This window comes from Castanea sativa, chromosome 7, assembly GCF_040712315.1.
Source record: "Castanea sativa cultivar Marrone di Chiusa Pesio chromosome 7, ASM4071231v1".
Lineage (NCBI taxonomy): Eukaryota > Viridiplantae > Streptophyta > Magnoliopsida > Fagales > Fagaceae > Castanea > Castanea sativa.
The window spans coordinates 12,790,740-12,862,828 of record NC_134019.1 but is presented as its reverse complement, the minus strand read 5'-3'; the positions used below and the strand labels follow the sequence as shown (position 1 = coordinate 12,862,828).

Here is a 72,089-nt window from a genome sequence, read left to right as displayed (position 1 = left end):
ATGACATTATCACCAGGAAAACTAAACTGGTAAAAAACCTGGGGAGGATTTAACCTAACTATCTTCAAGGTAAAAAACAAATCCACTATAGAGAATCGAAGTTTATAATAAGACTTAGACTACTAACATCCTATTGCTACCACATGTAGAACTTACTGACATGACTACATGCAAGCTCCAAATCCACGGACTCTTTCTGTATTAGGCCTTTGCAACACAAGCACCCACACTTGTGACTTTGAGACTCCTCTAAAAGATTTTGGATCTCCTTAGATGTTGATCTTGTATGCAGCAATTTCTACAACACCAAATCTTGAGATCCTTCAAGGAATAACACCGGTAGAAGACTTTAGAAAGCTTTTGGGTACAAAACCCTAGATCTACAAAAGAGACACAAGATGCACTCTAATCTCTCTATAAAAAAAAACTTTAAAAACCCCCTCCTAAGGTTAGCTTATGATGTCCTTTAAATACTGGAAAAATCATATTGCGATTTGCACTTCAAACGGATAAGTTATAGCATTTTTACATTTTCAAATTTTTGCTGATATGCAAATTTCGATCAATTGAGTATCAATCGAACGACTTTCGATCAATCAAGTGCCAATTGAACGAAACAGATTGTCACTCATTTTTTTTCATCCCGAACTTGAGTTTTTTGTCTTGGACTTCAATGTAGATCATTCTAAACCAATGAGACTTAGTTTTTGTCATTGTTTGCCAACATTACAAACTCAAAAACCTAATAATATAGCCTCTATATTCAATTCATTTCTTTTACATATTTTTATACCATCAAAGAGAAATTAACATAATTCTACCATTGCTACTTGAAGAATTTTGACTTAGTTATATTATGAAGACAAATATGACTATAACGCTGTAAGGAAACTCTCTGAGGGGGAAATATTCTCTTAGGCTCCGTTTGGGAGTTCATAAGGGAAGGGAAGGGAATGGAATGGAATGGAATAATCATAAGGGAATGGAAAGGAATATAATGGAATTGAATGTATTTAAGTAAGGGAAATGAATGGAAAAGAATGGAATGGAATTAAGTAACCTTGATTGGATGTTTTAAAATAAAGGAATGGAAATGAATGAAAATGAATGGAATGTAAGTAATCTTGTTTGGGAGTAACATGGAGGGAATGGAATGAAATCTGTGCGCACCCAAATATGACTATTGGGCCTAAATCTATTTGGGCTCACAATCTACTTGTATTGTGGGCTTTCGGATTTCCTACAATGGGTGGTTCTATGTTCGGCAAGCCGCGTACCCAAATCCCCTATGTTCTCAAGATCACTCTCCTCCCTTTTTCCCAAGATGATCACTTCCTTTCCTTAGTATCCACTCCCCAGAATTGCCAACCCCCTCCATTGAATCTCCCTTGCTTATTTATAGTCAAAGTTAATGGGATTGCCATGATCATTTCCCTGGTCAATGGAAGGAGAGGTCCAATATTGTTTCTTCTAAGTGGGTGCTTAATTGCGAGTGGGAGAATGTGATAATGGCATTGGAACTAGCTCCACCATTAGATCTGCTGCCCAGCAGAGGCATAGCCTAAGCAACGGAAGGAGGTCCAATACCATTACTCTTAAGTGGATGTTTGGTGGTGAGTAGGCAAAGGTAACAGTGGCATTGAAACTAGCTCCACTGGTAGATTTGATACCTGGCAGAGGCATTCCCTAAGTGATGTCGTGCACTCCGAGTTCTACCTGCCCGGGGGACATATTTATCAGAAGTGGTGAGGCTTCACCTTTGTCGGTCACGCCGTGAATGATTCCATCCCTAGGCTTCGTGCTTTTGATGAGCATAATAACATGCTTGGAATGAGCTAGTTGGTCTGATCAGTGTTAGGTCCTTACACGTGTTATTACCTCCATGGGCCTCTATAAGTAAATGGGCTTGAAGGAGGGAGATGCCTGTACAATAGCCCCCCATTGATTCATACTCTACTTTTGGCGATGAATCAAGGATCCTGGTCAAGTCATGATGATGATTTCCTGTGCACAACGAACACCCTTTACACGCGGCTAGGGAAATCATCATAGTAGATTTCTCAAAAGTGGTGCCATGTCAGGTCGTCACATTATTAATTAAAATTTGACAGTTTGTAAACCGTGCCCACGTGTATGGGGAGGTTACCCAAAAGGAATTTGGGAGGGTTTTTCCCACTCCTCGCCTCATTAAATGCCTCAAGCCTTATAAATAGCCCATTCTGGGCTCCCATTTCACTCTTTGTGTTCCTTTCATTCCCAATCTTCTCTCTGCCGAGCATTCTTCTTCTGCGTATACACACTCCTCTAGTTTCTCACACCCTAAAGCCCAAAGTAAGTTTTTTCTATCTTTCTCTTTTCAATTCTTTTTTGTTTCATACTTTAGGAATGGGGTTTTCTCATCTTCTCGCTCCTGGGGCTGCCTTGGCTAGTTTTAGAGAGACCTTTGGTATCCCAGGGGATGTTGACATTGTGTACTACCAAGAGGGCGATATTGCTCTTGCGAGGGCTATTGACCCGAATGCAGTGTTTCTTCCATTGATGTCTATACTAGAGGGTGGGGTTAGATTTCCTATAGACCCCCTTATCATAAGCACCCTAGGGTTCTATGGTCTGTGTCCCAACAAGTTTACCCTTAATTTTTATAGAATTGTTAGTTGTGTCAATCGACTGAATCAGATATTCGGGCTGCAACTGAACCATCACGACATCAATTTCATGTACAAATTGCGCGGTAATTTTACAAGTGACCATTATCTAAAGACTAGAGATATGCGGGTCCGGCTTATCTCTTGTCTGCCCGATTCCAATAGAAACTTAGCTGGAGAGTTTGTTCAGGTGCGTGGCAACTGGCTCGCCGGTGAGCTACTTTGCCTGCTTTCACCACGAGAAGTTGGTCGGTACCAGAATCTTCACTTGTTCTAGTTTTGCGTCTTTTTTTGTGTATTTAATTGATTAGTCTTTTCTTGGGCTTGTTGCAAATCGAAAAGGTTTTTGCCGGACTCCCGAGTTATACACGTGCGAGATCTCAATTTTGTTCTTAGGTTAGAGATTTTTGTGCACGATGACAGGCAACTTAGGGCATCTCATTTGATCCTCTGCGTTAACCTAGTATACACCTCTTGGAAAAACTTCAGCCAGGTGCTTTTGGTAGACAGTTCGCTCCTGTCGTACATAGACGTCCGGCACAAAAAATTCCTTCCTCCTACGCTTACTACTAGCGAAGCTCAAGATTTTAGCCCTTGTTATACCACTACAGATGACATTGTGTCTGTAAGGGACGAGTCTGCCGAGCGTGTGTCCCAAAATCGAAAGAGACACGAAGCCATTGAACAGCCAGAAAACGCTGCCCCAATAGCCAAGGAAGAAGCTGCCGAACCAGTAGGTACTTTGGGCACTAAATCTGACCACGTGGAAAAAATGGTGAAGCATAGGGAGATGACCCTTGCTCGATTTATACCCGGGGCCGGGCCTGTGGCTCAACCTCAATCCCCCCAAGAGGAAGTTAGCTGCTAAGAAGAACAATCCCGTCCCAGGTGACGCCCTACCGAATACCACGCCCTACGCAAGGGGCGGGCCTAGGATCCAGGAGACGCCGGTTGTTACTCCACCAGTGGCTCAGGTCAGGACCTACGTGGCGTCTTCTTCTCAACTCGAGGTTGGTTGGCAGCATGCTTTTTTGTTGGGTGATAAGCTTTTACCGGAAACCACCAGCGTTCGGCTATGGGACAAGGGTGAAGGGGGACGGGTAGCTCAAAGTATGGTGCAAGGCAATCTACTAGACGATGAGACACTTGCTAGATGGCTACAATGGCATACTATTGCTGTAGTTTCCTATTCCCTTTATTGCATACGTTGTAACAGGTAGCTTTCTTCCCAGTTTCATCATTTTGTTACTATTCTATTTTCAGGCCGCGCAGTTGACTGGAGTTATGGACGGAAGGTTGAAGGATGCAGCCGAGGTCGTTGAGCAAGAGAAGGTGCTAAAGGTCGTTGCTGAGGTTACTGCCAGGGAGAAGGGACAGGCTACTGCGGCATCGGAGAGGAAAGCAATAGATGCCGAGAAAGCCTGGCAAGCCGTCGATAGCAAGCTAACCATCATGGAGACGAAGCTAGGCGAGACAGAGCTCAAGCTAGCAATGGCGAATAGCTTGAATCTAGCCCAAGCTGATCAAATCGCCGACTTGAAAGAATCCCTCAAAGCCTGTGAGGATAAATGGTACAACGCAAGCTTCTTGGAGGCTGAAAGCTCTATGGAACCGATCATCCACTAAGCTCAGCAACATGGATTCGGGGAAGAATGGTTAGCTGCACTTCAAGCGATGGGAGTGACTGAGGACTCCCCGTTGTGGAATCCAACACAGATCCCCTACCCAACCCCTACCCCTCTTGTTTAGAGTCGAGCTAATGTCACATATGAGGAAACTCCGAGTATGAGGGATCTTGTACGGAACATTGATGCTCATGTGGAAACGGCTGACCCGGAGGTTACAAGCAACGTCCGTTCTGAAGCTGAAGCTGCTCAAGATCAGACCCCCCTGTAGCTCAACCGGCCCAATACGGATTTGAGCAACACGCCCCCCCACCAAATTCTTCTAGCCCTATCGTATGATGATTCAATCCCTTTTTTCTTCTTTCTCCTTTTTTTTTTTTTACTGGCTTTGTGTTTGGTAAGCCTAGATCGTCGAGTTGTGGCGATAGAACAATTTCTCTATCATTTGTATGGTTTTAATTGGTATTGTTGGGACATAAATTTGTGTGTTTCATTCTTGTTTTTAAATTCATCCATGCTTGTTTGAGAACTGCCCACTTTGTATATGATTGGGGTTAACCTGATCATCATACCTTACTTTCTTACTCACGGTGGCTGGGAGCAACTTTTCTGCCCTTAGGATCTTTTGGATTAGGTTTTCATTGCTCGGTACAGAAGGTCGAACCTAGGATAGGTTTTTGCTCTTAAAGAATGATAGCTTAAGGCTTCCACCTACTCGGTGATAAAAGTCGAACCGAGGATAGGTTTTTGCCCTTAGAAAACGATAGCTTAAGGTTTTCACCTACTCAGTCATAGGAATCGAATCGAGGACAGATTTTTGTCCTTAGAAAATGATGTCTTAAGGGTTCCACCTATTCGGTGATAGGAATCGAACCGAGAACAAGTTTTTGTCCTTGGAAAATGATGTCTTAAGGTTTCCACCTGCTCAATGATAGGAATCGAACCAAGTGCAGGTTTCTGTCCTTAGAAAACGATGTTTTAAGGTCTCCACTTGCTCAGTGATAGGAATCGAACCGAAGACAGGTTTCTGTCCTTAGCGTGAATGAGTTGCCTTTGCCCTCACGATTCTTTCCATATTTCTTGACCGACAATAATAACTTAATAGTAATGGGGTTAAATGCACCTGCATGAATAAATATCGTCATATTAATACATAATAATGCAGAATTACATCAAGTTTACATCTTTGGAGAGTAACGGGTCAATGATAAAACGTTTTTAAGTTGTGAACATTCCATGGCCGGCGAAGCGGTTTTTCCTCCAAATCCTCTAAGTAGTATGCTCCTACATCTGCAATAGCAGTCACTCGGAAGGGCCCTTCCCAGGATGGGGCTAGTTTCCCTGCATTAATATCTCGTGTATTCCCTACAACCTTACGAAGTACTAGATCTCCCGCAAAAAACTGCCTCTTCCTCACATTTCTATTGTACCTTCGGGCGAGCTTTTGTTGATATTCTGCCAGCCGAATGGTAGCTGCTTCTCGGTGTTCCTCTAGCAAGTTCAGCTACTTGGATATTAGCTTCTCATTCACATCCGGAGCGCATCCTGTGACTTGGGCGCTACATAGGCTTACTTCAGCGGGGATGACAGCCTCTGTCCCGTAAGTTAGAGAGAATGGTGTTTCTCTTGTGGATCTCCTAGGAGTTGTCCGGTAAGCCCATAGAACGCTTGGCAATTCCTCGGCCCATCTACCTTTGGCGCCCTCTAACCTCTTCTTCAATCCGCTCACAATGGCCTTATTGGTAGCTTCCGCCTGGCCGTTGCTCTGCGGATATGTTAGTGTGGAATATCGATTCTTGATGCCGAGGTTGTTGCAAAACTCTCGAAAAGCTTTGCTGTCGAACTGTAGACCATTGTCTGACACAAGAGACTCTGGCACGCCAAATCTTGTTATAATTTTTCTCCATACGAATCTCTTGAAGTCAACATCTCGGATGTTTGCCAACGCTTCCACTTCTGCCCACTTCGTGAAGTAGTCTACCGCCACCAGCATAAATCTTCGATTGCTCGTTACTTGGGGGAATGGCCCAACTATATCTAGCCCCCACTGGGCGAATGGCCATGGGCTAGTTCCTAGGTTCAAGTTCCCGGTAGGTTGGTGGATTATTGGGGCGTGTATTTGACACTGCCCACACCTCCATGGTTGCTCGGTTGCATCTTTCCTCATCTGTGGCCACCAAAACCCTTGAGTCATTGCTCGGTGAGCCAATGAGCATCCGCCCATGTGACTACCGCACACACCCTCGTGCAGCTTAGCCAAGAGCTCTTCAGCTTAATTAGGGTGAAGACACTGTAGGCACGGTCCTTTGAATGATCTTCGATATAACTTCCAATCGGCAGATAACCATTGCCGAGCAGCAGTTCGTCGTACTCTGGCTGCCTCTTTTTCATCTTCCGAGGCTCGGTCTTCTGCAAGGAAATCAATGATGGGGTCCATCCAGCACTTCTCGGCTATGGTAACCTGTGCAACCGGTGCCTTAACAATGATACTCGGTTCAGCCACTAACTCCACCCTGATCAATTAAGGTACCATGTTAGCTATTGATGATGTGAGCATCGCTAAGGAATTGGCGTGTCAATTCTGTCCCTAGGCTACCCGTTCAACCTTAACATTTGAAAAATTAAACATGGTCTGCTTTACCAGCTGCAGATATTCAATCATTCGGGGGTTTTTGGCCACGAAGTTCCCTTGCACCTAATTAACTACTAGGAGAGAATCCAAGTAAACTTCCACCTCTTTGGCTCCCAAATCCATGGCAACACTCAGTCCGACAAGCAAAACCTCATACTCGACCTTATTATTAGAAGCCTTGAAGCCTAATCTGAACGAGTGCTCTAGCTTTAACCCTTCCGAGGTGATGACCACAATTCCAGCCCTCGCTTTTGCCATATTGGATGCGCCATCCACAAATACTTTCCATGGCTTACCCCCACAAGGCAAACAATGTGAGTACTTTTTGGCGAGAACTCGGCAATGAAGTCTGCAAGTACTTGTCCCTTCACCAAGTTCCTTGGCTTGTATCTGATGTCGAAAGAGCCTAGCCGAGTCCCCCACTTAGCTATCCTCCTCATAAAGTGAGATCTTCTCAACAATGACTGAAGAGGATACTCGGTTAGAACCTGGACGGTGTGAGCCTGAAAGTAATAAGGCAATTTTCAAGTGGAATGCATGAGTGCCAGCACCAGTTTCTCCAGTAGTAAATAACTAGTCTCGGCGTCAACAAATGTCTTGCTTATATAGTAAACCGGCAACTGTATACCACTATCCTTTAGTAGCACAGCGCTGGCTACATGCTCAGATACCGAGAGGTACATATACAGGTCTTCTCCTAACTCTGAGGCTGTCAACGTCGGTGCCCGTCCAAGATAGTCCTTAAGGTCTTGGAAGGCTTTATCACACTTCTCGTCCCATTGAAACCCCTTACACTCTTCAAAAGCTGATAAAATGATCGGCACCGATCAGCGAACTTGGAAATAAATCGGTTGAGAGCAGCCAACATGCCGGTCAATTTTTGAACCTCTTTCGGATTGCTTAGTGGTTTAAGACGTTTCACAGCTTCAATTTGAGGGGTTAACTTTGATCCCCGTTTGGTAATTAAATAACCTAAGAACTTGCCAGATCCTACTCCGAAAGTGCACTTATCGGCATTGAGGTGCAGCTAGTGTCGCTGGAGTATCTTAAAGGTTGTCAATAGGTTGCCCTACCTGCTTGCTTTTTATTACCATGTCATCAATGTAAACCTCGACCGTACGCCCAATCTTATCCTTAAACATCCTCGTCATCATTCATTGATAAGTGGCTCCCGCATTCTTCAATCTGAATAACATCACGGTATAATGATAATTAGCATCAGGTGTTATGAATGCAGTCTTCTCCTGATCCTCGGCGGCTAAAGCAATCTCGTGATAACCTTGGAAAGCATCAAGAAAGCTCATTCTCGGATGCCCGTACATAGCGTCCATTAATTGATCAATTTTTGACATTGGAAACGGATCCTTCTGGCATGCTCGGTTTAGATTAGTGAAATCAACACAAAGCCTCCACTTACCGTTCTTCTTCTTCACAACCACTGTGTTTGCAAGCCATTCTGGAAATAATGTTTCCTTTATGGCCCTTGCTTCCTTCAGCTTCCCAACTTTCTGTCTGACAGCTTCAACATGCTCTTTAGCGAACCTTCTCAGTCTCTGTTTCTTAGGAGGGCATAACAGATCCACAGTCAGCTTTTGAACTATAAATTCGAGGTCAACCCCGAGCACCTCATATGGACTTCAAGCGAATATATCCATGTTTTGTATAAGAAAAAGCAGTAACTCCACCATTTCCCGTCACTCAAGCTTACCCCTATCAGGAAACTCATTTCACCATCCAGCAGAATTTTTACTTTAATTAGGTCCTCGACAACGTTGGTACCCTCCATTTGGAGCTATTGTAATTGCTATAAGGGAGCCTTCTTGGTTGACTCCATTTGTTCGGTTTGTTCGTTAGCTGCGGCTACTAAGCACTGTTTGGCCACCTGCTGATCACCCCTTATCACTGTAATTCCTTCTTCAGTTTGAAATTTAACTTTTATGTGCAAGGTGGACAGCACCGCTCCCATGTCATGAATCAATGGCCTTCCGAGGATTTCTATGTATGGCGAGAAAGAAGCGACCACTATAAACGTCACAATTACCTCATTACCTCCCATGCTAACTGGGAGTGAAATCTGCCCTTCTAGAATCACCATATGTCCATCAAATCCCATCAACGGCGTATCATACTTGGACAAGTCTTCCTTTTTCAGTCCAAGCCCCCTGTACAAGTCGAGGTACATTACATCTACACCACTCCCCTGATATATCATTATTCCTTTTACCATGAAACCCCTTACACGGGCCATGACCACTAAAGCATCATGGTGTAGCTGAGTGGTGTCTTCCATATCATCATCATCAAACGCTATAGGTAGTTTAGTGTGTCTCAGCTTCTTCCCCGGAGAACATTCGTCCATGCAACTTTCTGCTGATACCACGGCTAATACCCCCTCATTGTGGGTGGTTAAAAGCTCTTCGGCACTGCATGGATGACTTCTATTACTCCCAAAGGGGGTGGGGGAGGGTTTCTGCGCAGCTGATTTGCTTGATTGGTCTCTTAATTCCTTGTTTCCACCAGAAACTCTTTCAGATGTCCCGCCTTCACCAACTGTTCCAGGTGTTCTTTCAATACTCTGCGCTACTCGGTGGTGTTTCCTTTATCTTTGTGGTAGGTGCAATACAAATTCTGATTTCTCCTTAATGGGTTGCCCCCCATCTTGTTCAGCTGCTTAAAATACGGCTCATTTTTTATTCGATCAATGATCCTGTGCATAGGCTCCTTGAAGGCCACATTAACTGCTCCAATCGCCTGCCCGGACTCTTGAATCCTTAGATCCTTCCGGGGTCTAGGATGGAAGCCAGTATTCCAAGGATAATTGATGATCGATGCCTTCCCCTTGGTCTTCAGCCGATCATCTTCTAATTGTTTATACTTTTCTATGCACTTCATCAACTGCCTCATATCCTTGGGAGGCCTTCTCATCAATGATTCTCTCAACCCGGACTCTTCAGGCAACCCCATCCGAAAGGTGCTTATCGCGATCTTTTCATTGCCCCCGCCGATCTCCTTATACAGCTCCCAGTACTGGTTGGCATAGTTGGAAAGGGTCTCCCCAGCCCCCATTTTCATCGATAGTAACGCGTCCACAGGCTATGGAACCCGGCTGCAAGTCATGAACCGTATACCAAACTCCTGGATCAGCTCCGAAAAACTATGGACCGAACCTTTTTTTAATCCGTTGAACCACCTCAAAGCAGTGGGGCCGAGGCTTGAAGGGAAGACCTTACACATCAATATGTCGTTATGGGTGTGTAAAGACATCATTTGAATATAGCGGCTTACATGTTCCACCAGGTTTGTCTTTCCAGTGTAGGAATTGAACAGCGGCCGTGTGAATCTGCTCGGCATAGGTGCGCTTTCAATATCTCTCGAGAATGGCGATCGAGCAACTTGGCGTAACGCCCAGCTCATTGCATCCATGGCCACATTTCGAGGTCGCCCCTCATCCGAGGAAGTCGAATCACAGTCCACATAATCCTGTGAATGATCGCGGTGTCGATGAGACCTGGATTGATGGGATCCTGCCACACGATGATTCCCTACACTTTCCAACCTTTCTCGTCGCTCTTCGTGGACCTTTCTTCTGTGTCTACCCCTTTCTTGCAACTCTAAATCCTACTGCCCTATGTAGGCGCTCGAGTTCCTGATCCCTCTGCTTAAGCTCCTAGTCTCTTCTGTTGAGGCGGCTGCGGCCTGAAGCATCAGACAAACGGAGCCAATTGTGCGCACCCAAATATGACTATTGGGCCTAAAATCTATTTGGGCTCTACTTGTATTATGGGCTTTCGAATTTCCTACAATGGGCGGTTCTATGTTCGGCAGGCTGCGTACCCAAATCCCCTATGTTCTCAAGATCACTCTCCTCCCTTTTTCCCAAGATGAGCACTTCCTTTCCTTAGTATCCACTCCCCAGAATTTCCAACCCCTTCCATTGAATCTCCCTTGATTATTTATAGTCAAAGTTAGGAGGATTGCCATGATCATTTCCCTGGTCAGTGGAAGGAGAGGTCCAATATTCTTTCTTCTAAGTGGGTGCTTAATTGCAAGTGGGAGAAAGTGATAGTGGCATTGGAACTAGCTTCACAATTAGATGTGCTACCCGGTAGAGGCATTCCCTAGGCAATGGAAGGGAGGTCCAATACCATTACTCATAAGTGGATGTTTGGTGGTGAGTAGGCAAAGGTAACAGTGGCATTGGAACTAACTCCACCGGTAGATTTGACACCTGGCAAAGGCATTCCCTAGGTGATTTCATGCACTTCGAGTTCTACCTGCCTGGGGGACATATTCATCGGATGTGGTGAGACTTCACCTTTAGCGGTCACACCGTGAATGATTACATCCCTAGGCTTCGGGCTTTTAATAAGCATAAAAACTTGCCTGGAATGAGCCAGTCGGTCTGATCAGTGTCAGGTCCTTGCATGTGTTATTACCTCAATGGGCCTCTATGAGTAAATGGGCTTGAAGGAGGGAGGCGCCAGTACAGAATCATTTTATGACAATATTACTATTAGACCCCTATTTTAAAATAGATGGTTGAATATATAGGGGTATTTTGGAAGTTTTAGTAAAAAATTCATTAAATTTAATTCCATTCCTTCTCATTCCTCCTAATTTCGGGGGGAATGAAAATTTGAGGCTTTAAGGGAATAGAGAGGAATGAGTGTCCCCTCTTACCTATTCCATTTCCTCCCACTCAAACTCCCAAACAAGGGAATGAACTTTCCATTCCCTCCATTAAAACTCCCAAATAAGGGAAAAGAAGAATATTCTAAAATTATTCTTTTCATTCTTTTCCATTCCATTCCATTCCCTCCTCCCAAACGAGGCCTTAAAGACGGTGAATTTATTCATACTTCTAACTTATTAAAGTTTTGTATACTTTCATTGTTTACACCTAAAAAGCACATGCACGGATACGATACGGTGTCACGGCAATTTTTGATAATGTAGAACACGAGTACGGAGATACTTATTATATATATTCAAAGCTTATAAAAATTTTTATAATAAAAATATTTTTTTAAAAATAATTATAAATTTTTTAGAAGAATATTAAAGCCTAGCTACTTGATAATGAAAAAAAAATTTGTGAAAATTTTTTTTTGAGAAACCAACCAAGAAGGCTACTTTAATTAAAAAATGAAAAATCCGACAAATACCAGTTATATAGATCCAGAGGAACATACTCCATCAAAACCAATAAAGGACTAGACAACCCAACTCTCTTAACCAAGGCATTAGCTAAAACATTATCTTTCCTACACACATGAGAGAAAGAAAAGCTCTAAAGTGAGCTAGCAAACAATAAAATGTCGTGAATAATATGACCACAAGATGAATGTAAAAAAAGTCTATTACTAATAGCTTGAATAGAAGAATCTGAATCACCCTCAAAGACAACATTACGAAGACCAAGTTCCCGAACAAAAAGAATCGTACACCTAGCTGCCAAAGTTTCAAGAGTAAAAACAGAATCAGGAATGAGAATTTGCTCTGCCAAAGCTGCAACCACCTCTCCATGCTCGTTCCAAACAGCCACTCCAATACCCACTGCTCTTAAATCCTCAAAAATTGCCCCATCAAAGTTCGCCTTCACAAAACTCGCATCAGGAGGCTTCCACCGAGGTCTTTGTGCATGAACCTTCTTGCTGGGATAGCACCGAACCTGCTGAAACTCCTACAGATGACGACGCGCTACACCAGCAACCTTATTCAGCTGCCAAACCACCTTTCCAACGCTCATATTATTCCGACGATTCCATAAAGTCCAGCAAGTCATCGCAAAAACCTCAGAATTCAGCGAGGAATAAAACACCAACTCAAGTAGGTCCCTAAACGACCTGACCCTGGAAAATTTAGAAAGTAAAGACGTGAAACAAGAACCCCACACCAAACAGATAGCCTCACAAGACCAGAGGGCATGAAGAACTGATTCCACGCCAACATGACAATGACTACAAACCGAGGAAGGAACAAATTTTTGCTTATGTAAATTAAGCATAGTCGGGATGGAATCTGTACAAGCACGCCAAAGGAAAATTTTCACCTTGTTTGGAATATTTAACTTCCAAAACTTTTTCTGCCCAGCTGTATCCGAAGATGAAGCCACCTCATTATCTTGCAAATCACATAGCAAATGGTAACCTGACACATACTAGTCCAAGATAGAGGCCAAAACAAAAAATCCTTCTGAGCAGAATGGCAAACCAGAATGGATTTTATCAGCTGATGGGTGGTGAACTTTCATATATATATATATATATATATATATATATTGTGGGGGGTAAAAATGCTTAAATGCACATTTGGGCCTTAGGCCTAGTTTGTTGGTATAAGTCTGTTCAATTAGAGTCTTTGAGGCCCAAAGGCCAGTTCGTGCTACAAGGAGCAGAGGAATTTTCCGAGGAGGAGTATCTCCTCGGACGGGCCCGATAAAGGCCATGGGACGTGCTAAAGGATTTACAGACAGAATTCTGGAAGATCTGTTGAGTAAAGGCGTGATCCAAGCACTCGTTAGAATGGGGAACATGTGAGAAATACTAGAAGAGAAAAAAGCTGCTACCACCACATTAAAGGCCCTGCACTTACCTCCCTGGCCACATAATGGAGGAATGACCTCTAAACAGTAATATTCAGTCTTCCAGCTATCATTTGAGGACTTCAAGAAGGTGGTCGATGGGACAAATATCTATGGGGAAGATTTGTGTTACACGTGGAAGAAACAAGGAAGAAGAAGAGGGCTATAAGAAGACGAGAGAGGAAAGAAGAGAGGGGACCTTTTTTTTAAATTAAAAATTGTAATCTTTTGCTTAAAGAAAAAAAGGCAATACGAGTGGTCCTCGGCTTACGTCCGATGAGAGTTTTTTGTCATTTTTATCTATTATTCGCATAGATCGCAGCATTCTATAATGTTTATTAACTCTTCAATATCCCTAACTTAGGTTTCAAACTCATACTCTACAAATTTCATTATATAAGACTCTTTGAATTTGAGTCCATCTAGGGATTGGACCGGGTACAAATTGTATACTTACATATATATATATATATATATATATATATATATATATATAAGACAAAATTTTGAAAAGAAGCATTTATTTACACGATAATAGGAGTGGCACGCCGAACAAACATAACTTTTTTGTTTTCTTTATCATTTTTTTTAACGACATTAAGAATAAATAACTTAATTGGACTACAGAAATATATTCTAAATAAAAGAATGTTTAATTAGATGCTAGTGGCCTAAAGGTTAAAATACAAACCATTCTTTAAAAAAAAAAAACTATGTTATGTATTTATTCTTTTATTAATCAATTTTAACATACACACTCAAAATTAAATAAATCAAAAATTGAAACACTTGGCTGCCATGCAGGGTATAGGAGCTGCTATGATTTCTTGTGAGTCTTAGGGTTTTCGGAAGTGGCAACCTGAAATTCACCCATTGAGAGTTTTTGTCTACAAAAATATTTCCTATTATGATCAACTCGTCATATCAAATTTATTTTTTGCTACACTTAGTTTAATTAGTTTGGTGATTTGGTTATGCCTCCACTGATTTGCACGTAATAAGAATAATTAATCAACTTGGATAATTAAATTAATTAATATGGGTCAATCTATAAACAAACAAAGCTGATTTTAAGTGTTAAGGATGGTCTCAAAATGCAGAGTTTCAGGTTAGGATTTTCACACTTCTTTTCCCCCTCCTAGCCATGTCTAGTTTGTGTTCTAGCTGTGTCTTGGTCATGTCTGATTTAAATAAATAAATAAAAATAAAAAATAAAAAAAGGAAAGGACACGCATGCAACCATGTCCCATGTGTATACTGTGTCCCGTACGCATACGACAAGCAAATTGCCGTGTCCATGCTTTCTTGTCTTACCTCGAAAATTATATCTTGCACCCGGCATATATGCTGGGTGCAGGATATACCGGCTCGTCTTACCTTCTAATCCCCTACATGTTGTAGTTGAAATTGAGTCTCTATATAGTAGGGGTATTGACTAAGTTATGTTTAAGATTTTTTTCGTTGCAATTTTTCATATCGTTTTAGCATAATTTCATCCCAAACAAAAAATAGGGTTAACTTTTTATTATCATAGATTAGTGGTTGAGCCCCCTAAACAATTAGACTATTTCAGTAATGAAATCTCAGAGTCTGCCTCTTATTTTTTTGGGGGATTCTTGAGAGCTTTTTATTATGGTTTTAGTAAGCCCTATAAAGATTAAGAGTTCATTCTAAAAATAGACTCTACCAAGAGATTTTTAATTCAGTAACATTAACTACATTTCCTTATAAAGAGAATCAAAGTTCAAATTCTCTCTCCCTCACTGCTTGTAACAAATTTTTTTTTGTAACAAATTTTTTTTTAAAGGATGCATTCCATTTCTTACGACTATCTTATCGCATCACTATATGCCTATGTTTAACACTCCATTTGTTTCACTATAAAATATTTTACAAAAACATTTTCAGCATTTTATCGCATTTGTTTCAACATAAAATTTGGTCAAACTTGAAAATGTTTTCCATTGAATGTAAATTTTTCTGTAAAATATTATAAAACAGTTTACCTTTAAAAATTCGTAAAAGAAATTTATACAAACACAATGTCCGTCCTTCCCATTTGGCGGCTGGGTCACTAAAGCCATTGGTCTGGTCATCGAAGGTGATGGTCCAACAACCGAAGCTAGCAGTTCGGCAGCTGGTGCCACCCGCTTTGGCCACCTGTACTGGCAGCTCCGATGACTGAACCTCCAGTTCTGTTGACTGAGTCATTGGTTTTGATGATTTGTGCTTGGAAATTTTTACATGTTACACTAAGTACCTGAAAATGTTTTCAAATGTAAAAACTACAAGTGTTGTTGAGAAGTGTTTAAGATCCTTTCCTTTCGTCTTTCTTCATCCTTATAGGATTGAGACTCGCTATTATTTGAATTTTTGCAGAGATTTAACCGTTTGGTTCAATCTACAGTGTCTGCAATACTTTTCCCCCCTACACGAATCATAATTAATGCACCACGTGTATTTTATAATTCCTTATCAAATGAAACTGTTCTCTACGTGTTATAAGCACATAAACCGTGTTCACGTGACTTTTATTTGAGTATAAACACCTAATAATGCTACCCACCTAAATTTTCATAATAGGCCTGACAATTCTTTAAATGGTTGAGAGTGTGAATGGTGAAAAAAAATGTTGGGACTATGACCATGAGTATCAGTTGTGTCCTCAACTCACAACTGATAATAAATAGTATATTTAGATGTTGAATGCCCAGCAGTAGTTTCTACATTTTGGAATAACTTGGTATTTTCCAATGCTAATAAGACTCTTTTTTGTTCATTTTCTAATGACTTTTCAATTGACTATTTTCAATAAGTGTAATTTTGCAGTCTTAATTTCAATTTCATCTAATGAGTCTGATCATGTATCATCAAAGGCTCCCAAAACAATAAATAAATAAAATAAAAACAAAAATATAAAACAAAAAACAAAATAAAAAATAAAAAATAAAAAATAAAAAATAAAAGGCAGTTACTAATGTATGTTTGGTTGATGATATCCAGTGGTCATGTAATAAAACTTCAATTAATAGTGATAATGCACAGAAAATCAGTAGGCTGAATACTCCGAACTTCAATGAGCTAGTGGTTGCTTGGAAGACCTGAAAAGAAAGAAACGCAGGATCAAAGGTGACCAGGGTGAACCGGCCAAGAACCCTCTGATACTTAAGTTAGTTTTTCTCTCAAGAACTCAAGAATTCCAACTTTAGGAGTAGTGGAAACTTACTTGTAATTAATGTGGATGAGTCCTTATATAGTGAGCTTTTGGAGTGGTTATTTGTCTAGTAACTTCCCCAATATTTGTGAAAGTTAGAAGGTTCAGACTTAACTTCCACAACCGTTATAGAAGTTAAAATATTCAATCTTATCTTCTACAACTGCTATGAGAAGTTAAGTACTTAATAGCGATGAATAAGGATTTGGTAGCACGTGGTCCGAGTTACAAGCTCTTGTGGATAAATCCATTTCTTGAAATTTATAAGTGTTAGGTGGTCGTCCAGGTCACTTCGTGAGCTAGATGACCCTTCTGGTCCTAGACGACCCTTTCGGTCTTGGACGACCTTTCTGGTCCTAGACGACCCTTCCAGTCTTGAACGACCCTTCCAGTCTTGGACAACCTTTTTGGCCTTAGACGACCCTTCCGGTCTTGGATGACCTTTTTGGTCTTAGACGACCATTCCGGTCTTGGACGATCGTTCCGGTCTTGGACAACCCTTCTAGTCTTGGACGACCGTTCCGGTCTTAGACGACCCTTCTAGTCTTGGACGACCCTTCTGGTCTTGGACAACCCTTTAGGTCTTAGACGATCCTTTCGGTCTTAGACGATCCTTTCAATCTTGGACAACTTTTTCGGTCTTGGACGACCCTTTCGGTCTTGGACGACCTTTTCGGTCTTGGACGACCTTTTCGGTCTTGGACGACCTTTTTGATCTTGGAAGACCCTTCTTTCAGTCTTGGACGACCCTTCTTTCAGTCTTGGACGACCATTTCGGTCTTGAACGACCTTTCTGGTCTTGGACAACCCTTCTAGTCTTGGACCACCTTTCTTGGTCCTGGACGACCTGGAGATAGTCCGATTCGAGATGGCAAAGGAAAATATCAAAAAAATGAAAGGGCAAGAGAGAGATTGTACCAATAGGTTGGTCAATGAAATCATGTGGTAATCAGAAGCTAACACATGGTAATCTCCTCGATTAACGAATCGACATAATCGGTTGGTCAATGAGATCATGAAACATAGCACAATTTGAGGCGTCGAAAACCGACCACAACAATGACACCACGTGGCATGCCAATTGACCAATGAAACATCGACATGTGTTAAAAATGAACAGTGAACAAGAACTTTACTACAATGACCAAGGCGACTCCTGGACAAAGGGGACAACTAATAGTGAACTAAAAATCAGACTATCTCTAGTTCGTCCATAGAGTCGTCCAGGACCAAGAAAGGTCGTCCAAGACTAGAAGGGTTATCGAAGACCAGAAAGGTCGTCCAAGACCAGAAAGGTCGTCCAAGACTCAAAGAAGAGTCGTCCAAGGCCAGAAGGGTCGTCTAAGACTAGAAGGGTCGTCCAAGACCAGAAAGGTTGTCCAAGACTCAAAGAAGAGTAGTCCAAGGCCAGAAGGGTCGTCTAAGACCAGAAGGGTCGTCCAAGACCGAAAGGGTCATCCAAGACTAGAAGGGTCGTCCAAGACCGAAAGGGTCATCCAAGACCAGAAGGGTCGTCCAAGACAAGAAGGATCATCTAAGGCCAGAAAGGTCGTCTAAGGTCAAAAAGATCGTCCAAGACCAGAAGGGTCATTGAAGACCGAAAGGGTTGTCTAGGACCAAAAGGGTCGTCCAGCTCATGAAGTGACCTGGACGACCACCCAACACTTACAAATTTCCAGAAATGGATTTATCCACAAGAGCTTGTAACTCGGACCACGTGCTACCAAATCCTTGTTCATTGTTATTAAGTACTTAACTTCCAATGGCAGTTGTAGAAGATAAGATTGAATATTCTAATTTATATAGCGGTTGTGGAAGCTAAGTTTGAACCTTCTAACTTCCACAAATATTAAGGAAGTTATTAGACAAGTAACCACTCCAAAAGTTCACTATATAAGGACTCATCCACATCAAATAAAAGTAAGTTTCCACCACTTCTATAGTTGGAATTCTTAAGTTCTTAAGATAAAAACTAACTTAAGTATTAGAGGGTTTTTGGCCGGTTCATCCTGGTCACCTTTGATCTTGCGTTTCTTTCTTTTCAGGCCTTTCAAGTAATCACTAGCCTATTGAAGCCCGGAGCATGCAGTCTACTGATTTTATGTGCATCATCAAATAGTAACAAAGGACAGATTTTTTTTTTTTTTTTTTTGGGTTAGCCCACCCTCATGGGATCGCAAACCTTTGTCCCACAGTTTCTTAGTTATATTTTTGACATTGCCTCTTTTACATCAAAAATAAATAAATAAAAAAATAAAAAAAGAGGAAGCTGTGACCTACCAGATCATAAGGCAAAATGGCAACTAATTAGATTAAGGGGGGGCGGGGGGAATCACGTGGAAGGTTGGATAAGGATTAGCCAAGCATTGGAATCTGACAAAATACTTTTAAAAGGAAAATGGGATACTGGAAAGCAAAGGATCAAGATAAAAGAAGTATAATCCACTCTTTGCTAAAATTTTGGTAACATTTTATTAAGTTAAAATTGAAAAAAATTTGTTGAAAGTAAGGTAAATAAAACTAAAAAGTAGCTAAAATATAGTACAGTGAAACTTATGAATAGTATTAAAAAGTACAATAAGACTTATAAATAATAGCAAAAATAAACTAAATAGTAAAAAAAACTGATTTTTTAAGCCATTATCAAACACAACCAAATAGAATGAAGAGGGTTCCAGTTAGCTCAGCTGATAAAGTCTCTGATGATTGTATGAGAAATTTGGGGTTTAATCCCCGCCTATACTAAAAACGGATTGGTGTCTTGGTCTGATAATAAAGAGCAATTATCAGAAGCGGACATCATAGGTCGCAACTCTCTCAAAAAAACAAAAAGAAAAAAAGAATGAAAGTTTAAATTAGGCGAAACTACAATGTTAGTCCCTCAAGTTTACCCTATGAGCACAATTGGTCCCTTAAGTTTCAAGTGAGCGCAATTGGTCCCTTAAGTTTTCAAAATGAGCGATATAAGTCCTTTTATTAACTCCTGTTAACAATATTGCTTACGTGGTTAATGGAATAATGACTTGGCATTTTTTTGAATAATGCAACATTTCTCTTTATTAAAAAATTACAAAATTAAAATTTACACGCAAGAAACAAAGAAGACCTGTTCCAAATTCAAATCCTAATCCTAACCCGGTTCCAAATCAAAAGTCAATTTACAATTTGCAATCTGACGTGAGATTCACAAACCCACGAGAGAGAGGGATTGACCAAACCCAAGCCCAGCCGCCGCCCTTCTTGGAGACAATGGCATCCTGCCTCACGCCGCACTTTCTTCTCCAAGCAATAGCCACTACCATGGTGGCCTCCCTCCTCTTCTCACATAGCTTCATTGTTCCTTCCTCCTCCCATCTCATGTATACAAATGCAATGCATATACAGCCCCCACTTTTAACAAAAGACAAGATGATGACTGTCAGATAACCACAGAAGAAATACATACTGACCAATTAAAAAAATTTGACCTGCCTGAAGTCTTTAAAACTAGAATTTGTGACCTAATGGACTTTAAAATCCCAAAGAGTGTTACAATCATATGTAAAAACCAGTCTAGAATAATCTAAGATTAGAGTTACCCTTTACAAATCACAGTCCCTATGCATATATTTAGCTGATCTTGGTCCACTGTGAATTTTATTTTAATCAACACAAAAGAAAACCTCATGAATAAAACAAAACATCCAATAGAGACCAAAGCAATGGAACACACATTTACATAATTCTTGTGCTCAGATGTTGATTCCAAACATTCAGAGGTTTATTCCAAACATGCTTAAAATCGACACAAAAGTAAACCTCATGAATCGTGGCAGTGGCTGTCGCTTGGAGAAGCAGGAGGCCAATGTCTCCAATGGAGGGCGGCGGTGTTGTGGCGGTTGGGCTTGGGTCTGTTCAATTCCTCTCTGTCGTGGGTTTGTGAATCTCAGTATTTCACATCAGATTGCAAATTGTAAATTGAGTTTTGATTTGGAACCGGGTTAAAATTAGGATTTGAATTTGGAATGGGTAATTTAATTTTGTAATTTTTTAATAAAGAAAAATGCCACATCATTAAAAAAATGTTAGGTTATTATTCCGTTAGCCACGTAAGCAACATCATTAACGGAAGTTAACAAAAGGACTTATATCGCTCATTTTGAAAATTTGAGGGACCAATTATGCTCACTTGAAGCTTGAGGGACCAATTGCGCTCGCAAAGTAAACTTGAGGAACCAACACTGTAGTTTCGCCTTTAAAATAATAATCATAGATGAAAGAAGAAAAGTAGTTCATCATTCTTAGTGGAGAGAGAGAGAGAGAGAGAGAGAGAGTCAAGAATTGACCGGTAGAAAGAATGATTAGATTATCATCGGCCACCTTCAGAGCGCCAGCCACAAGCAATGGTAAGGATTTCTTCTTCTTTGGAGTGGTTATTTGAATTTGTTTGTTCTCCGCTCTCAATTCTTAAAAATGCACTATTGCTTGTACTTCTCGTGGTTTGAAAAGGAAATTGGGATAGAGTTTGGGGGGAAAAAAAAATTATAATATCTTCTCATTTCTCAATTTGATTGCAAACTAATAAACTTAATTTTCATATTCAATTCACATGAAGTGAAGTTTTTTGGAGGGAAAAAGCTTATATTTAGAATACGTTTGGATGCAGCGTTTTCCAGCTGCGTCCACGTTTTTTTTTTTTTTTTTTTTTCACGCGCATATGTTACTGTTCATTGGCCATGAACAGTGATTTTAGGCCAATGAACAGTACTTTTTGGGATGAACAGTAATTTTTACACATTAAAAAATTATTTTTGTACAGTATTTTCAGTTTTCAGTTTTCAGCAATAAGTTCTATCCAAACGGACTCTTATTATATATCTTAGAATCAGTTTAATTTCGTCTTATAATAATTGAGGGCTTTTTTTGGGTTGGGTTGGGGGGGGGGGGGGGTTTCTATTTGTTTTATGTTGTGTACTTGTGTTGTATTTTTTTTTTTTGACAAAAATTAAACCCAAACCGATTTAGAGGTATTTCCTCCCATCCATTGAATTTGAATGATACTAATTCAAATCGCTGTATTATTTAAATAAATAAGTTACATAACTTATTAAAAAAGTTATATTACTAAAATTGGCAATGAATAGTTTTTATTTTTTTATTTTTTTTTTATCATTACACTGTGACTTCAAGGAAAAAAGCTCCAAGCCAATTTCTAGCTAAACCTTTATTTCCCATTGTTGCCTTTAAGTTGCACGGTTTCTTCTTCTTCTTCTTAATTAGTTTGGAAATTTTGTTTTATTTTTCCACATGGCATAATCTGGAGAGGTACTCATGGCCCAATAAGAGAAGCCAACAAAGAGTCAAAATGTCCAGGAAGAACTCTTACACATATATGGATATAGAATATAGAGTTTAAATAAGATTTTTGTTAAAATCCAACAGTTTGGTTATACTTACAATGGCTTTTATTTTATTTTTAGTAATAACACCCAAAAATGCTATGGACACATTCTTCACACAATAACTTTTATAATTATTGGAGAAAAAGTGGTTAATTCATTAGTATTAGTTGTATCCACAACTATGTGTCTGTGTGTGTTTCTTCAAAAAAAAAAAAATTGTATCCACAACTCAATCAACTATTTCAAGAATTCTAAAATTTGTTATGAAAAAAATTATGTACATATCTTTAATGAGATCTTGAGAACAACAAGAATTTGAGAGAAGAGTGCGCACACATATCTCTCTCTCTCTCTCACACACACACCTATATATATATACACATATATATTATTAAAATATACTTTTGGCCCTTATGTTGGATTTCATTTTCATATTTGTCATGAGGGTCTTTTTTTTGTTAATATTTTGATCTTGTTATATTGGCTTTGTTGTACAAATCTATTACTAATTAATATGATGGTTAAGTGTAACAACTGTCTTCTATTAACACAAGTCACTTACATAAAATCAAATGTCACCACCCACCATGTTACCAACGAAATTGGATTATATGGCTAATATCAAAACATAATCAGATATGAAAAGTCAAAATAAAGATTTTAAAACATAAAAGAAATAATAAAAATAACCGTAAACTTTAAAGGCCAAAAGTATTCCTTAGTCTCTCTCACCCTCTCTCTCTCCTTCTTCTTCTTCTTTATTTTTTTTTATTTTTTTTTAACAAGTGTACCACTTATATAAATTTCCTTCTTCAAATGCAGCTACGTCAACAACAGAGCAACCGGCATAATTAGTTGATATTGTTGTGGACCCAAGTCTGCAAAACCCTGATCATTTTCCCACAAGTTGAATGTCCCACAACCAATACAGATTTGGCACATGGAAGTAGTTCTTCTTCCTTTTTTCTTTATATAAAGTTCATCAAACAAGTTTTTTTTCTTTTTTTTTCTTTTTTTACATTTTTCTTTGTGCTCAAAATATAATATTTATGCTTAAATTATGAGTGAGGGATCGAGACTGGCAGCACAATAAAGTGACACATGTGCATCTCACATGACATCTTAACTCATCACTTTAACACCATTTGCTCTCACTGACAGGCTGGCAGCCCCTCCCCCAAACTACTTTAAACCTCTCTCTCTCTCTCTCTCTCTCTCTCTCAAGTAATTCTTTTTTAAAAAAATTAAATTCTCAATTAAACCTTAATGCACCTAGATTGCCAAAAGAAATTGAACATGTCTACCTCAAGAATTAACTTTTCAAACCACAAAGAGAATTCCCAAAGTCTACCAAAAAAGAGAAAATTAAAGAAAAATTTTGAAAATTTTACTGAGCAATAGTATAACTGCCCAAGAGGCTACAACCCTTAATATATACTAAATAATCCTAAGATGATAAGGAGATCTGTAGGAAAACCTAGAAAACCCTATAATTTATGCTAAACACAAAATTATGCTAAAATACGAAAAACTGCTAAAAATATTAAATTGAGAAAATTACATAATTAAATACCAAGTAGGCTGGGTTTGGATACCAATGCGCTTGCGTTTTTTGTGTGGGTTCCATGTACTGTTTACAGGACCCGCAAATATGAATTTCAACAAAAAAAAATTTAAAACTAGGTCCCACATAGTGCCGGCTCAACCATTGAGCCAAATAAGCAACCGCCTAAGGCCTCCAATAAAAAAAGGCCCCTAAATTTTTACCAATTGAGATGTTCTTATACCAATTGAAGTATTAATTAAGTCCTAAATATTCACCAATAAATAAAAAGTAGTTTTTTTATCAAAGAAAAACCAGTTAAAGAAAAATATTTTTATTGGATGGATCAATCATTTAATCTCTCACATAACAATATTAAAAGAACTCATTAATTTTACAAAAGTAAATAAATTTATACTCAAATTCTATTTAGAAATATCAAATATATAACTTTATTAAACTTTTCAATCATATTTTTTTAATATTTAATTACTTCATTCAATAAATAATGTTTATTTTAGTTGTATAGTCATTGAGTAATGCGATGGATTTGTTTTAGTTTGTAATTTTATTTTCTAAAAAAATAGATTTTGAATAAAAAAACCAAATTTTAAATAAATATCAAATTTTAAATAAATATTCTATTAATATTCAAAATATAAGAATAGATCTCACTTAAAGTTGTCGCTTTAGGCCCCACAATACCTTAAGCCGGCCCTAATCCCACAACACTATTCACACATTTAAAATTTATTTTGCTACAGTGTTTTCAGTTTTCAGCAATAAGTGGTATCCAAACAGATCCGTATTCTAGGAAACATCATCCTAGAATTGATGGGACCTTGTTCTTACTTATAATTTGAAAAGAAAAATGCTAGAGATATAAACTATTTTACCAATATCTTCTACAAATTACTGATGTGGTGAGTGATTATTAATAAGTAAAAAAATGATATTAATGGTGATTTTAGATGAAAGAAGTAAAAATTGGTTACATCAACAGTTTTTAAAAATGTTGTAAAATAATTTTTTGAAATTATAATAACAAAAAAAATTACCAAAATAAGAAATTTGGATAAATTGGAGGCCAAAATGTGGGATGTTGCTCAAAACATGGTGTAGGTCAAGGCTCTAAGAGCATCCCCATCAACGGGTGTAAAGATGTGTATAATACAAAAAGTGTCCAAATTTACACAAATTTCCTCCAAAACTACCCACATCAGTGGGTGTAAAGATGTGTATATTTATACACTTACTACAATAATCATGTAAATATACTCAGTTACTATAACTGTGTATAACAATATTTTATTATTTTTTCTCTCTCGCCATTCATATTCTCTCTCTTTCACTATTCACCAACCCAACAAAAAAAACACAAAACAAACACAGCATCCCAACGGACACAACAATCCAGCAAAAGAAGAATAAAAGAAGACAAGGACCCAACCACCAACCCAACACCACCCAATCACCACCATTGCAACCCATCTTCAACAGGTGATAATCCACCACAACGTTGACCCAAAATCAACAGAAAATCAAACCAAACCATCAGAAAAACCTAATTCAAAATCAAGACAAACCCACCGGATCTACCACCATTGCTACTGCTGGATTTGCCATTGTTGCGCTGCCGCCGCCAATTTGTCTTGCTGCTACTCGGATCTGCTTGCTACTGCCACCGAATTTTCTACCATTCGTGAGTTTTGGGTTTGATATATGAGAGAGGAAGAGAGTTCAACGAGTACTAGACCTTTTGGTTTGAGACATGAAAGAGGAAGAGAGTTGAGGGAGTCCTAGAGGCAGAGAAGAATTGAGAGAGAAAGGGAGAAACACAGTTGAGACTTTTTGATAATCACATGGTTGAGACTTGAGATGAGGATAAGATGAAAAAGATATTAAAAAGATAGATATTAATTAAATAATAAAAAAATATTATTTAAATAGAAAATATTGTAAAATAGATGAACTGATGTGGGTGTTTTGGAAAAATGGTAGTGTAAAATTAAAAAAATAAGTTCTTAGTGTAAAATAGACAAAAAAAATTTGACTGAATTAATGTAGTAGCTCTAAGGCCGAGAATTTTGATCCTCACAGAAATTCTGTTTAGGAAACAAAATTTCACGTGATTTTATTGTTGAATGAATTGATTTCTATTTGTCATTTTGTACTTCCAAACCTTTTGCAGCGTTACTTGTGACGGTCTCTTTGTTAAAGGAAATTGTACTATTCATTCTACATGAAGAGTAACAATTTAATCTCTCAAAAAAAAGAGTAACAATCTAAAATAGAAGAAAAAGAAAAAGAAAAATTATCAAAACTTGTTTGTTTACTTAAAAAAAAAAAAACAGATATTAAATAAGATAGAGAAACTTTTGGAATCAATTAAGAACTCTGGCCAAGAAATTGGGGAATAAAAGATACCCAAAAAAAAAAATCATTGCAGAGGGTGTGATGTGTTTTGTGGTTGGAAAATGCTAAAGCTACGAAAAATTTTACTACAATATATGTACAAATTAATGTGGCAATAGATGTTATTGGTAGACTAAGGGGTGGCAAATGGGCAGATTGGGTTATAAATAGGTTAAGTGTGTAATTACCCATTTATCCAGTTATGACCCATTTATTTATAAATTAATTATCAATTACCAATCCAACCTAACCCATTTAATTAGTAACCCACCCATTTAATCTAATATGATCCAAATATCTCTAAAACTACTTGAATACCCTCTTGACCTCCAAAATTACCAAAATACCTTTAAATACCTAAAATGACCCAAATACCCTTACACTTCCAAAATTACCAATATACTCTTGGACATCTAAAATTATCTCCAAAATCTCTAAAATGAGAAAAATGCCCATGAAACGTCTAAAATGACTAAAATACCCCCAATATCACTAAAATTACCAAATATGCTCAGAACCACTAAAATGACCAAAATATCCCTAAAATCTCTAAAATGAGCAAAATAACCATGATTTAGAGATCAAAATACTCACGATATCTCTAAAATCACCAAATATGCTAAAAACCCACTAAAATGACCAAAATATATCTAAATCTCTAAAATAAGCAAAATACCCTCAAAACCTCTCAAATGTTCAAAATATCCCTGAAACCTCAAAAATTACCAAAATACCTCCAAAACCTAAAAATGACCAAAATACCCCTCTAAACCTATAAGAAAATTATCAAAATACCCCTAAAACCTTAAAATTACCAAAATACCCACAAAACTTTTAAAAAATGACCAAAATACCTCTGAAACTTAGAAATTGACTAAAATACCCTTGAAACCTAAAAAAAATACCAAATTACCCCGTAACCTAAAAAATGACCGAAATACCCGAAACCTATAAAATTACCAAAATATCCCCTAAATCTAAAAAATGACCAAAATTTAAATTTTATGTTGTTTATTTAAATTTTAGATGGATTTCAGTGGGTATTAGTAGGTTTATCTATTAAGACCCATATAATTAAATAACCTAATAGGTCTTTACCTATTTAACCCAAATATTCAAATAGGCTGGGTTAAGACTTATCCAAATTAGGTGGGTAATAGGTGGGTTCATGGATATGGATAAAAATTGCGACCCCTTTTAATGAATGTTTAATTTATTTTGTGTTGATTGGTGAAACATCAATGTCATGTTCGAACACCGATAGGTACATGAATAAATCTTCTCCAGCTTCCGGGGCAGCTAGGTTCGATGCATTCACCAAATAACTCTTCAAATCTTGGAAAGCCTTCTCGCACTCCTGAGTCCATGGAAAATCCTTCCACTTCTTTAGTAGATGGTAAAATAGACGGCATCGATCAGCGGATCTAGAGACGAAACAGTTTAATGCCGCCAACATTCCAATCAACACTTGCACTTCCTTGGGATTGCTCTGTGGCTTAAGCCATTCAATATCAATTATTTTATAAGGATTCACTTCAATTCCTCGGTGATTAATCTCGTAACCGAGGAACTTGCCAACCCCCACACCAAAAACACACTTGTCTGCATTAAGGTACAACCGATGCTTCCAGAGCACTTCAAAGATATCAGCAAGGTCATTGACATGCCTCTGATCTTCCTTGCTCTTCACCACCATATCATCAATGTATACTTCCACTGAATTGCCGATTTTATCTCTAAACATCCTAGTCATCATCCTTTGATAGGTTGCACCAGCATTCTTTAGTTTGAATGGCATTACCGTGTAATAATAATTAGCTTCAGGGGAAATAAACGATGTTTTATCTTGGTCCTTTTGTGGCCTAAGAAATTTGATGATAACCCTGAAAAGCATTTAAAAAACTCATACGAGAATGACCATAAGTGACATCCACCAACCGATCTATCTTTGGCACTAGGAAAGAATCCTTCGGGCAAGCCCTGTTTAAGTCAGTAAAATCCACACACACCCTCCATTTGCCATTCTTTTTCTTCACCACCACGGTGTTTGCTAGCCACTCAAGAAAGAATACTTACTTGATTGCCCCCACTTCTTTCAACTTTTTCACCTCTTGCTTGATAACTTCAACATGCTCCTCAGCTAATCTCCTCAGTTTTTGATTTTTAGGTGGATACGATGGGTCCACATTAAGTCAATGAGTTATAAATTCAGGAATATTTTGAGACTAATACTTATAAGTTTTATCAAATATTTTCATTTTTCACTTAAAAAAAAAAACAAATTATCAAATATTTCACACATTGCATGGGTTTGCAACAAATTGAGTTTAATACTGGAAAAAAACTAGAGGGTTTATTATATTAGGTTAAATAATGATTTAATTGGGGTTAAGGAATGAATTTTAAAATCTTTTGGGAATCCTGTATGAGGTTATTTAACTCTTCGGATTAACCACCACACACCCTTGATGCGGTGGTCACTTCACAAGTATAAATGTTTGTAGGGTGTGGGGGGCAAAAGTCGGAGTTCAAATTTAGAAGGAAGCTTCACACACATATACACATAGATTATGCTAGAGTAGAAATTCTATCTTGTATAAAAAATAAAAAAATAAAATCTTCGGATTAACTTCCCATGGAGTTGTACGTTCAACCAAAAGGAAACAGAAAAAGTGGGGAACACAAATATAAAGAATAAACTAATCCTTCAACACAATGGCAGAGCTAGAATTTAACTTCAGAAGGAGGGCAAAACTTATATCTAATATATATATATATATATATATATATATATATATATATATATATATATATATATATATATTTATATAAAACAAAAGATATGAAATAAGTGGTGTTTTGGGTTGGGGGGAAATTGTCCCCTTCGAGCGAGGCTTGTGTAGAATGAATGTAATAGCAAAATTGAATGGACATATCAAGCTATCAGCTATACAAAATGTCAATTAGTACTTGGTTGAGCCTACTCGAGCAAGCCTTGATTGGGGACATGTGAGAGTACAAGGGGGTACGAGAAAGCTTGGTTGGATGCTTACTTGATGTTCGTTTGATAGGCTCTCAAGTGAGACATAAAGCTTTGCTGGAGTGAGGTTTGTCTCACTTTGAGCTAGAGAATCATAAAAACTGTAGATTTTACAAAATTTTGCAAAAAAAGTGAGGGAATGAGACTTTTTTTTTCTCTGACGACAAGTACAAATTTTATGGCTTGTACCAACATGAGTAACTTTTCAAAATAGCCTTTTCAAGTCATTCTTCATTGTCTCTGTATATATATAGCTCACATTTTAACAGAGATTTTCATTATGGAATTCAATAAGCCCCTTTAAGGATTAAAAATTCATTCTTAAATAGACGTGTTCTGTCTAGAGATTTATAATTTAGTGGTATTAACCAAATTTCTTTATAAAGAGAATCAAGGTTCAAATTCTCTTTCTTATTTATAATAACAATTTATCCAAAAAATGAAAAGGCGTGTTCTATTTCCTATGACCATCCTACTGCGTCACTATGTGTCCAAGTCTGAAATCATTCTAAAGATAAAAACTACCAAGTGTTGTTGTGATGTGTTCAAGATCCTTTCCATTTTTCTTTCTTCGTTCTTACGTGATTCAAACTCTCACAAATATTTGAATTATTGCAAAGATCCAACCATTTGCTTCTATCTACAATGGTTGCAATACTTTTCACCCTCAACAAATCAGAATCCGCGTATTTTATAATTCTTTGGTCCAACAACAACGGGTACAGAAGAGCCAGACCCACTTTTAATAGCCAATTAGATAACATTTTCCATGAAAAGCCAGTAACTTAACCCCTACTGGCCGAGTTTAGATCACCTACGAATATAACTCGAAAACATTTCATACTTATACATCATACTGAAATTCATAGTTTACATAACATTTTATAATAAAAGCATTTCCATTGTTTTTTTTAAACATCATATTCGTGGAATTAGTAATAAAATCAATATACTTAAATCATATGCATAAGGTTTTGAGAACTCACGAACGCATCTTTGTCTGAAACATAATTATATGTCATATCTTTAATCAAAAACCTTTTAATGCATAATACACTTTAAAATAACCTCATGACTTACCAAATGCTCATATAATTTATCCCTTACCTAAAAGCAAAGGAACCAAAAGCCTATATCAAAGCTTATTGGTATCAATTACTCCTTATCATAAAATTACGCATTCATCTCAAAACCTATATCCTAAAATCAAGAAAATCCTAATCCCACCTCAACAAGGTTCCGACAAATATATTATGCACACATCAATAAAGAATGTACCAAACTAAATAAAAACCAACATTCTCATATTTATATCATATGTCCAGAAGAGTCAACTTCATTTCAAAATGTGCTTTGAGATTAGGGCAATAATGCATGCATAAACATAATATTCTTTAAGCATGGTCATGTAACCATATATACTTATATGGCAACATACAACACGTTGAATAAGACAGTAACATGAAAAAACGGTAGAATGGTTTAGAATCTCTCATTTGAGTACTAAACCTCAAACCAAGGTATAAAAAATATATCTATGATCCAGACATATCAAATGATGAGCATATTAATTTATATCTCAAATCATTCATCCTAACTTTAAAATTAAATCCTCAAAGATAGGTATGTCGCTTACTATTCACTGTTTATTCCAATAGCACATGCTTAACTTATAAAATACAAATAGGCTATCAATTCACATCAAATTCTCATGCCAATTTACAGAGCCACTTCTATGGATGTCTAGTAGATTCCATATTGTTTTAAGAGCCAAATCATAAAACTAGAATTTACTAACAATCATACAAGACAACATGCTCGAATCTGTCCTGACAGAAGTTCATGCAACTTAGAAATTAAACCACTATTTTTATATTCATCCAAATGTTGTGAGACCACTTTCATTACAACCATATATGTCTTAGAATTCATAATAACTAATCCTAGTATCCTAATTCACAGAATATGATTTAATCCAGATTTTTCATGTTGTAAACACCAAATTTGTCATAGTGACAGCTTTGAAACATTTTCTTGTAAAATTATAAAATGATTGCAAATAGTCTTATTATCATATGAGGATTTTTATACAGTCATTAGACATTTTAGAAAACACTTATATAAAGTCATATAACCATTTATAGCAAAATTAAATACAACAAAAATCCCAGCAGTAACATCAAAAGTACTCACCCTAACTTTATCTTACTTCCTTAATCATATATATATAGAGGGCGTTTGGATAGCACTTTTCTGCGTCCACGTCCGCGTTTTGGCTTCATTTTTTTTTTTTTTTTTTTTTAAACCCAGCCGCATATATTGACTTTCAGCTATGAACAGTACACAAAATTACAGTTCATGGGTCCCACAAATTTCACTTTTCAGCAACTTTTTCATTAAAAATGGGTCTCACAATACTATTCACACATTTAAAATTTATTTTGCTACAGTGTTTTCAGTTTTCAGTTTCAGCAAAATAAGTTCTCTCCAAATAGACCAATAGTGTTTTAAGAAGCTTTGAAACTGTGTTGGTGATTTGTTGAAGGTAGATTAGGCTTTTCATTACTAAAAATTCCATATAGACTTGCAAGTTCACAATTTCCTAATTTCACAAGCCACAAATACTATTACTAAAAATTCCATGAAGAAATCATGTATTCTAAGATGAGAGTAACTAGAATCCTTACCAAGTTTCTAGTTCTTGAAGGGAAATAGAAGTAGAATCACTCTTGCATGAAAGAATCTCCCTTTTCTAGTTGCTAGACCCGAAATTATGAGAGGTAGAGCTTGAGAGAGTTTTTGAGTTTTCTAGTTTCTTTGAGAGAGTATGAAGAAGAAAAGAGATGGAGCTTTATCTTTCTTTTGGTGTGTGAACTTATGGGTTTGAGAAAAGGGACTCAAGAGAGCTTCTAGCTCTTTCCATAAGAGAAAAGAGAGCAAAGTGAGGTGAAAAGTTCTGATTTGTTTGGACCCATGGGAATAGAGAGGGTGAGAGTTTCTTGGATGTTCTAGTTACTTTGAGAAATTCAAAGAAGAGATGAGGTGGAGCTTGTTTATTGCATGGCCGACCAAGTGTTGGTCTTTGGGGTTTAAGAAGATAACATGTGTCAACATGCATGATACTTTGACATTATATGTGTTGAATTTCCATTGGTTGCATGTGTGGGTGGAATTTCCACTATAACATCTCATGCATCACATCTAATTAAAACACAAACTATGTATCTAATAACTTACATCACTTAATATAGTTTTGTACATACAAAGTATATATTTATAATACAATTAGTCATTCAATTATTTATGATCTTTACAATTCTTATTCAATGGCATTATAAAATAGAGTAATTCTTAGGTACTCCTGGAGCACGAAGAATGGTGCTCCCTCCTCTCACATTCATGGTAGGGTCTGCTCATTAAATTCATGGTGGGGTCCACCATGAATGTGAGAGAAGGGAGCACCATTTCACTATACTCCGAGAGTACCTAAGAATTTTCCTATAAAATAATATGTTTATTAAATACTCTTCTATTAATTATAGAAAGAAAGTAGCTTAAAATAATAATAATACTTGCCCACTCAAACACATAGTTTAACTATACAGTTGGGTCGGGGTGTTACAGATATGGTGGAGAAACATAGTAGAAGGCAAGGTGAAAGCTCATTCCCTAGGAAATGGGAAATGACGCAATGAGCATAGCTCTACGTCAGATTTCTAAGTCATCCTTCACACGAAGAGATAGGGCCAAGCTTCCCCCATTGCTTTACTCAGCCTACATTTACTATTTATAATGGGAGGACTAACCCCGTGGAACATGTGAGTCACTTCAACCAGAGGATGACCATTCACTCGAGGAATGAGGCCCTTATGTGCAAGGTTTTTCCATCCAGCCTTAAGCCAATTGCCATGAGATGGTTTGACGGGTTGGAAGAGGGAGGATGGCCATTTACTCGAGGAATGAGGCCCTTATGTGCAAGGTTTTTCCCTCCAACCTTGAGCTTGTTGCCAAGAGATGGTTCGATGGGTTGGAAGAAGGTTTAATAAATTCTTATGAAGAACTGACTAGTGCCTTCGAAGCAAGATTCATGACGTGTAGCAGGGTTCCTAGACCTTTGGACTCTTTATTATCCATGGTAATGAGGGAAGGGGAGACTCTTAAAACCTACTCTGATAGGTTTTGGGAAACATTTAATGAAATAGATGGGGATTTTGAAGATGTAGCCATAGGAACCTTTAAGGTTGGGCTCCCCACGGAACACGACCTGAGAAAATCTTTGACTATGAAACCTGCCTGAAGTATGCGTCAACTCATGGACTGCATTGATAAGCATAAGCAAGTCGAGGAAGACCAAACTCAAGGAAAGGGAAAAACCAAAATCTTCCTCCCCTGAAAAGAGAAATCCTCAACCAGAGGGGTATAATCACAGTCGACTTAGGAGAGAATTTGCTAACCAATTATCAAGGGCTAATGCACAAGTAGTTAACTTGGTGTTTAAGGAGCTAGTGTACCAGATCCTCGAGAAGATAAAGAATGAATCTTATTTCAAGTGGCCCAATAAGATGTAAGAAGGCCCATCCAAACGTAATCAAAGTCTTTACTACCAATACCATCAAGACAGAGGGCACATTACCAAAGACTGTAGAACCTTATGTGACTATTTAGACTAGTTAGTGAAAGTTGGGAAGCTGAGGCAGTTCATGCACCAGCCTTCGAGACAAGCAAGTTAGATCGGAGCAGGGTACCAAAGGGAAATTGCTACTCGGCCATCCTTGGGAACAATCAATTTGATTTTTGCCACCCCTAACCGCGATGCAAGTTCATTTTCAAGTGTTATGTCCATAGCTTCAAAACCAGAGCTTGAGGAGCGAGTTCGAGAATCTAAGAGGATTAAGTCTAAAGCACTACAAGCCTTAGGCTTCTCGGAGGAGGATAAAGTTGGGACTTTCCAACCTCATGATGATGCCCTAATAGTGGCCCTTCATATTAGGGGATATGATGTAAAGAGAGTCCTGGTTGATTGGGAAGCGGGGTTGAAATTATGTACCTTGACTTATATAAGGGGTTGAATCTCAAGCTCGAGGATTTAAGCAAGTATGACTCCCTTTCGGTCGAGTTTGATGGAAGGACTATGGTTCCTCAAGGGATGATTAGGTTACTCGTGTAAGCATGGAACAAAGTGGTGGAGGTGGACGTTATTGTGGTTGAAGTGTCATCTACCATGCATATAAAAGTTAAATACCCCATCGAGGGGCGAGTGGGTGGGAGAGCTTGTTGGAAGTCAAACAAGGACCAGGCAATGCCTAATGACCGCAATCAGACAGAAATCGTTGGATAAGACTTCTTCTACATTAGAAGAGGTCTCGTAGCAATTAGCTAACCCTGAGGGCAAACTCAGAACTGAACCACAGGGTTTGCTTTGTAAGGAGTTAGAAAAAGTGGTTCTTGGGTCAGACAAAGATAGGTATTTTCAGGTGGGGGCTGAACTATCCCCTATTTAAAAGGAGGAACTTATAGGTCTTTTAAAGGAGAACGTGGATGTATTTGCATGAAATGCTTATGAGGCACTAGGAATTAACCTAGACTTTATATGTCATCATCTGAATGTAAACCTTGCACAATTGTACCAAAAAGGCAACCACCTCGATGCTCTTCAAAGGAACATGCTAAAGCAGTAAAAGAACAGGTGAATAAGCTTAAGCGAGGAGGGGCAATTAAGGAAGCTTTTTACCCTGAATAACTACTAACGCTGTGGTAGTGAAGAAGAAGTCAGGAAAATTGAGGGTTTGTGTGGATTTTACTGATTTAAACAAGGCCTACCCAAAAGATCCTTTTCCCGTTCCTCAGATTGATCAGCTAGTGGAAGCAATGGTTGGACATCCTTGGTAAGTTTTCTAGATGCCTTCCAAGGCTATCACCAAATACCTTTGGCTTTCTCTAACCAAAAGACGACAGCTTTCTTAACCCTTACTAAGAATTACCACTATCGTCTGATGCCTTTCAGAACACCTAAATGACTTGGGAAGCGTGTTCTTGGTTCTTAGGAAGCATAAGTTGCGTTTCAATGCCTCTAAATGCTCCTTTGGTGTCAGATCGGGCAAGTTTTTGAGATATATGATCACTCATCGGGGAATAGAGGTCAATCTCAATCAAATCAAGGCCATAAATGACTTGCACTCACCTCGGAACCCCAAAGAGGCACAGAAGCTAACAAGAATGACAATTGCTCTGAATAGATTCATCTCCCAATCCGCAAATCAATGTCAGCCATTCTTCCAGCTCCTCTACAAATGGAAAAACTTTGAGTGGACTAAGGAATGTATTGTTGCTTTTGAAGAGTTGAAGCAGTATTTATCACACCCTCTTGTTCTCTCTTGACTCGAGAAGGAGGAGGTCTTATATGCTTATATAGCGGTCACTATTTTTATTTTTTTCTTAACAAAAAAAAATCGTCAAATTTTTCATGCATCTTGCGAGCCAGTGACTAGTTGAATCTAATACTAGAACAAAATCTAAAGGGTTTATTATATCACGTTGAATATTATTTAATTGGAGTTAAGGAATGAATTTTAAAAAAATTGGGAATCCTATTATAAGCTTTAAGGTTATTTAACTCTTCGGGTCTACTTCCTTTGGAGTTGCATGTTCAACAAAGAGGAAAAATAAAAAGAAGGGGAAACAAATATAAAGAAGAGGGGCAAAATGTGTGTGTATATATAAAATAAGAGGTGTTTTGGATTGGGGGGAAATTACTCGTCGAGTGAGGTTTGTGTAGAATGAATGTGATGGCAAAATGGAATGGACATATCGGCTATACAAAATGTCAATTAGTACTTGGTTGAGCCTACTCGAGCAAGCCTTGATTGAGGACATGTGAGAGCACAAGAGGGTACAAGCAAGCTTAGTTGGATGCGGACTTGAATTTTGTTTGATAGCATCTCAGGTGAGCCCATAAAAGCTTGCTAGAGCGACGTCTATCTCCCTTGACCTTGAGAGAGTTATAAAAACAATAGATTCTACAGAATTTTGCAAAAATGTGAGGGAATGAAACTTATTTTGTCTCTAACCAGTACAAATTTTAGGGCTTGTACAAACTAGACTAACTTTTCAAAAGAGCCTTTTCAACCGTCATTATTTATTGTCTATATATATATATATATATAGCCTCCATATTAAGTTTGTTTAAGATCATAAAATTCCATGTAATTTGCTTACTCGGGCAAAGAACAAGTATAAAACGAATGAGATATCACAAATTTAATGAAATTTCCCATTTTTCATTTTAATCATGGAAAAAGTACATAATTTTCTGTTGAATGCGTGCTAAAATTTTGTGATTTTCCATAAAAATTGGTACTAAGTTTTTTTTTTGCGTCTGCGTTTGGATAAACTTATTCTGCGTCTGCGTTTTAAGTTTTTTTTTTTTTTTTTTCTCCAACCGCAAGTGTTGACTAAATCTTCTGTGAACAATGCACGAATGCACTGTTCACGGACCCACAAATTTCACTTTTCAGCAACTTTTTCATTAAAAATGGGTCCCGCGGTACTATTCACACATTTTAAAATTATTTTGCTACAGTATTTTCAGTTTTTAGTTTTCAGTTTTCAGCAATAAGTTCTATCCAAACGGACCCTAAGTATACCATTTGAAATTTATAATTAAGCATGCAATTAAAATTCACAAGTAAAAAATGATTAATGAATTTAATTAGTTTTCATAAATTACTAGTACGATTCTTATTTAAGTCTATTTCTTCATTATATTTGGTCCTTTTATTTTTATCTCGTCATACATGTGATTTATTTAGAGATCAAGTTAAGCTCTTTTAATTGATGGGTATGTCAAATTTTATTTGTGAATTTCTAACTGTTGATTGAAAGTTTCACATAGTTCTTTTAAGTGTCTTCAAGTTTCAATTTTTAATCCATTGCACAATTGCTAAAACATTGTAATCTCGACAGCCAACATTCCAAAAACACCCATAAAAGTCTCTCCTTTTCTCCTCTACGGCTCTACTTCCTTTGAACAACAACCTCACTGCAAACTCCCAAAACGAAACCAAAAACCCCAAGCAAGAAAACCAAAACCCTAAAGCAAATCCAGAAAACACACGAAAATTCCATCTTTTTACATCAATTTGAAACTACAAACACAGTCAACTCCCAACACCATCTCTCCAACCTCCAAAACCCCAAAAACAGAACCAAAATATAGAAAGCTCTCCTTTCTACCATCAAGCCAAAAAACGCAGCGAAGATCCCTCCTTTTTTCCATTTAACAACAAACAACAAACAACAACAACCCACAACCACAACAAACAACGGCAGCAGATAATGAGAAGCAAGAAAGGCAGAGAAGAAAAGAAAAGCAGAGTATCAAGCATAATGAAGAAGCAGGACTGAACAGAGACGACCCAATAATTTTTTCTCGCTCTCTCTTGTTTCTTTTCTATTTTTTGCTTGAAATCTAATTTAAAAGTTTTTTTTTTTTTTTTTTCAGCCATAAACAATGCAGAACAAGAGAAGCATGGAAAAAGCAAGCAGCAGGAAGGGAAGCAATAGCAAATGGCAAACCAAAATGGGTAGCACCTACTTCCTATTTCATTTTTTCATGCTATGCTTTTATTTTTGGAATACGTGCTCACATGGTTATTTTAGCTCAAGTGTACGCATGAACACGGTAAGATTAAAAAGAAATGGAAGAGGTGGGTCAGTCCAATCTATTTGGGAACAAGCCCAGCTCTATGCATAGACCAACCCACTTTAAAAGCCTTAGGCCCAAACCAATAACCTTAATCAAGAAAACACCCAACTCATGGATCCATAAGCCACAAATACCTCTCCCAACATTGCTTTTTGATCCCCCACCATTTTCCAAAAGTATTATTTCCTAAATTGCCAAAAGGACCTCTAAAAATTGCACAAAGACTCTTTAGGCCGCAAAAATGCTTTTTCAATCTCATGTTTTTTCAAAATAAAATGTTCTCCTTTAAAATAATAAATTTTTTAAATGACACCTTTCTCGCAGTTTATAAGAATTTAATAAAATTGCAATTAATATGCTATGCTATGGAGTGAAGTTTTACTTAATTACCTATGCAATTTATCTTCCTAGTAAATGTCATATGCTCACATGTTTAGCCATGCACTTTTTATCTTGCTTTGTAGAATAAAATTTTCACATGTCTATACATTTTGTACATGTCTCCATGCTCACACATGTCACCTTAGGGCAAATTATACATGTAATACATCCACATGTCATCCTAGGATAGGTTTTATCTTTTTTTCATTTCACATGCACATGTCTATCATTCTTTTTTAAAACCAAATGCCAAAATTTTAGTTGTTCTTTAAATGGTCATGTTAAAGATTAAATTTAAAATAACATTGTAGGGTGCTTAACACCTTCCCTACTAGTGATGGATTTACTTATATATGTTTCATTTTTAAGTCATTCAAGACGTATAAAAAATGAACCGTTTGTAAGGAGTACTAGACACAAGTTGTAACATACATTACATTATTTACAAAATATCTCACCTTATATAATAATTGAATGTAAAATGCATTATATTTCCTTAAAAAATCATTTTAAAATTTAAAACACTTTCAAATAACAAATATAAATAGCTTAATTTAGAAAATCAAATATATTCTATCAACTATAATTTATTAGAAAATAATCGCATCATTTTAAGAAGAATTTGAGACTAATACTTATAAGTCTCATCAAATATTTTCATTTTCCACTTAACAAAAAAACAAATCATCAAATGTTCTGCACATTGCGTGGAAAATCTAAACAACCCTAAACTTTATAAGGTGTAAAATCCAAACAACCCTAAACATTATGAGGTGAAATCTAAGTTCTGATTGAAACGTTAGGATATAAAATCCAAATACTCCAAACTTCAAGAGATAAAATTTAAATTTTGAAACTTAGGGTGTAAAATCTAAACAACCCCAAACTTTAAGGATGTAATTTGTAATTTATCCTTCTAAAATAGACATGTTCTATCTAGAGATTTATAATTTAGTGGTATTAACCAAATTTCTTTATAAAGAGAATCAAGGTTCAAATTCTCTCTCCCTTATCTATTGTAACAATTTATCCCAAAAAAAAAAAAAGTGTTCTACTTCTTATCACTTTCCTACTGCCTCACTATATGTCTATGTGTCTAAGTCTAAAATCATTCTAAAGATAAAAACTACCGAGTTATGTTGTGAAGTTTTTAGGATCCTTTCCATCTGTCTCTCTACGCTCTTATGTGATTCAAACCCTCGCAATTATTTGAATTATTGCAAAGATCCATCCATTTGCTTCTATCTACAATGGTTGCAATACTTTTCATCCTCAACAATATATAAACCGTGTATTTTATAATTCTTTGTTCAAAATGAAAAGTGATCTACACGTTATGCACATAAACGTGTTGACATCACTTTTATTTTTTTAAGTATAAACCTCCAATATTGCTATTGACATAGCTTTTTTCACAATAAATTTAACAATTGCTGAATTGGTCGATTATGAGTTGTGGAAGAAAAGAAGTGCATCAATAAATATACGTTATGTCCATTAATTTCTTCAAACTTCTTTCCAAAGTCTTTCCCTGTCTCCATTAAAGTCTCAACTATTTCATCATGGGATCTTGAGCTCCTTTCATTTAACTTCTTTGAACTAATACTTTCAATAGGTATTTGTGTTTGGGAACTAGAACCATTTCCTTTGGTCTCTTCTATGCCATCTTCTTCTCAACTTCATCTAAAGCCTATAGGAGTTTGGCTCTTTGTCTACCATCTATCTCCTCAGTCGCGTCCATAGCATTGCCCTTTTTCCATTAGCCCAATCTTTACCAAACACAATTGCTACATCACCATAATAAGGGAAGTGCTTGTTCTGCAATCCTCTAGCATCTAGATGATCATGATATTATATATATATATATAAAAAAAAATATCAATTAAATAACAAAATAATATTGTAATTGATAGTTAAAAAACAAATGACAAACCCATCCAAAAAAAAATGACAAAAAATTATATAGGTTACCTTAACCCAATCTTCAAAAACTTGTTTCTCAACTACCATTATTTGCCCTTTTATCATTTCAACGAAAACTTAGGTTATGTTTAGTAACAGTTTTGGTTTTCTATTTTTAAAAACTTGTTTTTGGGAATATAAAGAAAAAATTATTTTCTTATATATTTGAAATCAATTACCTGTTTGGTTAGTTGAAATAAAAAAAAATAGTTTTTTGAAGAAAAAAAATACTAAAATATGTTGTTATTAGAATTTGAACTCTAATGCTAACTCAATTAATGAGACAGATTCATTAAATTAAATGTGTGTTTTTTTTTTTTACTTTTAAAAACTAAAAACTGAAAACAGTCTTTTAATTGTTTTTAGTTTTCTTCACAAATTGAATTTTGAAAACAGTTTTTGTTTTCTATCTATTTTGAGTCGCCAAACAAATTTTTTAGTTTCAAAAATAAAAAATTGTTTTTGCAACTATAAATTAAGGGGTAAAAACAATTACCAAACATACCCTTAGCATTTGAAGTTTTGAACCACACATATCAGTTATTGCCTGATATTGCCTTTTTAAAGTTTTGAATTTAGTTTCTAATTGATTTGCCTTCTGCTTTTAAGCATTTTCTTAAGTTGGCTTGAAGATTAAAATTGGCATAAAGAGTGGAATTTGATTTTTATCTGTGGAATGGGATTCTAAAAATAGCAGAATTTTATGCTCGGCCAAGTGGTGTAATCGAGTGTTCTAAAAATTGCGGAATTTGATGCTCGACCAAATGGTGTACTTAGAATTCTCTGCTGTTGGAATGTTTGAGTGGAAATTCCTTTCCTTTTCCGATAATATAAAACATAAACAGTTATACTATTCCATACCAACCATTTCTCTTGTTTCCTGGCTTCCTCATACACTCGATCTACCACTCTTTTTCGTATTATAAGCTCAACAAATTTTGGAAAATTCCAGGTGAGTCCACAATTTGACCTCACAAACTAGAGAGACAACTTATTTTTATATATATATATAGTGCTAATATTCTAGTGCTCCTGATTATTCCCTTAAAGATAATTATTATGAGGAATCTTATAGGAGTGACTCCAAAATAGATTTTTGACCTTTGAATCCAAAATTTCACAGATTTTATAAGGTTTTAGGAACTATTAGACCAACCATTTAGAATTTTAGAAGAGTGTGCTATTATTTTTTCTAATTTAATTTTAAAAAATTACCAAAAGGTGTACATTTACTTATGTAAATTTAAATTTCCTTCTTCAAATGCAGCAATGTCAACGGAGCAACCGGCACAATTAGTTGAGATTGTTGTCGACCCATGTTTGCAAAAACCAGATTATTTTCCTCAAGTTGAATTTCTTACTTCCAAGACAGATTTTGCACCTGAGAGTAATTTTTCCCCCTTGTTCTCTACATAAATATGATTACGATAATGTATTTATAAGAGACAGGCTCTAATCTCATTGACTCACATGGTCTAAGATAATTGGCTACTTAATTGAACATGTAACTAACTCATTATAATCTTAACTAACTAACTAATTAAAGGGCCAATATGTATAACTAACTAACTAACTAAAAGTGATGGAAGTATAGGAATTATTATGATATTAGAATATTACATTGAATATGAGATTGCTAACATTAAGAGAATGAGAAATTTGAAGAATAAATTTGAAACTTATAAATTTTAGTTCTACCAAAAGAAATTGGGAAAATATAATGCATAAATTGTTAGAAGAATATGGACCACTTTAAAGAAGAATAATATCAATAAAAAATACCAAAAATTATAGTAATATTATATATTTGTAAAAATAGAGATAGAGAAATTGCTTTTTATATATTGTTTAATTTTTAGGGAGAACAAATTATCTACAATAAAATTTTGAAAATAAATTATATATTATATCACATTTCAAAATAATGATATATTCTAAACTGTGTGGGTTTGCCACTAGTTAGAAATTAAAAGAAGATAAAAGAAGAAAAAAATATCTTAAAATTTTATTAAGAAATATTATGACAAGGGCGAAGCCAACATGGGACAGGGGGGTTGCGATTTCCCCCCTGACTCTGTAAAAAATGACCTATAGGTATTTGCTATACTCTAAATTCTTTTAGGTGAATTTATTTTCTTAATTTATTTTATTGAATCAAATTAGATATTTAAACTTTATGTATTTACATTAATCTCTTCTTTCGATATTATTAGTAACTATGAATTGGTTTTTTTTTTTTTAAATAATATGAAACATATATTTGTAGTTACATTTGTTTACAATTTTTTCATTTATTTTGTTACCATTACTGATTATTATATTTAGATTATTTTTGCTTTTAGTATTGTCTTTTAATCTTGCGCCCCTAAACTAAAACTCTAACTCCACTACTTGTCTGACAGTACCCAAGGGACTACAACAACTAATATATAGTAAAGAAATACTAGGCAATTAGAAGACTAGAAAAGCCTAATTAATGTTGGGAAAGAAATCAAATTATAACATTAAAAAAATTGTTTAAAAGGGATAAATTTCTAAATCTATTTTTTTGAGAATCAAATTTCTAAAAAAACATCATTAAATACTATGGATTCTGGGAATTTTCATAGAACTGGTGAGATCTTATTATGGCTTATAATTTGCAATTATGAAAAAAAAAAAAAAAAAAAAAAGAGTAAATTTGAAGGCATAAAATAAGGGAATTTTTCCAGAAAACAAACATAGATCACAACATTCTGTCAGTTTTCATCCTCACAATGGCACCCTTTAGAAAACCAAATTTCACTACGTGATTCTGTTACCGGCCTCCATGATTTATACTATTACTTTTCTACTTCCTAAACCTATTGTGACTTAATGCGTGATGAAATCTTTGTTCAAGGAAAGTTTTATGTACCATTCATTCAATATCAGTACCCCCAACTTGAAAAGAACTGTGTCTTAAGTTCTCATTGTTCGACTCATCTAGTGCCAGTGAAGATGATTCAAATAGCTTGACAACATTGAAAGCAGAGGAAATACATATTTCTGGCTAGAGTCCAACAACGTAAGCATTGTTATTAATATGCTTCATGATCTGAAACGGCCTATACATCTTGTCTTTCAACTTGTTATAGGTGCCAGCAGGAAAGTGATTCTTCCATATATAGACTATTACCAAGTCCCCTTGTTGAAGATCTTCTTCCGCAGTGACTTGTAGTGAGCCATCTTCTACTTACCATTGGCCGCCTCAAGTCATATTCAGACCTTTTCTTGTATTTCCTAGATGAGATCTTCAATATTCTTTAACATGATTTTGATTTAAAGAAACTAAGGTGGTCGTTTTCAGACCTCTTCTTGTATTGCCTAGATGCAATATGCCATAATTTTCTGTTGCGATGCTCGTTTCAAGATGCTTAGATAATGGCACCAAGTTTAGTTTATGCTTTGGGGTTACACAAGAGACTTTTATGTTCTTATATTACAATACTCAGATTTTTATATATATTACAAGTCTCTGATTTTTAAAACTTTACAGGGAAAAAAAGAGATCACTCCCGTGCCTTGTGTTTAGCTGCACTTAACGGTGACTGGAAAACTGCTAAGCAGTTCATAGATAAAGATCGTGGCATGCTTTATGCTAGATTGACAAAATCATGGGATACAGTGATTCACATAGCGGTTCATTCAAAATGCTTATCTTTTGTAAAAGAACTGGTGGAATATGGGACTGTGGAAGATCTAGCTATAGAAAATATAAATAAAGACACAGGCCTTAGTATTGCTGCTGTATCTGGAATGGTCGAAATTGCAAAGTTAATGATAGAAAAGAATAATAAACTGACAATGAAGCGTGGTAGTAGGGATTTGATACCCTTTGGCATGGCAGCTGAAGTTGGACATAAGGAAATGGCAGAATATCTCTACTCAAAGACTGAATTTGACTGTCTAGATCATTGTGAACGAATTAGGCTGTTTTTTCTTACCCTTTCCAGCAATTTGTATGGTAAGACTACATTACTTCGTGCTCCGAAATTTGTCACTTGTCAGTATGGCTATATAACTAATAACATGCTACCTTCAATCTTGCTTCTGTTTTAGTAATTCATTATATATCATATCCCAATATTTTCTGGAACTTTTAGAATTTGTTTAGGATATAATCTTGTTAGAGTACACTCCCAATCCCAGAGTTTCTTTCATGGACAAATTAACATGTTCTGCGGTGACTCACATACTGAATTTCTAATAATGATACTAAGAACTTCTGGTGGAAGTCAAATTTTGGATATTCCTTGCTCTCTTTCTCTCTGCTTCCAATTTCATAGCGTTACTGCTTAAAAAAGATGCACCTCACTTGACATAATTGTGGCTCTACAACAAAAATCTGTTCGTCTACAATAAACATAGTTTCTGATTACAATAAAAACTCTTTTCTTGTATAGGTTTAGCATTGGATATGCTAAGTAAATATCCAAAAATGGCTTGTGAACGAGATGATAATAATAATGGGAAAACAGCTTTGCATGTGTTGGCTCAAAAGGCTACACACACTGCCAACGGCAGTCCCCTAAAGATCGTGGCAAGATACACCAGCTTGTGTACGTTTCTCTAAACCCGGTCCAATTTTCACAATAGATAATTAGTGTTTAGCTTAATGTATACTCTTAAGTTCCCAACTCAGAGTAATCATTTCTACCCCCATTATAATTCGGGAAATTATTGTTTCACAACTTCACAATATTCACACTTTTCACACTAGGTGACCACAATTTCCAAAAAATATTTACATTCTACTCATGATGTAAAAGAGTGTGGACACAATTGGATGTAAAATATTTTAGCAAGGATCTATAACGCAACTTTTTGTCAACATTTCGCATCACTCCCAACATATTTTACATTCTTTTTTTGATTTACATACTTTCACTATCGTTCCAAAGAACAACTTTGCTGCTTCCCATTTCTCTTTAATAAAGGTAACTCTTTTCAATTGATACTTTTACCCTTCTTCTAGACTTCAAAGGTTTCTATAAGAAAACATCAATGCCAATATTGGCCCGGGATTTACTTGAAAGAATTTGGGAGCAAGTTCTGCAGCAATCAGATGAGGAAATTTCAGACCTAATCAGCAGGCCTTCAGGAGTACTTTTTGATGCTGCAATGTCTGGAAATGTTGAGTTTTTAGCTTTGCTTCTTTGCGAGTATCCTGATCTCTTATGGGAAGTTAATGAAAAAGAGCAAAGCGTATTTCATGTTGCTGTTTTGCATCGTCACGTACATGTGTTTAATTTAATATATAACATAGGAGCAATTAAGGATTACATAGTAGGAAATATTGATGTTGACAAAAACAACATGCTACACTTGGCTGCAATGTTGCCACATGTCGAAAGACTAGGTGCCCCACGAGCAAACCTTCAAATGCAACGAGAGCTATTGTGGTTTAAGGTATTCCTTACCACTAGATCTTCTATTTTTTTCTATTTCAATACTTTCTAGATATATCATTTCGAATTTATAATGTCAGGTGGAAGTTTAATATTTTATTTTCTGAATTTGAGCACAGAAAATGTCAGGTTATTTAAAATTTTAATGACATGACATTGGATACATTTGTAATATTTAATATGAACAATGGAATGGGTTCATTTCAAATAAAGAGGATATTAATACCATTTAAATCCATCTTTGATATGTCATGTAATATTCATTTTCTTGTGTTAATAAAATTGTCTATTTAACTTTTCACCCTGCTTATGATTCTAGGAAGTGGAAGAGATTGTGCGACCTTTTCATATGTATATGAAAAATTCAGAGGGAATGACACCCATAGAAGTTTTCAATAAGGATCATAAAGATTTACTTAAAGTAGGTGAAGAAGCCATGAAGGAGACAGCCAATTCATGTATGCTTGTAGCAACTCTCATTTCTACTGTGGTCTTCGCAGCAGCTCTCACAGTTCCTGGTGCCAGCAACAAGATATCAAATACTCCTTTTTTCCACAAAGAGCAGTGGTTTATGATTTTTATTCTCTCAAATGCAGTAGCACTCTTTACCTCGGCTGCATCAATTGTGTTGTTACTGTCCATTCTTACTTCAAGCTATGCACAAAGTGAGTTTGTGTATTCATTGCACGCAAGGTTGATGTTTGGGCTCACAACACTCTTCATCTCCATAACAACTATGGTCTCAGCCTTTATTGCTGCCATCTTTTTGATCTTTGACTACAAGTTAGAATGGGTTCCATATGTCATTGCTTCACTTGCCTGTGCTCCCGTGATTTTGTTTCTTGTGTTACATTCGAATCTTTGGGCTGATTTAATCCGCTCATATTACTGGTCTAAGTTTTTATTCCGACCAAGCAAGCAACGAATTTTCGAGTTAGAATTTTGAATTGTATGAGCCTGTTTAATACTTTCAGTATATTTTAGATTCCCAAATGTATGATGCTATTAGTCATATGGTTGTATTGAGCTACATCCATGGTCCACATGAATACCTTTCCTCTATCTATGTCACTAGCTGTTGTCAACCAATGTGAATTGCAAAACAGGTAAAACAAAAGTATGAAAAATTGTTCTTAATTTTTTTTGATGGTTTTACTTGATTTACTTGGTTGTTTCCCATCAAATTAAAAGCCCATCTTATTGTCTCTCATACATTATGGAAAAATATTATCAACAAAAACTCAATTCTTACATACTGATTGTTGTGGTGAATACTAGTAATGAGTTTCAAAATTTATGTTGTGTCTTTGGTATTACTCATAAACCTACATGCTCACATACGCAAAAACAGAACAGAGTTACTGAGCTCAAACATATCATTGAAACAACCCTCACCTTCCTGTCTAAAGCTACTATTCCTTCATCATATTGGTATTTGGTCTTATGTAGAAGTGGAAACTTGGTACTTGGTATTTATCTTTAACAAACTTGCATCTAATATCCTTCACTATAGTGTAGAAGTGGAAATTTTGCAACTAATTAGAAGCTGCCACTTGTTATTTAGTGAGTCCCATTGTCATTATTCAGAGACTGATGAGAATATTCCAAGTGTTATGAAAAGACAGTTACAAAGAACACTTAAGAGCCTATCACACCTCAACACATGTTAATATTTAATTTATATGATATAAGCAATCTAATGTTATTTTAATTTAAAACACTTTAGCTACTCAAATAATGTCATTTGTCCCTTAGAGAACAAGACATAAAATCCCTCCATTTAAACTATAACATGTGTTACCACTTATAGCCAATTATGCGTCATCACACCTTCTCAAGACTCCTTTAAATAAAGACTCTCATCAGTCTGGTAGGAGGACATTGACACACATTCAGAAGTCTCGAAGCTTTGCTGGAATCAAGTTCCAAAGCCTCCAAGAACTTCAACCTTTGAGTCTCTAGAACATTTAGAGAGAAATCATTCAAGTCATCTTTCTAAATCTCAAAGTGCATTGGAATCAAGTCCAAAAGTGTTCAGAAACTTCAAGAGATTGCAAGTTAGTGAAGATCAACGAATTCAAGCCTCCAAAGTCTCAAAGAACCTCCACTACAATCTTCAAAGACGAAGAAAACATAAAGAACATTCAAAGAACATACCAAAAACAAGAACACACAAAGAACACAAAGTACACACGGAGAACGTGAAGCACAAAGGATTCCTAACAAACACATAGTTATAGATTCATTGTAATTCTACTTCAACAATCTAGAGGAGTATTCTTTTGTAATAGGATTCAATTTTAGACAATTTTACTTACTCATACATCAATACAAATATGCATTTGTGAAACTATTTTGATTTTTTGATTTCCAAACTTGTAATTTAGTGTTTACATATAGCTTTCCATGGGAGTGTTTATTTCAAACAGATTATATCTCACTCAAAGCATAGTAATAAGGATATAACGTCCACAAAAATATATAACAACTATAGATTTTAAGGCATTATCAACCTCTATCTCGAACGTCTCCCTCCTCTTCTCCAGCTCCCTTGACTACACCAGTGATGTCATGGAAGCCTAAATAAATTACACGCAATACTCTCTTGATAAAACAAAAACTAAACTATTAGCTTCTGGCAGTAAACCTTATATTCACAAGAGATTTCCCTGAATTCATAAGGAGATAAACTGGAATACGTAGAGGAAGAGTAAAATCATAAACTACTATAAGGGTCATCACAAAACAAACAAGACATTATTTTGACTTTTAAACTAAAAGTTATTAAGGAGAAACAAATTTATATATTACTAAAAACTGAAGCGTAGCATTTAATGTTGCTACGCTCACATTGAACCACGTCAGCATCCATGTCATTCTCATCCTATTTCCTAAATTTATCCTACAATTTTAAAATAGATTTTTTCAATTTTAAAAGACTAATAAAACTAAAAGTATTTCCAACCTATCTCCACCATAAAGCCCAATTCTTTTAAATTTAATTCCAACATCCCACTTCTTCTAAATTTAATTATAACTTAAAGCGCAAACCCAAGCCTTCCAAACTGAAAACCCTTAGAAACCCAAGGTTACTAACTCTTGATTTCCTTCCCTTTTGTTTCTCACGTGTTGGCTCCCCTTCCCACCTTCTAACGGCAAAATCCTCACGCCCTTTGGTTTCTCACGAGTTCCTTCCCCTTCCCCACCTTCTAATGGCAGCCTCTCTGTTTTCCTTACTCCTTTCCTCACAGTATATAAATACTAACAGAAGCTGGATGCTTCAGTTCAGGTATCTCTAAATTCCAGTCTGTTTTCTGCTCTATTCTTTTTGCTTGATTGCTTGATGTTTTTTATTCCCTTCTTAAATTTTGTTACTGCCTGCTGCCTTTTAAGTGTTGTGATGAGACTCAAATTAGCTCATGTAGTCTGTGCAAAAAAAGGTAATATTGTTGCAGCTGAAACAATTTTTTGTGTATTTATTACAATGCCAAATATTGTAGCAGATCTCCTCTATGTATGAATCTGATCTCAATGTCATTTGGAGTTTATTTTTTGTTTGCTGTGTTATGGGATGTAGCAATTCTTATATTTCAGTTTGGGAAGTTTTTTAATTTGAAGTTTTCTTGATGTTAAATACCATCTTGGATCTAAGAATGCTTTAGTTTTGTGAAAAAAAAAAGAAGGTTACTTGGTGATAAGTTTATTAAGAGCTGCAATTCTCAAGTGGTATAATAGAACCTGCTGCAATTGAATCAGTAAGCCAATCAACTTTCAGTATTAAGGTATTCACTGCACACCTATACAAGAATTTGGTAGCTTTTAGCTGAGATAGAGAAAGAGGATACCCATTAGAAAAAGAAACGCCACATCCCCCAAAAAGTTATGAAACCTCGTATTGTGAAAGATAATTAAACAAAATATTTTTATATAGAACAGAAGTAAGATATTAAGATATTCACAAACTTCTCATGATATTTCCTATTTTAGATTAAGAAGACTATCACCCCAAAATAAAATGTAAGAACTCTTATGGCTATGACTCTTGTGACTCATTTTAACCTTGAAGTTTCTTAAGCCCAGCAAAGTATAAACTAAATGAGATGAGAGGAGCTAATTGCTAAACAGTCAAAACTTATTGTAATTAACAACTCAGCAAGTAGCAAAACTACCAAATTGACACAGAAGATAGACATACATATAACAAAGTCACATGTATTATGGCTACAGTCTAAGGTTTAGATCATAAACTATCCACTATAGCGTGACGGGAATAATGTAAACCACATATAGAGATTGACCTGCAGGCTGCAGCTATTCAAAAACAATGAATCTTAATATGTTCCTTCTTCACAATGCCAGCCTGCACAAGGAAGGTGGAAACATTCTTCCTCTAATCTCCCTGACGTTGTATAACCTCAACTTCATATAAGCCTAATAAAAATAATCACAGATTGGGGTAATTTTCCTTACCCTAATTTCTGAACTTTTCTCTACAGCCAACGGCAACAACTAAAAATACAAAAAATTGCAGACCATAAACTCAATACCCAAACAGGAAAACACAAAAGCATTAACCCTAAAAATTTTAACTATACATAGAAAATAAAATTTAAGTATACCTCAACTTGATATACAGACCTTGTAGCGGATGTAGATATCGACAGCTCGTACAAAGGAGGCAGCTAACAACTCCTTGCCATTAAAGTTGACAGTGGCCTTGAACTTGGGCCTGTGGTCGGACCAATTTGCCTCTCGCAAAAGGATACGGATAGGGAATGGAGTGTTGATTGAATTACTGAAATACAAAAGAGAAAGCAATGCGTCCAATGATTGAAATTAGCAAAACCCACTACAGGGCTCCAAACTCATCAATCTAAGCAAATCATTCAAAAGAAACACTCCCAAACAAAACATGAACAAAGGTGAAATACCTGAAGTGAATAATCCACATTCTGTCAGTATTTCTAAGCTCTTCTTCAAATATGTTGTTTTCTGATTCAATTAAATGAGAAGTTTTTGAAACCGTGAAAGATAACAAGAGCAAAAGGAGGGGAGATAGTGATGAGGTATGAAGGAGTGATTCACTTAAATAAGGAGAGGAAGAGACGAAGGATGGAAGAGGGAGGTTGGCGTTAGAAAGCTGAAGGTCTGAAGAAGAAGATGAAAGGGTTGGCGTTTAAAAGAATAAAGGGTTGGGTTTTGGGCTTAACGGTGAACAGCAACGTTATATTCATTTGGGTTTTATGGTGAACATATTTAAAGCTATAAAGAATAGGCGAAGAGATATGGCTGGATATCATTTTCTTTTTAATAGTATTTTAAAATCAGAGAAAAATTTAGTAAAAATATTTTAAAATTATAAGAGAAATTTAGGGAAAAAAAATTAGAAATGACATGCTAGTTGATGTGGCTTAATGAGAGCGTAGCAACATTAAATGTTACGCTTCAGCTTTTAGTAATATATAGATAGCAAAAACATTGTTTTCGGAGCTTTAACAAAAGAATTTGCCTAAATTTAGGTGATGCTCGAAATTCAAGTTTGAATCAGAATGTCATTTTCTTTCATCCTTCCAAATTTCATGCAATTCCAACATTGTCACGCCGATGGTCTCTACTGGCACCGCATTGATCTTGGGTTGTGATTTTTGACGCCCCTGCTGCTTCAGGTTGGCATGTACTGTTTATTCTACATCGCCCAGGGCCATCTACTCTCCTCCACATTCTGTGTCACCTCTTTCCCTACACAATTCAAACACACCTTTCTCAATTTCCCCTCCATTACCTACACATCCTATGAAAATCCGTTCTGGTATTTTCCAAGAGGAAAAAATGTTTTCGCTCTTTTATCATTGACTATTTAACCACCGGGCCTCCCTCTTATCATGTTGCTTCTAAGATATATTTCACAATGGCATCAAACTATGGATGCTTAATTTACAGCTTCAGAAAAACAGGGCACCTGGAGTTTAGCCATTTGTTGGGTGCAAATGGGTATACAAGTTAAAAGAAGACACTCTAATGGTAGCATTGCTTGTTATAAGGCTTAATGTGTTCTATGGGTTATCGTCAATAGTTTGGCCTTGATTTTGATGAAAGATTCAGCCCAATCATCAAGCCTGCTATTGTTTGCATCATATTATTACTTGTCCAATCTCAATGGTCTCTTCGATAGTTCGACGTCACCAATGCCTTCTTGCTTTGAGTTCTCAAGGAAGAGGTCTATATGACTCAATTACCTAGCTTTGTTGATCTGATAACCCTAATCATATTAGTAAACTTCATAAATCCAAAAATGGTATCGAGCAAGCACCCCATGCTTGGTTTGAGCGTCTCACCTCTCATATTCAAACTCATGGTTTCCATGGATCTATTGCTGACTCCCGTCATTATTCATCCATTGCAATGGTCACTCCATTAGTCCATTACCTTATTGCTTACAGGGAATGATATTTCCTTCATTGACAATTTAATCCATCAGTTGGGCTCCTTCAGGTATATATGTCCACCAGCAAAATTATGTCTCTAATCTCTTAAAACGTCATAGTATTTTCAACTACAAGCGTTGCAATAATCCTTGTGCTCCTGCAACTCAGTTCAGTAAACGCAATGGTAACCTCCTATTTGATCCTTCTCTACATTGTAGCATAGTTGGTGCATTGCAATATCTAACATTTACACGGCCTAATATCTCATTTGGCGTGAATCAATTTAGAAAATTTGTGCAAGCTCTGATTGATATTCATTTTAAGTGTAAATTAGCTCACAGGCCTCTTTACTAAGGGCCTCAATATTCAACGTTGTGATAAATTGAAAACTAGACTCATGATCACCCCGGGCCCTTTTGATCTATTGCAGTAAAATATAGAAAGCAAGGCATATGGCTATACTATATCCCTGGTAACATATAAGAAAGTGTTTGGTACATTAAAAACAACTAAAAAGCCTCAAGAAATGTTACTCATTAACTCAGATCAAGTACTTTTGTTTATAAAAAAGTCATTAACACAAAATAACATAATGTATAATTCAGTGGAACAATTCATAATAAAAAATAAAAAGTATGAACCTCAACTATAAGGGAACAAATTAATGGGCTCCCACAAGGACTTCTGCAGATTCCACAAAAATTCAATTGTAAAGCCTATGTTTGAATGGTCGGAAGAGATACCTTGACCAATATGTTGAGCGGATTGTATCAGCCCAAAGGTGAAAATGTTGCCAAGCGAATAATGCGACTATGACACAAGCAAGAGACACAATAACAATCGGAACCCATTCAAATTTATGATCATAGATCATAAAGATGGCTGCACCGTAGGCTAGCACCATTGTAGCAATGGAGACAAAGAGTGCCGACAGTCCAAACATCAACCTTGCAGGTAGTGATACAAGAAAATCGTTTTCAGCATAACGTGACGTAAGAATGGACAAGAACATTATTATTGAGGCTGCGGAAGAGAATAGCGCTACTGCATCCGATATGACAAAAATCAGAAACCACTTCTTTTCTAGAAATAGAGGAGCACCCTCTTCTAGAAATGGAGGAGCACCCTTTTCTAGAAATGGAGGAGGAGCACCATTGTCATTATTATTTCCTCCTGGTATAGTAAAGATTGCCGCAAATACCACAGTTGCAATGAGTGTTGCAACAAGCATGCATGAAGTTGCAGTGCTCTTCATCCACTTCTCCCCTTCTTTTAACAAGTCTTTGTGGCTCTCTGTAAACAGATCCTTAGGTGTCTCTTTATCTGAATTCCTCATCTTAATATATGAAGGTGGCACAATTTTTTCCACTGCCTATAATGGTCATTAAATTAAAGTTATACAAATCCAACATAATCAACAAAAAGGTCCAATTCAAACTTACAAAAAATTTATGAAATACGGTAGATCAACAAAATATATTGAAGAAATATACTAGTTATTAAAAAAAATCAATAACTATAAATTAATTTGTGTTATTTACTTACCTTAAACCACAATAGCTCTCTTTGCATTTGGAGTGCAGCTCCTGATACAATTTGGAGTCGACTAGGAGGTGGCAAGTTTCCAGCAAGATGCAGAATGTTATTATTTTCGCCATCCTTGTATGCTGCTATCAAATCTTTAATTGCTCCAAACTCATATATTAGATTAAATATGGTCCGGTGACGATATAGAACAGCAACATGAAACAAACTTCGATTATTATCATCAACTTTCCATATAAGATCAGGATACGAGCGAATAAGGATAATCAGAAACTCAAGACTACCTAATTCTGCAGCATCAAAGAGTAGTCTTGAAGGTTTTTTAATTAGTTTTGAAATATCTGAATCTTGCTGTTGTAGAACACGTTCCCAGAGTTTTTTGACTAGTTGATGGGCAAACGTCCGCATCAAATCCTCATGATAAATCCCTTTGAAGCCTATAGGTAGAATTAATATTGATTAAAATGTTATTTGACAAAAATTATACAAACTAAATGAGATGCCTATTCCAAAATAACAATTGACATATTTGCAGCATCCTATTATTTATTAAGAAAAATTGAAATTGCACGTTGACCCTAAACAGCTTTAGGGGAAACACAAATCAGCCACTGGAGATTAAAAATAAAACATTTTATACCCTTGAACTTTCTAAGGCATATAAGATGATCTTAATGCCAAAGGGAATATGTAGAAATGGATTTTTAAGGTGTAGAGTGGATACTGATTAAAGTGTATTTGCCTATATAGAGTGGCACCTTGATGCATAAGTGTATTTGCCCAATACTTTAAAGGGTTAGCACATAGTTTATGCTAAGAGATTTTGAGAGGGCTCAAAAAACTTACTTGAATTGATGTATCTTTTCCAGATTCCCAGCTGACTTTTGTTGGCAATTTTGGAAGGCTTTCGAGCCAATACATGCAAGGCTGTCTCATTGTTTGCATCTCGAGCCAAGGCTAATGATGTGTCTCTGTCCAATATTTTTAAAGCTAGATCTGTACACAAAACACAATGGTTCATTGTTAGAGTCATAAACTGCCTCTTTATTCTCAGAGATATCCAGGTGTAATGGAAATTAAGAAGAGGATGCAAAGCATGTTGAACTGTCTTACATCTAAACCAAGTGTGACAATTTTATTAAGTAACTTTCTGGGAGCAATCTTATGACTCCCTAATTTACATGCTAATTCAAATAACTAAGGTGTGACATACCCAATTGGATAAATAAGATTTTATGGTTTAAGCTATCTATGTAGCCTTCACACAGAATAAAGTTGCTTCTCAAATAAATACATTAATATGGGACAAATGAATAAAATAAATCACTACATTGTGCACGCATGGTTAAATATTCATTGCATTTAACAGTCTTGGAGGATTTTTTTTTTTTTTTTTTTGGGTAGAAAAACCTGTTTTAAATTAGAGAATCAAGTAACTTGTAATGCACAAATGTTACCAATTTTTCAATAGTTGATAGAATTACACTTAGTGGCCAAAACACTTTTTATTCTTTGCGATAAACAAAGATTCATTTCCTTGTGATCGCTAAATAAGCGCCATTAGCCTTGAATAGACAAAGTGAGCACCCTCTAAAAGGGCTGACTAGCAAGAGGCCAAAGCACAATAAATCATTTCCAAAATGCAATAAGGGTGAGGCAATTGTGGAAGGTTATTTCATGCCATAGAAATATATAGTTATAAGGGCATCATACCGTATAAATCAGCCGAGATAGTACCAAGAAGGAGGCTAATTCGTTCCTCAGGAGTTAGGCTTTCAAAATCAGTAACATCATAGAGATATGACACCATATCCCTGTGTCCAAACAAAGCTGCCATGTATAAGGGTGTCTTTCCTTGATTACCTCGAATCAGAGTAAGGTTTTTGTTTTTTTTCACCATCACCTCAGCAATTTCCACAATTCCTGATGCGGCAGCAAAACAAATAGCAGTGTTTTCATCTTTATTTTTCAAGGCTAGGTCCTCTTCTTTCATATGTTCAACCAGTTCCTTTACAAAAGCAGTGCGTTTTGCTGCAGCAGCAATGTGCAGAGCAGTCTCCCTTTTTCTCGTTATCCCAGCACGAACAACACCATGATCTTTGTTAATGACATCTTTAGCAGCTTTCCAGTCACCTTTGATGGCTGCTTCATATAATGGTACACATAGGGAGAGGTAGTCCTTTCTTCTTTCCCCTGAAAAATCTCAACCATGAGGAAATGTATTTGAGTTTTATAAAACTATATCCTCCCCAATATCCATTCAATTCCCCAATATTTCCCCTGCCTTTTTTCAATTTAACATGTACTTAACAATGTGTAATGCCACAAGATATAGTATATTATTACTTGCGTAGTAAATGAAACCTGCACCTTAACATTGTAAAAGGTCCATGGAGAGATTGATTATTGTATTACATGTCTCTGGAACAAATCAAGTGATTTTAAATGCACATCTTAGAAACATGATTTCTTAAGCCAAAGAATTTGCTTCCTTCAAATTTTCAGGCAAGGTTGAAGGTGGAGATGGAAAAGAATGTTTTAATCTTGACAATGGTATACATTGTGAATGTTTCTTTTGGTTAAGAGCTGCAGAATACTCCGAGACTTATTGAACCCAAAGTTAAGTCAGAAGATTACACATTTATACACGTGAAACAATACCCTAACCATGATAGGAAAATAGAAAAATCATGGAAAGAAAAAAAAATTACATCAAACTTGACAAATGAACAGAACCAACCAAAACAAGAAACCCTGCAAAAGACTGGATCCCAAACCCCCCATAATTGACCAAAACTGAAATTTACCTGAGATGTTTTTTAAATGCCTTGAAAGACAATTGAACTTTTGATTTGGGGGTCTCAAAATTTGTTTGTTGCACTACTTTAATTCTCATTGATAACTTTCTCTTAAGTGATTATGACTGTGGGTCTCATAACTCATCTCAAAACAAAAATCATGGCCGTTTAAGTTTTACAATGAAAGCCCTTCAATACCTTCTGCCTGGGCTTTCATCTATCTTTTGACTCCAAAAGAGTCCATAAAGCTTCTTAGTCAATGCCCACGCCAGATATAATGATATATGCTGTTATTTGAATTGTCAATTCTTCAGTAGCATATATCTATAGTTATGTTTCATGATATGCTACTACTCCAGTGATCTACTCAAAATTGGAAAATTTACATTTATCTTGCTCATATGAAGTTTGAACAGTGAGAAAGGTTGCCTTTAGTTGTTTCGTTTAGAAGCTAACTTGCAAAAATAAGACAATAGCTACCTTGCACTTCAGAGGTCATGAACTCTACACATTTCAGGAACAAAGGTATAGGTTTTAAGGGTGCTTTAACTAACTTAATATGAGCAAGATAAATGTAAATTTTCCAATTTTGAGTAGATCACTGGAGTACTAAAATATCATGAAACATAATTATAGATTTATGCTACTGAAGAATTGACAATTCAAATAACAGCATGTATCTGGCATAGGCATTGACTAAGAAGCTTTATGGAATCTTTCGGAGTTTATAGATGAGCAAGATAAATGTTATTTGAGCAATGCCTAAAGCTGATGCCCAAGGTTTGTAGCTAATCTATTAGCAAATATATGGAGTTACTGATGCAACACAGACTTGAATATGTGTATAGGGATTTAGGGAGAGAGAGCAGAACAATGCCTAGTCTTCACCACATAGAGGTTGTTTGAACTCCTAGGCTTTATCACCCAAGACTACTAGGAATTACTATCAAGAAGGAGAGGAAAATCTTAATTCAATTTTATTCATCAAATTCAAGATGTCCTACAATGTATTTTTGGAGTCTTTAAGTAGAGCTTCAAAGGTTAAAACTAATAAGAAAAGTAAAAATGTAATCAATTACATTAAATTCAGATATAAATCCATCAGCGTATTTCTGGTAGTGATCTCTGCATCAGTTGGCATGCAAACATACCATATTTATGTTGACCTACATTCAAGATATAGTTGGAATTTTATCAAATTTAAAGCTAAGGGAGCCAATCTAGCACCCTAGAATCTAATTTAGGGCTATCATTTTGAGAACTACAGACATGAGAATAACCTAAAACATGAGCATTTGGGCCTACAAAGACAACACTTCTACATTCCTAGCTAGCAAGACTAAACAAGTTTCATAGGCCATTAATAACGCCTCAGGGTAGATTCAAGGACTACTATAAGTACAATTTCTGCATTTACTCTCCTAAACTTATTTTTCACTCAACAGGCAGAGATTCATAAATGAAGGTCCTGAGTTTAAGTTGACTTTCTATAGGACGATGGCACATTATGAGCCCAAACAGGTACTACATCCATCAGCACATTATACAGAACCTTGCAATTATTTAATATTTTTCTGCAAAACAAACATACTTATATATGATATGGATACGTAAACTAAAATAACTCAACTATATAACAGTCTATCCACATGATCCAAAAAGTAAAGTGCCATCAAAGTTTGGGCTGGTCATCCACCAAAACCAATTGGGTGTGTGATTAGCATTGAGGACTAATATAGACTCTAGTCAGGCAAAAGCTCAAATCTACCTAGGAAGCTCAATTTGGGAAAATACTCAAGCACAGCATACAGATGTTTCTGCAAATAATACCACACAGAAGCAGTGATACTTACCTTCATAAGGAATTGGTTGAGTAGTCAATTCTGCAACATCCAAACGCACTTCTTCTTGCATTGGCATGGGTCCATCTGAAGTATCCATCATAGATGATTGGGGCAACAAATTCGCTCTTCCTGCTGTAGTCACCTCTATCTCTCCGTTTCTTTGAGAAGACATCTTGGTTTTGACTGTGCGATAAACATATAATCATATAAGAAGTAAATCAAGCACATGTGTGTGTGTGTTTGTGCATGCACAAGCATGTGTATGTGAGCACATGCTTGATTTGGAGCTAAATGTTTTCATATGACACAGAATTATAGAAAACAAGTTCAATAAAATGGGTTCAGACTCTAGAGGTAAATGATGGCTTTTCATGTCTTTATCTCAGTAATTAAATTTCATCTGTGATAGAACAAAATTATATCAAATGTGAACTATTCAGTCACTGGTGACTATATCTGGGCTGCATTACAATCAAATAACTCTTTTTGAGAGCTAATTGTCATTTTTTTCAATAAAACAATCTCAGGAATAAGGATCAAATTTTCTTGATGAATTTATTGGTAACATATTCAGTCTCTCTAGTTTGTTTTAAAGCTGATCTTCATCTTAGTCCACCATGCATTGGGGTAATGGTAATGTGATAGCCATTAGAATGTGAGATTCATGTAATGTGTGGCACAATCAACCAACCAAACATGATAATATTCTCAAATTCCTGTAAAGTTGCGGTAATGTTGACAACATTCTACAAACTGAACACCACCTTAATGGTTTTGGCTCTCAGATTTTTGACTAGTGATACAGGCAATTGGTTGTACAAACTAAACCAGGTAATATAAAGAACACAAAGACGAGTGTTATTACTGCTAACAGCCTATCACGGAACATTATTTTCACCTAGATCAACCATTGACGCCACTTTTATTATGCACTAATCACAACAAGCCACGTCAACAATTGGTGGAAAAAATTATGAAAAATGTTGTATTCTTATACAGTTATACTTATTAAATTTCTCCATTTGTTTCGACAAAATATGTTTTCCAGAAAACGTTTGTGGTATTTTTTGGTGTTTGGTACACTGGAAAATGTAATTCAACAGAAAACAAGCCCAATATTCCAGAATGTCACATACTCAATGAACCACCACAAATATATTCTGCCTATTTTCAAGGTCACAACCAAACCCCCCCCCCCAAAAAAAAGGCCGATTTTCTGGAAAATGATTTCTAGAAAATAACTAATAAGTCATATTCTGGAAAACATTTTCGGTTGAAACAACAACAAAAGGGCATAATTGAATGAGAAATGAGAATGAAAACGTCATGTATGACCTGAACAAGCTCTGCCATAATCAAGTTAAAGTCAACTAGAAAAATTCTTCTATTCTTCTGTGACAACCAGCATGAAAAATACTTATATTTCTTCTGAAAATGCTCTCTCTTTCCCATTCTTTATTATTTATAATAAATTTATTTACACACATGCATTACTGTTTGCAGCACAGGTAACAGAAGAGAATAAAAAATAAATAGCTAAAATATATAAATTAAAAAAAGTAGTGAACACTAAACAAATCCCACATTTTTAATGTTGCAATAAAGATATATATACTCAAGAATGACTATAACAATTGAAACAAATTACTAGAAACTTAAATAACTTACTTGTAGATTGTACTCTCTTACTTTGTCAGTCTTTGGGCAGCTAGACAAAAGCAGCAGGAATTTGATGGTTGAGTTTGATGAGTGCTTCAACAAGGCAGTACTTGATTGGTCGGAGTATTGAGTTATGGGAATTCACAACACAACCATGTAGTTGATGATTGCAGAGCTAATGCAAGAATGACGAAGACTTACTATATATATTACAAGTCAATGATTGAAGTAAGTGTTAAGAACATTCTTTAATAGAGACAAAAGAGTTTCTTTTCTTTTCATTCAGTGTCTACGCGTCTCATGCATTGACGCTTTCACACTCTCTCAACTCGGAAGGGAATTGAAATTATAAAATAATCACAAAAAATAAAATAAAGGAAAGAAAGGAGAAACAACCACAAATAATTGAGAAAGCTTGTAGAAATAATATAACTTTTGTGCCTCAACTCAGTGATTGAGATATAAAATTTGTAAGTTAACGTGAAAGTGATTTATTAGCACTTACTCTTCATGGAAAGAATCAGATTAGAATCTTCTTCTCTTTTTATTATGGAAAGGGAAACGAAGTCGAAGATGCAAAATGCCACGTTATCGAGAGGTTGGTGGATGTCTACTTGGACTTTTTTGCCACTGATTTAACAGGGAACTTCCGTAACATAACGGAAAATTCCCTTTCAAGAAAATAGGGATTCATTTCAAGTCTTTTGGGTAAATATTGGTAAAAATCAAGTTTTTTGGGGTATAGTCACTGTTTAAAGTAATTTGGAGAAATGAGAAGAGAGAGTGAATTTCGGCTACAGTGTTGCCGAAATTCGAAGAAAAGTATGAGAGAGAAAATCTAATCTGAGGAGAGAGAAATTTTGAGAATTTCAGCAACAGTGTTGCCGAAATTTCTTCTGCCCAGCCTGCCCGCTTCACTGAGTGCCCATGCGGTGAGTGCTCAAAAGGAAAAAATAAAAAAGGTTTGCGGCAATCCTATTGCCGAAAATGTGAAAAAAATTATTAAAAAAAAAGAGGAAAATCAATTGTGACAATGACATTGCCAAAATAGAAGGATTCTTATCTACATCTTCAATTTCAAGTACATATATTCTAACACGTGAAAGTTATATAAAAAAAATATTTTGATGTGACAAGACTTGAATAAAACATTGCTGAGATTCTTTGCTAAGAATCAAACAAGACTTGAAGAATAATTTCTGCAAGAGAAATATGATTGATGTAACAAAAAGCCTGGAACTCAGTTAGTCTCCGTGACAAATGAATTTTTTTTGTCTTTTATTTCACATCTTTGTAATAAATGGCAAGCCTTCCTTCTCACAAAACACTTCTACATCTCTGCTTGAAGTTTTCTCACAAAACACTTCTATCCGATTGTTCAGTTTTTCTTCAGTTTTGCTTCAGCATTCACAATTGTAAGTTTTGGGTTAATGTAAGTTTTTTTACTTTTTGCTTCAGCGATTATGATTGTTGTTGTTGTTGTTGTTTTTATTCAAATTTTAGATTAATAAATTTTTTATGGTTAGTACTACAAATATTTTTAGTATTGTTGTTATTTTGTGTTTATTTATTATTATCTAATTGTGTTTTTCTTTTTCTTTTTTGCAAGTATCACTCTATAATTCTCACTCTTTCAGTTGGTATCACAATTATCGTAAGTATCTAAACTCTCTATCTAATTAAATTTACGTATATGTTTTGTTAATTTTGAAATTATTTAATATTATTTATTGTTATTATTAATAGTAGTATATGACCACAAAAATTGTAATAAATTGTATTATTGTGATGTTTTTATAGTCAATTTTACTTTGTTATTATCAGTTATTACATCATTACTTGGAAAAAACTATATTGCATAATATGTTTGTTGATTTATAATAAAGATATGTATGTGTATTTTTTTTTTTTTTAGTACAATAAATCCTACATTTGTGTTTCGTGGAAAAATTATATGCTTTATGTATGGTTATATTAATGTTATTATATTTTATTGTTGTTCTTTTGTTCTTAGAAGATATTTATGATTATCTGATTATGTTTTTTTTTTTTTTTTCCTTTATTTTCTTGCAAGCATCACTCTATAATTCTTACATTCCTTCACTTCGTATCACAATTGTAGTAAGCTTCTCAGCCCCTAATTTAATTGGAAATTATTTGCTTAGTTTGTAATTTTTTATATAGATGATTTGTAGAAAATGTACTTTCAGATATTGTAATTTTTTAATCTCAGTAGTACAATATATTAAAGATACTATGAAAACGTATCTTCAGATATGGTTTAACTCATTGTAGCATTTAATGTAGGATATATTTGAAATGGAGCCTGGGTCATTCGATCATTCTCTGCCAACCCAACAACAATATCACATCTCTAATGATGCAATGGAAGGCAATGTACGTTGCAAGAACCAAATTTATTAATATCCTAATAATATCTACAATTATTCAATTTACATGAAAATAATTTCAACATTAGCAATATAACATTGTACATTTTAAAAAAAAATTCAAATGGGTTTCCACGTTACGAGTGCGACCCCGACGGTTTGCACCCCGGCGGTTAGGCGAGCGTATCACCCCATATTTGCATCAATGTAGACTATACCGTGTTACCCGCCTACCACATATAGATATTGGACTGAGTCTTATCACTTCTTTGGTGGAGTGGTGGCAATGCGAAACTCATACATTTCACCTACCAAATTGTGAAATGTCGATCACTCTACAAGATATAGCAATCATTACGGGATTGCCTATTGATGGCAATGCGGTGTGCGGGCCCACTAATATGGAATGGGGACCGGTTTGTCGAATTTACTTGGAGTGACACCACCGAAACTGCATTGACATATGGTAGCCTTAAAGTAACATGGGTTAGGAATACATTCTTGAACCTACCGAGGGTGCCAATGCTATAACAACCCAACAAAACATGCTAGGGCATACATGTTCTAGGTCTTGTCTTTACTATTTGGAAATAAGAGCCAAAATAAATTGCATTGCCGTTTCTCAGTTGTTAGCGGACTTTGGTGTAGCTGGGCAATATAGCTGGGGTAGTGTCACGCTTGCTTTCCTTTATGAAGAGTTGTGTATTGCTTCTATTAGAAAAACCACAGAGGTTGCAGGTCCTATTTTCATATTACAATTATGGGCATGGGAGCATCTTCCATATCTGACCCCAATTCCAATAATTCCAATAAATTTAAATGGTGACGACCCATACGGTTGCAAGTATAATATTTACTTTTTATTTCTATACAAAATTGTATACTGTAGCGTTTATCCTTGATACTTCCAAACCCTAAAATCAATGGCAATCATTAATTGTGTATAGGTGGGATACTAGGAGAACTTATACTCACACACCAACGCATGTTCTACCTGCGTACCATTCTAATCACGATACACATAATAATGATCAGGTAATATATGTTGTTACAATGCATCAATGGTTAATTTACTAGTTATATTATTGTCTTGATCGATTATAACATAATTATTGTAATTGAAATCGCAGGTTATTTGGACACTATACGATAATTATCTGCATCCATGGTGTCTTGTAGGACAACATATATGGCTTACAACAGCGTCATTGCTATGTTTCCAAATTGTTGAGTTTTACCATCCAGAGAGAGTCATGCGACAATTTGGATTGTTGCAAAGATGTCCAAAGTGGCCTACTGACAATTTGGATAAATCTGTACATTGTGTAAAGTTGACAGGAAAGGCTGGTGTTGATTGGTGTAAGCATCATGCACATTACTACCAACTTTGGAACCAGCGAGCTCAAAATATAGTTGGAGATGAAAATTTTCATCTAGATGTGGACTACACAACATGGTACCACCAACATGGCCACTCATTTACGACACCGAGGCTTGCCCATATGTACCAGGTTATTATTTTAGCATTTTCAATACTGCACTAATATTGATAAAAAATTATTATTTTAGCATTTTCAATAATACTGCACTAATAATTTTTTTTCTTTTTTTGTGGCAGCAAACGGAAATTAATAAGATGTTAACTTCAGCTGTTGCAAACCAAGGGAGGGCTGACCTGACTGCACAACAAGTCCTTCTGGCAATAGTAGAGGGCCTTACTCGAGTGAAGTTATCAATGGAAGCAGATATTTCCTCCGTCCCTACTGAGAGGGTGACACACTTTGGGCGACGACAAAGGCACCAAGGAAGACATAGTAGACAACGTAGAAATGATGAAGCTGGACCATCCACCTCTACCCAAGCTGGGCCATCCACATCTGCCCATAATGAGCCTACCACCCTCAACGAGTATAATCCAATTAATGTCAACGAGTATTGTATGTCTTTATATCAATAGATTGGATTATCCACTTCCATAGGACAAGGATTAGAGGTTTTGTTTAGTTATGACCACTATCCCCAGCCTAGTTCAACCCCTCCCTCTTATCATCCATCACCACCTCCATACTATTCTGGGCAATACAATTATGGCCAAGATGCTCAGTTTAGTTATGAACAACCTTCCCAACCATCCCCTCATGTTGGTGATTTCTACACACCACCAAATACATGGGCATGTGCTCCGAACTCTGAGGAAGAGGCTTCTGTAACAGACTCTGAGGAAGATGCCTTAAATGAGGATAGTGGGGAAGATGCAGAAGAGATGGAGGTGTCATCAGATAATGAAAGTGATGAAGGTGGTAATTATCAAACAGATTTTGATATTAGAACACAGCCAAGGCGTATGGGGAATAGTCCTATGCAAGCACGAAGGTACCCTCAACGAATAAATAGGCATCCTCCACGTTGTGGAACACAAAAAAAAACTTCATGAACCCCATCGTGGAAATCACTAATCAATTAAACAAAATATATTAAAGTATTATCGTTGTTTATGCATCATTGTAGCAAAAAATATTATGCCTAGATAGTATATATATCACGTTATACTACTAACTATAAGGCCTTTGCAAAAATAAGAAATGTGTACACATATTTGGTATTTGAAATTAGTGCCCAATTAATTTAATCATACATCTATTTAATATAATTTTCCAATCCACAACCTCTCTTCCAAACCCTTATAAAAGTGTCAAAGAAAAATAAAACTTTCACCATCTAATTTTCGTCCAAATTTACAGTAGTAATTTGTGAGTTAATTTCGGCCTTCAAAAAATGTGAATTTCAAAAAACTGAAAACATAAAAGTTGTAGATATTTAAGTCACGGTTCCAGCCCATCTAGTCTTAAGTCAATTGGATTTTTGAGGAGAGAGATACGTCTAAAATACTTATTAGTGCTCAAATATGATTTTTCCTCTTTAGATTGTGGCCCTTTGATTTATTTCCTTATTTGAAGCTTTCAGACATGGTAAAGGACTCAAGCACTCCATAAAAGTATATATTTGAAGGTGTTATCGAACCCCTAAACTATAATACGTAATATATATATATATACACACACACATGCACACACACACACAAAAATAAATAAATAAACATACACCCCAATCAAACTTGCAGTGATAGAAAACATTGTAGCATATGGAATTAGTACCAACTTGTTCTATCAAATAATACAAACTAACAATATGGTCTAACTCCTAAAAAAAAAAAAAAACAGTCCAACCAATCTACTGAAGTAGATTGAATACTTATGTTGGGTCATTCAGTTTGGCCACTAGTGGAGCCAACCACAGTTTGAGTGGGGCATGTTCTTCTGTTATGGCCTTCTTGCCTATAGAGGCTGCACAATGGCCTTGGTTGATGCTCTGTCCCTAAATCCATTTCATTTAGAAGCCGAGTTGATCTTGGTCGACCTTTTGCATGGCGCAACCTCACATTAGGATACAAGACCAGAAAATCAGGTTCATTCCAATGTACACTGTCTGGAACCATGCGAAATCTAGGTGCATAACAAGCAACTTGTTCTTCCAAACAGTAGCAACGGTCGATATATCGCATTGCAGAGATGCCTTGATATTTACACACAGCAATGACATGTGAGCACGGAATCTTATAAACCTGCCATTTTTGACAACTACAAGTGCTCTCCCTCAAATTTACCTCATGACGATGATTACCCCTATATGCAGAGTTAAGGTTTATTGGTGTTCTGACTTCAAATAGACCATCTTCATGACTAAACACAGTAACTGAATGTTTTGGTGCCTTTTTTTCCCATTTATTGAATTTATTCTTTACATAGGCTGTAATGCGTTCACCAGCTGTAATCTCTGCGCGTGCCTTAGTATACCGATCAGCAAAGTAGGCTACACAACGGTAGTATGTAAGCTCGACTAACGCAGTTATGGGCAGATTTCTAGCACTCTTTAGAACACCACCGTTGAAGCTTTCAGACAAATTTGTGGTCATTGCCCCATAACGACGTCCACCATCGTGTGCCAATGTCCACTTCTGCACTGGTAATTCCCTTAAATACTTATCACCATCTGCATTTAATTGAGTTATTCTATCCCTTGTTATTTGATACTTTCGTAGCTGATTCTCCATGCCTGCCCACATTACCATAGCCTTCAAGTTTTTATTCCCAATTTTTTGATTGAAATTGCTAGCCACATGGCGAAGGCAAAAACGATGATGCCAACGTGTCGATTCACATATAACCCGTATTGCTGACTTTATACCAAGGTGGCGATCAGATATGACACATAACTCATCTCGATTAGTGACATTATTCTGAATACAACGTAAAAACCAATACCAGCTATCATCAGATTCCTCCTCCACAATGGCAAAGGCAAGTGGAAAAAGTCTATTGTCACCATCCCAAGTTGATGCAATCAATAACTTACCTCTGTACTTACCTCTGTACTTACCATATAGGAAAGTTCCATCTATACTAATCACTGGCCTACAATGTTGAAAACCTTCAATTGATGGACCAAAAGCCCAGAACACTCTTTCGAATATAGCACAGCCTGGCACAGTAGCAGGTACTGTTCTCTAAATAACCCTGCTGCCCGGGTTTGAATCAGTCAAAGCTTTCAACCATTTTGGCAATAATTGGTAAGATTTGTCCCAATCACCAAATGCTCTACCAATTGCCTTCTGTTTCGCCTCCCACACCTTAAAATAAGAAGGCCGGTATTCGTACTTATTGTAAAGACTCTGTTGAAGCGAAGAAATCCTTATGTTTGGATCATCTTTGACAATATCCCTCAAATCTTTCTCAATAATATGAATGTCTAATTGCTCGTGATCTTGTGTGAGCGTGGACTCCGTACATGTGTGTGGACCATTGTATTTCCTAACCTCAAAGAACCCATGCGTAGCCTGGAAGCATGCTCGAAGATGCCAAGAACAATTTTTACAACGTACAGACCAACATGCTGGATCTGACTCTTTTACACTAAATGTTTGGTTCCTCTTGATGTGATATTGTTTAACAGCAGCTTGTAGTTCATCCTTATCAGCAAAAAGCAATCCCACATAAAACTCTTGGGTAGGGTCCCAAGTACTCTGAATGGGCTTTTCAAATGGTGGGGTTGGATCAATCATATTATCCCACGTGTTCTGTGAAAAGCTCAATGATGAAGGTTGATGGAACGCCATTGCTGGACTGCTTTCATGATTAGGTTCATTGGGAAGCTCTTGTTCATCTCCAACATCATCAAGGACCTCGTCATTATCAAGTTGGTCATTACTATCCATGGCCCGCATCCTTTCAGATAATGTATGGACCGCATTTTCAGTAGTAGCAGCTATGCGGTGTGTATCATTAGGATCATTAGCAGCTCTCTGAGTGGCGGTTTGGTCATACTGAGCTTCAAACTCTAGTGCAACATGCTCAGTTAGGTTATCATAGTCAACATCATTGGTGTTCATTGGCCGATAAGGAGCATGTTGGTCCTCAGTTGCAACATGGGTATATGGAGCATGATAGTCAGCACCACCAATGTTGATTGGAGAATGAGCCACATCTGTAAAATAATGACCAGTATGAGTGGCATATGGATCATGAAAGTGCCCGCCATGTGAATAACTAAACGATGCACTCGGTCCTTCGTTGGCATATTGAATGGGAAAAGCATCTCGGTGGCTTCTTATGGGCTCCACACCCACGTACAACTTTGCACCTACAAAACCATATTGGCAGTCTAACATATCGAATATTGCATTGACACCATTATCATCTTTTACCAAAACTTGCTGGTAATTCACAGGATGTGGATGACATTGAAAAGGAAATTTATACCAAATAGTAAGTTTTGAATCTTCTCTGTTTATATGAAGCGTGGATGCTACTCTATCACATAGATCTTCAAATGTCACACCCCTGCTTAATGGAAGCATAGAAGGAGGTGGCCCTTGGTAATAAACCCCATTTTCTCCATGTTTAATTATTCCATCGGAATGGATGAGAAAAATGAACAACTTTTCTACAATTCACACTAAAACATAAAAGTAGTATTAATATATTAACACTACACAACCATTAAAATGCAATACAAGAAGGTAATCTATTAAAAATATTGAATGTTTAAATAGCTAGAGTTAAAAGAATTCTATTAAAGAGGATTGGTTCACTGATAATTTATTATTGTCTATCATAGTAGTTAAAATTATTTAGAATGATCTGTTATGGTTACGTAAATTATTTTATGTTACTCTTCATTTTGCTTCTTCTAAAATAAGACAGATTATATTTCTCATGCATCATTACGATAATAGATGAATATTTATAATATCGTATAATTTTTGTTATTATTATTATAACTAAAACTTAGATTTTTGATTTAGGGGCATATACTAACCTTATTTTTTTGGGGGTTTTCTTATAGCATACATGTATATTTTAGGCTAATAAAGTAAGAATTTTTTTAAGAAAAATTTATGTCAATTTTAAAATTTATTTTTGCTATATGAAATTTTAGGCAAGACCCATAATTTAAAACATATCATACAAATCAGTTCTTGTTGCAAAACACATAATACAAAAACAAGATTTCATGAACAAATAATTTAACAAAAACAAAATTTTCATGCTTAGCTATGCCCCTAAAACATATCAACATGAATATTATAAAAAGAAAAGTAACTACTTAAAGAGATGTAACTCACCTTGTAAAATGATAACCACGGATAGGTATTTGCAAGTGTTGTTCCTTATAATTGTTTATAGAATGTATGGCACGCATGAATTGAAAATGGTTGATAGAATTATGAAGGGAATAAGAGTGAAGAAGAAGGCTGATATAATTTTTAGGGGGAAAAGAGTGGAAAATAAGAAACGTGAAAACTAAAGTAATATTGGTGCTGTTTAAATAAGATGCAAATTTCGTATAAGTTAAATTCTTAGATTTTAAACTGTACTAATAGAAATTGACCAAATACAGCAAGGACCATCTTTGCAAAAAATCTCAAAGTGTCTCTGTTTTTTTGTTGTTTGCACCGTGCACATCAATCATTTTTTCTTCCATAAATTTCTCCCACGCATGGATAAGAATCTGAATAAGAATATCTATGTACTTTAAATTGTACTAATAAAAATTTACCAAGTACAACACAGTTCATAAAAAAACAAAAAGCCAAAAAGATGAGGAGACTTGTCACAACACAGTTCATAAAAAAACAAAAAACCAAAAAGATGAGGAGACTTGTTACATGGAGGAGGAATAAAAAGTAAAAAGAATCTCTGAAATCAAATTTTAGGCGTGATATGGTTTTATTAGGAATGATGAATGGAATCATTTCAGGCAGAAAATAAGAATGAGAGGAAGAGGTGAATATTTTCACAACAAATTATAAGTGTCAGGTTGTTACTAGTTGTTATTGTTAGCGCAAAAAAGTATCTTAGCGTTGGGTTCAAATTTGAACCAACAACAACTAACTACCTATGATTTATTGTAAAAATATTGTAAAAATAAAAATGTTGTGTACGATTTTTTTTTTCCTTTTATTTTGGCAATGCCACTGCAAAGAATCTCTGCAAAATTCTCTGTTTTTTTGTTTTTTTGTTGTTTACACCGTGCACATCAATCATTTTTTCTTCTATAAATTTCTCTCATGCATGGATTAGAATCTGAATAAGAATATCTATGTACTTTAAATTGTACTAATCAAAATTTACCAAATACAACATAGTTCATAAAAAAACAAAAAGCCAAAAAGATGAGAAGACTTGTCACAATACAGTTCATAAAAAAACAAAAAGCCAAAAAGATGAAGAGACTTGTTACAACACAGTTCATAAAAAAACAAAAGCCAAAAAGATGAGGAGACTTGTTACAGGGAGGAGGGATAAAAAGTAAAAAGAATCTCTGAAACCAAATTTTAGGCGTGATATGGTTTTATTGGCAAGGATGAATGGAATCATTTCAGGCAGAAAATAAGAATGAGAGGAAGAGGTGAATATTTTCACAACAAATTATAAGTGTCAGGTTATTACTAGTTGTTATTGTTAGGGCAAAAAAGTATCTTAGCGTTAGGTTCAAATTTGAACCAACAACAACTAACCACCTATAATTTATTGTAAAAATAAAAATGTTGTTTACGTTTTTTTTTTCCTTTTATTTCGGCAATGTCACTACAAAAATCTCAGTTTTTATTTTATTTTTTATTTATGGTACACATCAATCATTTTTTCTCTTCTATAACTTTCTTTCATGTACGTTTTAGAATTTAAGTACTTTGAATAATAATCAAACGGTACTTGAATTTGTTTCAAACAGACGGACAAGACAAGAATCAAACACTCAGCGTACTTGAGTTTGTCGTTTTCCCCTCCGGCAATTCCTTTTTTTTTTTTTTTTCTCTCCCACTATTTCGGCACTACCATTGCCACATTTCTTTCTTTTTTTTTTCTCTCCCACTATTTCGGCACTACCATTGCCACATTTCTCTTTTTTTTTTCTTTTTTTTTCTCCCACTATTTCGGCACTACCCTTGCCACATTTTTTTTTCTCTCCCACTATTTCGGCACTACCATTGCCACATTTTTTTTTCTCTCCCACTATTTCGGCACTACTATTGCCACATTTCTCTTTCTTTTTTTTTTTTCTCCCACTATTTCGGCACTACCATTGCCACATTTTTTTTTTTTTTCTCTCCCACTATTTCGGCACTACCATTGCCACATTTCTCTTTTTTTTTTTTTTTTTTCTCCCACTATTTCGGCACTACCATTGCCACATTTTTTTTTTCTTTTTCTCTCCCACTATTTCGGCACTACCATTGCCACATTTTTTTTTTCTCTTTCCCCCCTATTTCGGCAATTCCATTGCCACAATTCTTTTTTTTTTTTTTTTTTTCTCTTTCCCCCCTATTTCGGCAATCCCATTGCCATAATTCAATTTTTCTTTTCTTTTCCCTCCATTTTCGGCAATGGGATTGCTGCAAACCTTTTTTATTTTTTCCTTTTAAGCACTCACGCATGGGCACTCAGTGAAGCGGGTAGGTTGGGCAAAAGGAATTTCGGCAACACTGTTGTCGAAATTCTCAAAATTTCTCTCTCCTCAGATTGGATTTTCTCTCTCATACTTTTCTTCGAATTTCGGCAACACTGTTGCCGAAATTCACTCTCTCTCCTCATTTCTCCAAATAACTTTGAACAGTGACTATAACCCCAAAAAACTTGATTTTTACCAATATTTACCCAAAGACTCAATTCATTTCACTGAGTTTATTAAGGGTCTGTTCAAGGTTAATTTATTTTCTTAAAATTGAAATTTTTTTACTAAATGTATTATAGATAAAAGTAAAAGTTAATTGAAATAGTACCAAAAATAATCTAAATAGAAAAATAATATTAAATAAAAACTAGTAGTATCAAAACTTTTCGAAAATTATCCATTATCAAAATGCCCTTGTTGAGAAATGAGAATAAATAATAAGTTAAGAGTAGATTTGATACACTAAATGAGAATTACAATAGGAATTATAATCTTTATTACTAAGAATAAAATGTATTGTAACGTAATAACTAAACATTTTCATAAATTTGGTTGTGAGTTATAATCTATCTATTTATCTAAAAGTTGAAACGTAGGATTTATTGTTGCTACACTCTTGTTGAGTCACATTAACGGTCACATCATCTACTTACTTCCCATTTTTCTCCACTACTTCCAACCATAATTTTCTTTTTACCTTTTTATCTCTCCACTACTCTCAAACCTTAATAGTACTTTTCATGTATCCTTTCATCTTCCTTTTATTTTGTCTCTTTTAATAAAGGAAGAGGATATCATACCGTACTGACCGGTACATGCATGGTACTAAAATTTCAACATTTCGTACTAGTTTAAATACTAG

General features: G+C 35.9%; 2 protein-coding genes and 1 long non-coding RNA gene across 5 annotated transcripts; 1 reads left to right on the top strand and 2 right to left on the bottom strand.

Moving 5' to 3' along the window:
- The first annotated feature begins 40,999 nt into the window (after positions 1-40,999).
- On the top strand, positions 41,000-46,500 carry LOC142642561 (uncharacterized). Its single transcript, XM_075816946.1, has 6 exons — positions 41,000-41,077; positions 41,393-41,512; positions 43,643-44,110; positions 44,550-44,705; positions 45,122-45,555; positions 45,874-46,500. The coding sequence occupies exons 2-6, from the start codon at positions 41,395-41,397 to the stop codon at positions 46,498-46,500; spliced, it is 1,803 nt and encodes a 600-aa protein (XP_075673061.1). The 5' UTR covers positions 41,000-41,077; positions 41,393-41,394.
- Positions 46,501-47,196: 696 nt separating this feature from the next.
- LOC142644621 (uncharacterized) lies at positions 47,197-50,764 on the bottom strand. 2 transcript variants are annotated; one of them, XR_012845947.1, is made up of 3 exons: positions 50,486-50,764; positions 50,174-50,349; positions 47,197-47,668 (listed from the first exon to the last, which is right to left on the bottom strand). It is a non-coding gene; the product is annotated as an uncharacterized LOC142644621 (long non-coding RNA). The 2 variants fall into 2 exon arrangements; XR_012845948.1 differs by having other exon boundaries at positions 50,193-50,349.
- A 1,675-nt stretch (positions 50,765-52,439) lies between these two features.
- Positions 52,440-60,017, bottom strand: LOC142642568 (uncharacterized). Of its 2 annotated transcripts, none has more exons than XM_075816951.1 (6): positions 59,835-60,017; positions 58,176-58,349; positions 55,238-55,717; positions 54,371-54,520; positions 53,525-53,961; positions 52,440-53,351 (listed from the first exon to the last, which is right to left on the bottom strand). In XM_075816951.1, exons 2-6 carry the CDS (start codon positions 58,336-58,338, stop codon positions 52,683-52,685), a joined length of 1,899 nt encoding a protein of 632 aa, XP_075673066.1. In that variant the 5' UTR covers positions 58,339-58,349; positions 59,835-60,017; the 3' UTR covers positions 52,440-52,682. The 2 variants fall into 2 exon arrangements, with proteins under 2 accessions (XP_075673066.1, XP_075673067.1); XM_075816952.1 differs by having other exon boundaries at positions 59,856-60,008.
- Between the last annotated feature and the right edge of the window lie 12,072 nt (positions 60,018-72,089).

Bases quoted from the DNA above. Each gene is read 5' to 3' on its own strand.
- LOC142642561 (XM_075816946.1), top strand. From the start codon at position 41,395: ATGTCAACGGAGCAACCGGCACAATTAGTTGAGATTGTTGTCGACCCA. The intron at 44,706-45,121 runs GTACGTTTCTCT...CCCTTCTTCTAG, and splicing joins GGCAAGATACACCAGCTTGT to ACTTCAAAGGTTTCTATAAG. The intron at 45,556-45,873 runs GTATTCCTTACC...TTATGATTCTAG, and splicing joins GAGAGCTATTGTGGTTTAAG to GAAGTGGAAGAGATTGTGCG.
- LOC142642568 (XM_075816951.1), bottom strand. From the start codon at position 58,338: ATGTCTTCTCAAAGAAACGGAGAGATAGAGGTGACTACAGCAGGAAGA. The intron at 55,718-58,175 runs GTAAGTATCACT...GAGATTTTTCAG, and splicing joins TCAACCAATTCCTTATGAAG to GGGAAAGAAGAAAGGACTAC. The intron at 54,521-55,237 runs GTATGATGCCCT...TTTTGTGTACAG, and splicing joins TATCTCGGCTGATTTATACG to ATCTAGCTTTAAAAATATTG.